Genomic DNA, 55476 nt, shown 5'->3' with positions numbered 1-55476 from the left:
ACAGGTGACTTGGAAAATCCCCAGCCTGGCCTCTCCATTTTGCCCAAGAGTCTGGGTTTGGAAGGGAGAGTCATCTCTCATCCTGCTGGATTGATTGGAGGTATGACAGCGTTGCTGAAGCCTATGATAAAATACAGCACTTAGAAGTGCAGTCCACGATAATCTCTCAAATTCAGCAAACTGACTGAGTTCAAATACCAAAAACCTTTAGCCAGAATCACAACTCAACTTTGACAACACATTTGACAACACATTTGATATTTCTGTTTCTGCAGGTGAGCTTAAGTTGTCTGTGAACAAACAGATACACAGCGTGGAGTTCAAACACCGGGAGAATGCTAAGGAAGAAGAAGAAGTAGAAGAAGAAGAAGAAGAAGACGAAGAAGAAGAAGACATGCTAGGAAGGAGGAAGAATGGGACACGTGATTGGCTGTGTGTGAGATCGGCGGACAAGCACCTCTGTGTGAATATGAGCAGCCGGTCCAGCCACCAGGAGGGCAGCAGTGTGTCCGGCCAGCTCTCCCACTCCTTCCCCTGGCTGCACTCCGCAGGTCTCTGCGTCCGCCTCACGATCACTCATCATTTCGCTGTCTCATGCTCAGTCAGTCACTTCCTTACAGTCAGCAGCGCACCTGTGACTGACACACACCACCACACAAATAACGCGACAATAGACCCTTTCAACAAGCAAAACAAAAGCAATGCTGGAATGTTCTATTTTGTTCCCAAACTACTTCCACAGCATTAAGATAACATATGGAATGTTGAAACAGACACCTTGTTGGAACAACTATGATAGGCCTACTGATAATGGAACTCTCTTCAGATGGTCTATACTGTAAATGAAAACTGACCGGTCAAATATCTATTTTTCCCATGACATCATAGCCGTGGAAAGATCAAAAGCGTAACATCCAAACTTTGATGTGTGCCTTTAACGGCAGGCCTACTGCTTTGATAGTAACTTTGTAGTGCTAATGATCAGAAGTGACCTGTGACTGAACTGTGGTAGTGAGTGGTACTGCATATTGATGTCGATGGCCCCTTGTGGCACTCACGCTGAGCTCTGTTTGTTTGGCCGTCGGCAGGAGTGCCCGCGGAGAGCGGTGCAGGCGTGAGCTGGGACTGGGGAGAGAGGCGGACTCTGCTGGACGTCAAGCTCCGCTCCGGGTCACGCCGCCTCCGAGTGAGGATGAGGAAGGAGATGCTCAACGCCACGGATGACACGGGACACTTTCAGGTCTGTGGCGAGCTCCTGGCTGCTACACACACACACACCCCTCTCACTCCACCTCTACGATGTTTCACATCCTGCAGTATAATGGGCCTTACTTTCAATTCTGGGCAAAGTGCAAAGTCTTAGTCTAACTAAAGCTTCCTTAATAACTATCCAAAATGAGAAAGAATCGATGGGTCAGCTAAAAGCTGTCTAGCTGTTAGTTCATGTGCGAGAACCTTGCTGGTAGACTGATTTTGCACTTTGCCCAGGATTTAAATTAAGTTCCTATATGGCTTGGGCTACAGTGCTGTTTACCCGCCAGCAGTGCTGTTGTTAACAGAGACGTGGCTGATGGTGTTTCAAACGCACTGTTCTCCCATTAGACCAGATAGACTCCTCAACATACTGTAGTTTATCATGGCTATCTATTTCTAGTGCGTTTTCTCTATTTATCAGACGCTTATTTATCAGACACTGTGGCATATATCTTGTTAAGGAGGTTGAAACGTTTTGCATGGTAGCCTCTTTGAATCTCTTAATATGATCTTATTCTTCAACCACGGCGCTTGATGAAAGGATCTCAGCGGACGAGCCTGCATGCGCTGACAGTGCAACTCAAACAGAGAGTGATAATGGCTTTCAGAGGGGTGGACGGGCCGCAGTGTTGTTACAGCGGGCCTCGCTGCCCCCTGGGGCGTCTCACCCACTCCTCTCCGCTCCGCTACACAGCCGCCGGGACACGCTAGCCTGAGGAAATACCTCCGTCTTCACACTCCGCTCCCACTTCAAAAGCAAACTGAGCCGAGGGCCGGGGGGGGGGCTTGTTTTCACAGGTGAATTGCACTGGGGGGATCGTTTCGGACCACCTGCTGGGCCGGTGCTCTGGACAAGCTGTAGACCAGACTCTGGAGGTACTGGGCTTTCACTTGAGAGAGGATGTGTTGGGGAAGGGTCCCGGGGGTGGGGGGTGGAGGGGTGGAGGGGTAAGATATTATTGGAACCACCAGTATCACGGTCTGTGTAACAAGACATGTATGGAGAAGATGAAAGTGTCAGTGATTGATAGATACCAGTTGTTAAAACTGACTAAAGCTTTGCTGTTATGCCATTACGTTTTTGTCCCCACACACATGGCTTTTAAATCCTCATCCAAGGTAAATGAGAGTAATCCTGTCACAAGAATAAAACAGACCATTGAGTTCAAGCAGTAAAATATGTTCATGTTTCACAGCATGCATTAGAGTAGCTGAAATCAAATGGGAGAGAGTGGCTTAGTACATCATGTTTTAATGTTCCTTCAGCAGCATGTCTGGTTTACTTTGGATTATTGTGAAGGTCATTTGTGTGTGTATGTGTACATGGACTCGCAGGCAGAGATCTGGACTAATCTGACTGGATTTCCTGTGTGTTTGGACTCGGAATTCCTGGCAGTTATTGCACATGGCCACTGGATTCCCACTAGGTACACTGACTGATTCAGTTATAGTCAACTACACACCCTGTGCACTTGGAACTGTTCTGTTGAATATATATTTCAATTAAATCATTTTAAATAGCCAAAGTTGAGTGGAAGTGACAGTTTAATTGACTGCAATGCACATGTGCCACTCACCACCTTTTTGTTTCAGTAAGGAACTGGTTTTGAGCATTGGCAACAACATTTCAGTCTTGCAGCCATATCTACCAGCCAAGTTTTACTGCAGATCCCAGGTATTTCTGTCTTCCTTTGCAAGTGGGTATATGAGGTTGTATGTGTGTGTGTGTGTGTGTGTGTGCGCATGCGTGCTTGCATGCGTGTGTGTGTGTGTGTCTGTGCAGGGTCATTGTACGGCTTCATACCTTGCAATATTGGTACCATAATTCATACCTTGCAATATTGGTTGCATGAAAAATCACCCAAGTCTCTTCCATGTTTTTGTGCAGTTTAACCGCACAGGGTCTGAGGTGAGTGGCTCCACCCAGCTCCAGACACATGAGAGGGTGTTTACTGCACAGGGAGAGTTCACCTACACTGCTGAAGGTTTCAGCCAGTCGCTGGTGCTCAATCACACTTTCCCTCAGGTGAGAGGCCTTCACAACAGCACCGTGGCAACCATATGACATTACTCAAACATTGGGGATTTGTGAATGTCCACTAGACCGATGCCATGTTTCCCCCTATTAGCCTGTTGTCTTACTGTCATCCTTGTGTGCAGTGAAGATCAAGCATATTCTTTGTGTATGACATATTTCTAATCTCTCATTCTTGTGCTTTAGCCATAAGTTAGCATTAAGTGAGTGCATTCTTGTCTTTTCGCCATATTTGGAAGTCAAACCATGCATGACTGTCGATCCTCTACCTCAGTTTAATTTTTCTAAACTTAATTTAATGCTTTTTACCAGCTGATGTTTGTGCCCCGGACAGCTACAGTAAGCACCCTGTATGAGAGGGGGAACTGTACCCATGTGCTTCAGCACCAAGCAGACTGGGCGGGTATGGACCCGACACCCTCCAGCTCAACCACTGCCCACCCAGGTACGCTGTCACGCCCAATCAGATCTGATCATTTGACATGAAGCAGGTTGAATATAATGCTTAAGAACATACGTAAACATTTAGCATTATTGTCTTTGTGTCATACAGTATGTGTCTTTGTCCCCATAGCCCAGGGGCTGTCCCCTCCACGCGGCTGGGGCCTGGACGTGAGGCTGAAGAGCGCCCCTCAGAGGAGGTCAGCAGACCTGCTGCTTGGCTGGACAGCTCAGGGCAAACAGGACAAAGTGAGTGTCACTATACTCACTAGTGCTGGTACAGGTTCTTAGTTTGTTGGGTCCGGTGTTTGCTTGTCTTCAAATGTGTGTGTGTATGTGGTGTGTGTGTGTGTGTGTGTGTGTGTGTGTGTGTGTGTGTGTGTGTGTGTGTGTGTGTGTGTGTGTGTGTGTGTGTGTGTGTGTGTGTGTGTGTGTCTGAATGTGCAGCTGCTGGTGGTACAGTAGTATGTGCCTGGCCTGTTATATGAGCAGTGGATGTTTGTCCAGTGAGGTGAGTGTGTCTGTGTGACCAGGTCCAGGCTGCGGGCTCCTGGGTGAGGGAGGGAGCTCAGTCCCTGGGCTCGCTGGAGCTGAGGCAGCCCTTCACCCCTACACTGTCCCACCTCTACCTGCACACACACTCACAAGAGCCTGGGAACGAGCCGCACAGCACCTATCAGGTACACACACACACACACACACACACACACACACACACACACACACACACACACAAACAAACTGTCTCTGCTCTCCTTTTTTCTTTTTGCCAATCTCTTATTTTTTCTACAGCTTATTTCCATTTTCACATCTGTCTTTCCTGTTCTGTCCTCAGTCTCTTTCTGCATCCAGTACTCATGTGTCATGTAATTACTGCATTAGGCCATGTTCTCCTGGGACAGAGGAAGGCCTGTGAATGTTTCCATAACAATGAGCCAACACTCCCTGGAGTCCTCCAGCCGGGGCCAAGCATGTTTTTTCTTCATACCTGGACAGGTGACAACAAAAACACCAACATGTCTGCGATGGCACAGATTAATATCAGTAGAGGCTTCTGACATAACCACATATTTTGGAAAGAATTGGACTAGATTATGAAATGGCATTTGTTGTCACAGCTGCACAAGTAATCTATAGCCTACCATAGATTTGATTGATTGATTTATAGATTGATTTTATTGATAGACCCTGATGACCTCTTTGACAAAAGTCTTGTATACTATGTATGATTCCGTTTTAAAATCATTTTTACAAAAAGATTGAGATTAAATTGATGCCTTGTGATCTGATGGACGTTGGAGATCCTGTTCATTCAGATTTTCAGAACACCGTCAGGGGTTCACAGGTGTGTTGCCTGTGCTGAGTCAGCTTCCGTGTGTCGTCTCAGTTGCAGGCGGAGCGCCACCTGGTGAAGATGCAGGGCTGCGTGTCGGCAGCGCGGGAGGGCCAGTCGTACACCCAAAACTCTGAACTCCTGTGGAGTGACAAGAGGATTACACAGAGCATGAAATACCAGGTATCATGAGGGTCTTAAGCGATGCTGTGTCATCATCCCAGAACACCAGGAACACACCAAACGATTTACGAGGACACGCAGCCATATGTTGTGCTTGAAATTTGAGTAGCGTCAGCAAGTAGAGCCTGGCTGTCAGCATGGTGTTCATCATCGTGAGGATGGGTTGGCACTGTGTCCATTAGCATGACTCATGACTCATGACTCAGCCAGTGATGATTTATTTAGTTTGGAACTCAACTCACCACAGGGGAACGTGCATTACTCTTTAATGTACGTCTGTCTTTAATTCAGCTGTTCACGCTGTGCTGATTCGTCAAGTCAAACTCCTGTGGAGATTTGCACTTGATGCATGACGTGACTTCGATTCTGATTATTTATCGATTATATGAAGTGACTCTGCTACTGAATAATAGTTGATTATTCTGTTAATCGATTGTATGTGAAGTGGCTCTGCTACTGATAAACGGTAGATTATTCTCTTAATCGATTATGAAGTGTCGATTCTACTGATTAAAAGTCGATTATCCTGTTAATCGTACTTGTTTTCCTCCTGTCCTGTATGTGTGTGCATGTGATCCAGATTAGGCCAAAGGCCATGCACTCTCTGCAGGTGGAGGTGGGAGCTGAGAACGTCTCGCCGCCGCCCTGCCCCACCCACCACCTCCAGGCTCAGATCCGCACCAACTGCCGCGACACTCTGGAGCACCACCTGCTGCTAGGGCTCTGTCCTCCCCGCCCTGTGAGTCTCAGAGGACCGTGACAAAGACTGTCTAGTTACTAAGATGAATCATAAAGGGTTTTTTTCAATGGAACGAAATGGCACCACTTCCTGCCTCCTAAAGGGGCGTGATCAGTGACGAAATAATCAGTGTAGAACGGTGTAGAAGCAGCAGAAGCAGTGTGCCGTTGAGAGACTGACAGACTGTCCGCCTACACTCTAGGGAAAAAATGTGCTAGTTAGAACCAAAAATGGTTCTATTCCATGCTTCATATATGGCACAACTAAATGGTTCTTTAAACCATTTTGAAGGCTTCAGCAAAGGAACCCCTAAGGGTTCTTTAAAGCTTGCATGGTTCTATATAGCACCCCAAGAACCTTTTTTTTAAGAGTGTACGCAACTCTCTCCAAACCTCTGAGACTGCGCTGCTCTTACCAGGGTGACTTCCTGGCTCAAGCATGTCAGTAAAGGGAGTGGCCTAGTAGTGGAGGGTCATCAGCTGGTGAGATTGTTCAGCAATGATGGCTCCACGATGCCAGTGACTGCTTCTCAGGGAGAGCTGAACAAGCGTTAGAAACAAACGTATTCTCAACATGAATCACTTTTAATGAATCGTGCCATATGAAATGTGTGATGCAGTGTGGTTCCTGCTGCCCTGCAGGCCCTGTCCTGGTCGGGGAGCCACCGTCTCAACCGGGGGAAGGAGGTGTTCTACAGCCAGACGAGGCTGGCGGTGTCTGGACAGCCCCAGCTCAGCAGCATCACCCTGGCCCTCACCAACACCTCCACCACCCAGCGCACCAACTTCTCCATGCTCACCCAGGTACAGTAAGGCCTCCAAACCCACCCAGGTGCAGTAAGGCCTCCAAACCCACCCAGGTGCAGTAAGGCCTCCAAACCCACCCAGGTGCAGTAAGGGCTCCAAACCCACCCAGGTACAGTAAGGGCTCCAAACCCACCCAGGTACAGTAAGGGCTCCCCACCCAGGTACAGTAAGGGCTCCCCACCCAGGTACAGTAAGGGCTCCCCACCTAGGTACAGTAAGGGCTCCCCACCCAGTCATGCAAGTATTCCAGGCCAACATGTCTGTGCGTCTGTGTCCACCATCATGTGTAGTAAACAAGGTGAGTTATGTGTAATACCAAAAAATACTAAAACAAACTGGCTGGATTTCACCTAGATTTTATGATGTACTTGACATATACATTGGCCTTATCTTATTATATGAATCACTGGAACTTTTAATAGCTTTTAATATAGATCATGTGTGTGTGTGTGTGTGTGTGTGTGTGTGTGTGTGTGTGTGTGTATATTGCAGTGGCAGATGGGTAACTGGAGTGTGGAGGCGGGGGGCTGCGCTGTGTCTTCTGGACGAGGTCCAGGGCTGCGTCTGCAGGCCAGACTGGACGGCACTGAGCGTGTCTGGGTTCACGCCGGGGTGGAGAAACACTGTCTGAGGGCTGGACTGGGCTATGAGGACGGTATGGGTTCAGCTGACCCTAGTTATGTAACACTGTCCAATACTGTACACCACACACAATAGCTTTGTGCATTACAGAGTGTATTACAGTGGCCACTGTGCTGACAGTGCAGGTCAAGGAAACGTATGCCGACGCCTCTATCCAAAGCAAGTGTAGTTTGTGTACCTGTTGTTCCGGGCGATCACAATCAAATGCGTGTGTACACACTATGGTATACAGTGTGGAAAACTTGGTATATTGCTATTTTTGGGGATTTTTTTTTGGTCATATCATGTGTTGACATATCTGCTTGTCTCTGCGTCAAGGACCGCACTCGCTCGATGATGTCACAATGGGACTGTGTCTGGAGGGGCGGTACCACGCCACACTGGAGGCTCTGAGACACCTGGGCGGAGTCAAGAGGGAAACACTGGCCCTAGTCTCGTTAAGCGCAGCCAATCAGAGCCTTGCTTTCAGCGCTAGAGGCTGTGCAGAGTGCCTGGCGGATCTGGAGGTAGGAATTTTGGCACCTCAAACCAGAGCCTCCTCGCAACGTTCCCTGCTGTGACCAAGCATCACAGTGGATTTGTTAGTTTTTATTCTGGTGTTGTGCTGTCCTCACAGACGCGATATCTCCGCCTTGGCTCTCGCGTACGGAACAAGCTGCTGGACAGAGTGCAGAGGATGCAGCATCACCTCGTGGATTTCAGAAAAAAAGTATATAAACCTCATTTTAGACTTTTGAAGTGAATTTTTTAACATGAATGTACGGTACTTTGTTGAAGAACATAAACGTACATCATGCAATAAAGCAAAATTTTGAATGGAAAAAGTCAGAAAATATTTGAATGCAGTTACCATGCATAACTATGACCCCTTTCAGATACAATAATGAGGAAAAACATATATGGTCAACCTGTCTGTGCTAAAGCTACAATACGCTGGCAAAGTGATACTCATTTGATCCCTCTCAGTCTGCGGACAGCCCGTTCCTGCAGGAGCTGAGTGCAGGTCCACTGCGTCTGGTCCAGAGGGCTGAGGTCCTGCTGCATCAGAGGGCGGGGTTGACCTGGGCGACCTGGAGGTCAGGCTGGCTGCGGCGTGGACTGACGGAGACCCTGCCCCGCACGCTGCTGCTGCTGCATCACACCGCACAACTCGCCCAGCAGGAGCTGCACAGTCAGTTCACACACACACACACACACACACACACACACACACACACACACACACACACTATACTGTATAATGGGCCCTAATTTTGAAGACGGGCAAAGTTCAAGCCTAAAGCCCACTAGCAGCGTCTGATGCACATTAAGTGATGCCAAAGTTTAGAACGCCATTATTTTTAATGGAGCAAAGCCCACCGATGGTGTCAGACACGCTTTTACAACGTTTAGAAAATTATTCCATCTCTTGAGTGTCAAATTCATAGACGCAAATGTTGCCGTCAAACATCCTGAACTCAAACATCTCAAACATCAGCTCTGTTCTCCCACACACCATACAATAGCTTTAGTTAAAGCATGAGACACCTGATTCTTCACCCATCATTTAAAAGAATGCCCAATTTCTCTCACACAGACACACATACTCTCTCTTTTCTCTCTCTCATCATCAAGTTGAATCACTGAATGACTGTACTGTACATGCTTACTAGACAGACATCTCATGTCACCCTCCCCTAACCTCTGCTTGTCCGCCCCACAGAGCCTCTGGCCACCCTGGCCGGCGCTTACCACGACGTGACGGGCCAGCGACTGGAGGCGCTCTGGCGAGAGGCCGTGGCCCTGTGGGGGCAGAGGCTCGTGGCGCTGTTGCCCGCGGTGCTCGAGGACCCCCAGCTACTGCGAGGGCCGGCCCAGGCCGCGCTGCACTCCCTCACCGCCGCCCTGGACATGGTGAGGAGATCCGTTGCTCGGGGGGGATCTCTTTAACTAGAGCAGAAACGTTGATGCCAGTGTTTATCTGGGCTAGATCCAGCCAGACTACCTTAGAGGTTTTGGGGTGTCAGGAAAGGACACAATCTGTTGTTTGTTTTTTATTTGTTTCCATTCCATTGAGTGTATTTTTCTGTTCCAACATTCAGAAATCTTATTTAGACATTATTGAATCAATCAGAGCAGAGGTTTACCTCACTGTTATTACCTAAGGCATTAGGTAACATGAATTCACCATGAAACTAATATTATATTTAAACAAACTTAAAACGGAGCCCTGGAGTTTGGCAGTGATGTGATGTCTTCATGTCATAAAGGTTTTTCTCCCACTCAGGCCAATTAAATGTCTTGGCAATATGAGAAGTTTGGGGAAAGCTATGTCAATGCAAGGACTCTATCTGGAAATAAATCAACATCCCTTTATGGTAAGAATGAGACATTCTGCCATTCTAAATCATAAGCAGACAGTTGAGTAGGCTATAGCCAAAATAGCCTAGCGTACATATGCAATATTGGCTGCAAATAACCTACCATTAATAACATGTCCTGGTAGGGTGCCCGAAACAGTAGGTAGCCTCCATAGGATATTTCATTTTATCATATTGTGATGTATGTCATATGTCATTAATGTGATTTGCTGAATTGATATTTGGAGTTCAGAGAGGGATCACTTCATTACCATGCTATCTCATACGATTTTTTAAAGCTGCCATATTTGCCCATATAAGGAGATCCGGGTGTTAATTAAAGCTAACTACCTAGTAAGTTGCATTGCAAATTAGTTCTGGGGTAGCAAAAAGTAGTCTGGCTTAACATACCGAAGACCACAACATCCACTCAAAGGCAGAGGACAAAAGTGTGTAGAGCAAAATAGATTTCCGATTTCTTCGTCCCCCCAAAATCCCCACGTTATTTTCCTATAGGAAAAATCTCAAGATACCGGATCTCCTTATAAGGGCAAAGATGGGGGCTTTTTTGTAGGCGGACTTCAGAAATCTATTCCTGCGTTTTAATCATCAGCCCATCAAGGTGGTCACTTCCGTCAAGCTCGTGCATAAGTAATGACGTCAACCATAGCAATGGAGCTCTTCTCTTATTTTAGAAGTTGTCCTCATTCCTTACTATGAGTAGTTCTGAGCTAGCCTCGTTGACACCAGACCCTTCTCAGTTGAGAGTGGGTCTGGAAAAGGTTCATTGACTCTCGACTTCCAGCAGGGACATAACCAACAGTTGGTACATTAAACTCTTACCAAATCATTTAGAAAATTTAACAATCTTGTAAACAAAGGTTTGTTTTAAAGTTTCTGAAGTTCTGAAGAAATACGCTTCCATGTCAGATTAGCGATTGTATTTGCATTAAGAGAAAATGCTTCGTGAATATGGCCCCAGACACGCAATATTGAGATTTCCAAGGCTGTAATCTTGTCAGACGGATTGCTCAACACTGCTATTGGTCTGCTTTAGCCAAACTTTTCATTAATGGAATCCAACCTGCTCACTGCATTGCAGACGTGTCACCAAGCGGTGCAGTGGGCAGAGGCCAGGTTGGCAGCCGCACTGATCGGGGCCAAGAGGCAGATGGCGTCGGTGTACCAGCTCTCTCACAGGTATGACTCATGTACTGTAACATCAGATGGGACGATTCAGTTACCTCAAGCCCCATTCACACCTTCCATTAGTATGTGATCTCTACCAGGATATCAATGTCTGGGAAGTGATCGAACCTAATCCATGCATTCACACCTTGCATGTGTATGGGATCTGAAAGGAGATATCAATATCCAGATAACAAACATCTGACCTCACCTGGGCAACTCACCTGAGCAGGGATCAGTATGCTTGCTTGTTCTCTTTTCTCCGGTCTATACTGTCCATATACCTTCCCCAGATCCTGTGAGGAAGAGGGCCAGACCACCCGCGGAGGTGGTTTGGCTCGCACACTCGTACATTCCCCTCACAGTGCGACACCTGGCATGTGCTTGCGTTCTTCCCTATCCGCAGGCTGCGAGACTGAAATATGGTCTCTGTTCCAATTGCATCTCTCTCTCGGCGGGAAGACATTATTGCATGCATGACTGCTGTTTTCCACGCTGTAACTCACGCTATTGTAAAGGCATGAGCAAGGGAACATGATCAACTTTGGGCAAGAAAAGAGAACGGTCTCATGGTCTTCACCCTTCACCATTAACATCAGTCAAAGTCACGGGACTGAAAAGTAAGCCCCTGACAATTACAGTGCCTGAGGCACGATGATGAGTGTGACTGGGCTGTTGTGCTGTGCTCGTCTCGCGCAGTGACTACGAGGTGCGCCTGCGTCTGCTGCTGCCGGGCGGCTCGTGGCGGCGGCTGGGCCAGGCCGGCGTGGCGGAGGTGCTGCTGGAGGAGCTGCTGGTGCGGCCCCTGCTGGCGCTCAGCTCCCTGGACCCCGCCGCCGAGTTCTACCACCTGAAGAGGAGGCTCATGGACGGCCCCTTCAACCGTGAGTGACGCCGACGGCACACCGACGGCAAAGCTCGTTTGTGAGCCATACAAAACAGGAAAACTTGAGAATGAAAGAACGTTATGCATTGTGCTTTCTTTAGTTTTAGTTTAGTCTTTAGTCTTGTATAGGGTTTTGACACATGCTAGCAAGTGAATACTCATCAGTAATGCACTAATAGTGCACTATTTGGATCTGACTGTGCATGCTCTATCAGTTTGCAGACTCAGGCCAGCATGCCAGATTGCTTGCTTGCTAATACCAACTTTTCTCCCCATTGCCAGACCAAGCTATTCTGGTAGGAGACGAGTATGCGGTATCGTTTGATGGGCATCTCTATGAAGTGCCTGCTTCCTGTGGCCTCCTGTTGGCCGTGGATGCCAGCGGAGACTCGTTTAGTGTGCTGCTCAGTCCCGGAGCGCAGTCACAGCGCCCCCTACAGGTGAAGATGGGGAACACCAGTGTGGCCATTCATCCCAGTGGAGAGGTACACAGCACCCCACCTCCACCTCCTATCTAGACACACTGGAATTACATGATAACGCTAGAGCTAAACGGTGTTCTATAGGATTAGATGCATGACAAAAGCATGACAGTAGCAAGATGTATTTGTCGATGACGACAAAATGGTATTCATGTCAGACATAGGAGAATATGGAACTGTGGATCTTTTGCAGGTGCAGTTGGACTGTCGTGTAACTCAACCTCCCTATAAGCACAATGGAGTCGTTATCCAGAGAGACATTAATCTTATCAAGGTGGCCGATGAGAGAGGACTGGAGGTGTCATGTGAACCATTACAGGGTGTATGCACTGTGACCCTGGACGGGTGGTTGCATGGTAAGATGGCTGGCTTTATCCCCATCTCTTTGGTTGGTTATTTAATTACGCCGAGCAATTATGTAATCTTGAGTTAGAAAGATAGCCATGTGCAATCCCATGTACCCTAGGTTTAGTGGTTGCCACAAAGTGGTTCCTGGTTCTTTTTAAGAGCTTGCGTGTTTTTGCTAAATGTAGAATTTCAAACCAGCCACACAGTCTGTCCTGTCACTTTTACTCTCTACTGTAAAATTTTGCGAAGCATTTAATCAGTGTACCCTAGTATGAGAATACAGGAATTTTTGTTTTTCTATATCAGTGTTCCTACACATGAAACTCAAGAGTATATCAATATCATGTAGACTACTGGCCTGGCGCATGAATGTCTTCTGTCCCCCAGGTGTGTCCGTCGGGCTACTGGGAACCAATGACAACGAAGCCGCTAATGACCTTATCCGTCCAGATGGCTCCCAGGCTGCAGACTCGGCCGAGTTCTCCCAAAGCTGGCAGGTGCAGAGGAACGCATATTTCATGGCACCCTCATTTACCGCCTCTGCTGCATGCCAGTGACCAGAAGTGCACCCGCAGAGAAAATGCTGCTATCACAGGCCCCTTTGTGAATCTCTGTAGGGTTCTTCTAAAGCAGTGTTTAGAACATGTGGAATATGGAACCTTTTAAAAAAACATACATATCTAAATAAACGTGTCTGGTCTATGAGAAGAAGCCAGATTACCCTTCTATTTATTATTCATCTGCACTTGCATATGTTCTCTGAGGGATAACATAGCAGAGATCAGTGTTTCTTGTTGTTTTGTGTGAAATAACACAAAAGTCCATCGTCGTTTATTGATAACGTGAAGCCAGAGTGTGCAAAACGTTCTTGTTATTTCAGTTCTTGACCAGTTGTCGGCACCTTGTGATTGTTTTCTTGGTGCGTGTTACTTTTTGATTCCTGTTTCAGCATCTCAGCGTCTGCTTTGCAGGTGGAGCCACAGTGTCTCAACGAGGCGCCAGAGAAGGCGTGGCTCTGCCAAAACATGACCTCTGACCTCTTGGGCTGCGCCGCGCTCTTCTGGAGCCCTGACTCTCCGCTCAGCTCCTGTTTTAGAGTGGTAAGTAGCGCTGCTCGTGCACCATGCATCTCAGCAGAAACACACCATCCTCAACCAGCTCTTCAGTTCAGAGGACCTCCTGCACTGGTGATGGTAGTTGTTCAGCTCGTCAAATAGGTCGCTCCAGACAATGTTACTGGGACAAATGCATCAAAATGTGAATGATTCTACTGTAGTAATAGAGCATTTACCAAGATTTGTTAATTTGTGATTAACTTTCTATTGATTTTCAAAAGGGGAGGGAGAGGGTAAAGGCAAGACAGTTGCAAAGTTTTTACATTTTTTAATAGATATTTTATTACAGCATACTGTAGGACTGACATGATAAGACAGAAATAAGCAGTCCATAGTTGTTTGTGTAGTTGTGGACATAGGGTATACATTGACATATAAATGTATGCACAAATACAGAAATATGATATGCCTAAACATACTGATACCAAGATATTTATCAAGTTCATTCAGTGTGTATTCAAATTAACTAGTTAATGTGTCCTGCCGTAGGTGGATCCACTGCAGTTCCTGACAGTTTGCGAGAGAAGTGTTTGTCACTCGGTGCAGCCCTCCCACAGCGCCTCCTGTAAGCTGGCCATGGCCTATGTCCTCCTGTGTCGGAGAAATTACGTCCCCCTTGAGCCGCCCGCACAGTGTGGATAGAGCCATGACCTCCTCTCACAAACTGGTATAATAAAACTGTTACGCATTTATTGTTGCTTTAGGTCTTGTTTATGGGTCTGCTTCCAGACTATATGTTTGACACAGGTTATGGCGCAGGTTTGAGCTTGGGGAGGGACAAAAGGTCAAGATAGCCCATAACTTTCATTTTCATGTTTTACACAGAAGACTGTTAATTCTTTATGCTTTCTATTTACCTGTTCATTGTGTAGCGGTGTCAACCTGAAGGCCGATTCATGAAAGCAGAATTAAGAAATCCAAAACAAGACAAAAAGCGAAGCTTGAGCTATGTTGTCTGGGCATCCTAGCTCAACACCATACATTATTGGGGGCGTGGGGAGTTATTGTCTGTCAAGGGGCCCCAATTTTCTAGCAGCGCTGCTGATGGAGGCTAGTGAAAAACGACATTTCTGTAGAACAGTGTGAGAAGGCGTGTGAAACCAACTGAAAGTGAATACACTGTACAAATGCACCTGTGTTTACGTAAGAGTTTCTTTACTCAGGCCTTGTTTAGAAAAGAGCATGCCATTGTAAAGGAGCCCATATATGCCAATACATGACTTTAAATGGCCTTCATCACTAATTTTGTTCATAAATATTCCCTCTATTTCCAATCAACCACTGCAGAAATGACATACATTTTGAAATAAAAATTCTAACTCTGTGACAATCTGTCGACTATCTGTGATTTATGTGGAACGATAATAAAGCAATAGGTACATCAACCTAATCAAAAAAATTGGAGGTGTGATAGTGATAGCAATAGAGTGCTGAACAATTAGTTAACAGAATTAACATAGAATGAACTTAGTTGTCTAGCTGTTAGCCTGATCAGGACCAGGCTTGCTGCATAGTGTGCATCCCCATGGTAACTCATGTGCCATTGCTTTTGTGAAATCAAGTCAAGTCTAGATTCATCTAGGGTGAAAAGTTTAATCTGAGGTTATCTAGGTTTTGTGAAATAGCCCTCAGGTTGTGTTTGTTTCACTAGTTCACGGATTGGGATAAATGCGGAGACCAGATTTCCCTCACGGTATCAAAAGAGTATATATACTTATATTTATATATAGGTGCTCTCCAAATACAGTATAAAGACTTGAATGTAGAGGATTGCATTTATTTGTCCATTTTATCATCAGCATAAACATTTGTTTGGCTTCACGTTTAATATAAATGTACCTCACCACTGCAGCTGAGACCACCACCACATATAAGTATTGCATTGTACTAAATGCAATAATACAATGTCATATTGGGAACAGGGATATACATTCATCTATACAGTACAAACTTGCGGAGAGACCTGCATTTTGGGCAGTGAGGGACGTGGAGGAACAGCTTCCAGTCCTCTCCACACAAGCAATCTGTTTCTGATTTCAACAACACACATGGACAATTAGACAATCTTCCTTTGGTCTGTATTCATGACTGTCAAGGACTCTAAATGCTGTAGACATGCACATTGATCACATTTGAGAGTAAGAATAGGCTATGTCAGAACAGATGTGTTGTTTGTCTTTTTCTCTTTCATCTCCTGTGTTTTCCTTTTAGAGTTCTTATGTCATAGATGCCAAATTACACTAAAGTTAAGCAAGTTTACCACAAAATTACTTAACAAATACACATTGTGCTTTCTCTCTCTCCCTCTCACTTTCTTTGCATTCGAGCCCTACTCAGTACATCTGGGAATTTCTAAGAATGTGGTAGGGTACTATATGAGAGGCGTTAACAAAGATTTATTGTGTCAGCTGAAGTTAGCCGGTCTTGACAAGGCATATTGTTTCTCTCCACTTCAAACTCCTAAAAGGGCTCTCTGAAACAATCTGTCAGGCCCTATGAGATGTGGGAACAGGCTGTGCCCAAATACGACCATCAGTCTATATCTATGTTCTGTCAGGCATAGGCCTGCTCCTCATGGCCCCTACTATGACTGATGCCTGCTGCATGAAGGTGAAGAAAGGGAATGCATAACTTCCATAAGCTGAACAAGGTGCTGCCAGTGAAACATAATACTCCCCCGGGATGACTGTAGCAAAGGTACTGTACAACCTCCGTACAACCCTGTTCAGTTAGTGTCTGTCCAAAGCCCTGCATGTCTCTCTTTATCACTTACGCCATACCCTATAGGTCAGATTAACACATGGCAGCCTAAGCCTTTAGATCTGTAAAAAAACAAATGGGTCCTGGGACATGAGGCTTTGTACAGTACATCATAGGTAAACCGTAAGTCCAGGTGCTAAAATGGCCTGTCTGCAGTCCAGACCTGTCAAATTTGGTGCATTGCGGAATGAAAAACATGACTACGGTAAGAATACCCCATACAGTTGAGTAACAGAAATCCTGTATGGGGCAGAAATGGAACAACTTTTTGTTCTCAAAACTGTATAGCAACTGGTCTCCTCACTTCCTTAACACTTACAGAATTTTGTTAAATGAAGAGGGGAAGCAGCACAGTGCTAAACATTCCCCAAGTCAACTCTTTTTGAAACATTTTGCTAGCATCAAATTCAAAATTGACATATTTTCCATGAAATAGTTCAAATGTTAATTTTCAACATTTGATATGTTGTCTATGCCCTTTTAAATATGGGTTTACAAGATTTGCATATTATCACATTCTGTTTTTATTTATATTTTACACAATGTCCCAACTTTTACTGATTTTGGGGTTGTAGGTTGTCCATCAAAATGTTTATTGTACAAAAATAACACGTGGTGCTAGTTAATAACAGTGTATCGGTTGAATGTTGATAATGATCTGAGAGCAATCAGCAGAAACAAATGTATTCCTCGCGTTGAGGACAGTCCAGTGAGTATCATCATGGAAGCTAACTACAGCAAACCAAAGAAAAAAGGTTTGGGCTAATTTGGTCGCTATAGTCAGTCATGCTCAGTGGTTAGCTGCAAAGAAGGCTGACCTGCATACATAGTCACTAAGCAGGACCCATGGATGTACATCAGCCCACCTACCCAGCATTTAAGGAGAAAATATGAAGCCCACCAGTAGCAGTAGATGCTGAATATGAAAAGTTCAATTCAAAATGTAAAATGTCACACAGTATGTGTGAACTGTGCTTCTCATTTTCTATCTATACCATAAATAAATGTCATATAGGTACATTAGAATTACTAATATCTAGAGCACATAATATATGCAAACAACGAATGCATCAGCTCTCTGTGTGTGTCTGTGTGTGTGTGTGTCTGTGTGTGTGTGTGTGTGTGTGTGTGTGTGTGTGTGTGTGAGAGAGATGGAGAGGACTAGGTCTTTTTGGGGCAAAGGTGATTCATTCTCCAGCAGTGGCAGATGGTATTGAATAGGCGGCAGTGGCAGGTGGCGCAGGGGTCACAGCAGGGCGTGTAGGGCGAGCAGGACCCCATCAACCCTGGGCAGCGCCGTACCACGACTGGAGGAACAGGAGGGGTGACGCGGGCAGGAAGAGCGGAGGGGGCTCGGGGGGCTGGGCCTGATCCCGCCCTCGCAGCCACAGTCCTGGATCTGGGTCTCTAGAGTCCAACACACGGCCCAGCTGCCAGTTACTTGGAAGCATTACATGTTACTGATATGGCTGTTCACAAGCTTTGTATGTCTAAATAGTATACAGTGAAATGCTTTCAATTCAATTTGACAGATTACATTTACAATAGACAAATCGACTATATAGTGCCATTTGGTGTAGATATTTGTCATTTACAATATGGAGTCAAATGGTTCAGAATGTTACAGGAGCTGAATCCTGTGTCTCTATGCTAAACTTTAATTGTCACGATAACAATAAAATGAAATGTGAAAAGTAAAAAGAAACTTGCTATGCACCAGCACCTGTAGTCTTTGATGAGGCTCAAATCGGGTTCTGGCGAAAAGTCTTCTAGGTTTCCCTGTTGGTGTAATATTAAAAATGATGTGGGATTTAATAAAATGCTTCCACAAAGGAAGTAATGTAATACCCATTGCTTCGGGGGTCTCAGAGGAGGTCAAAGAAAAGCACAGGAGGATTAAGAAGTCCATGGTATTTCTTGGAGAAATTCCTTGGATGAACCTGTGTGGCATTACTGGCATACTCTATGAAGTTAGATTAAAATGATTCCCCCTATGCTAAATTATGTGGGTTTTGCAGTCCTGAGTTTCCTCTCTGAATACATGATCTATTGGCCACTTAAGACCACATACCAGATTTGACTCCTCTTTAATAGTATACGCGACTTGGCCTTGGAAAGTGCATTGAGAAAGAATGTTGAAGCATAACTTTTACTTTGTAGCCTAGGCTGTATAGCCTATAGCCTACATGTCAATACAACTTTGAACTTTGATCAGGTGTTTTCTCATCCTGACCAAATGCAGATCACTGATAACTAAAAGTGATATATAAAGCACATATGACCTCTCTTGGCAATATGATATTATCTCAGTAGCCTAACTGGTAAATGAAAACCGTTTCATTTCAAACCCATTTAGCCGCTTCATTAAATATTTGATCAATAGCTTACTGATGTTTTGGAGCGAGCGTTAAAATGAAGGATGACTGTCATTGCTCATTAATTGTAATGATGTTATTTGTTCCAAATGAAACGTAAAACTAGTAGCATATTTGGTGGCACATAATTGTCTGAGTGACTCTCATTGCAATAGTGTGGATGTTTTTCACTTACCGAACTGAAATGATCCATCATCGTGGAAGGCATCATTTTCATGCCTTTTACTTTTGTCTTCGCTCCCTTCCACGACCGACTCAATTGTCGACAGAAGAAAAATGTAGATAATGAACTGGACCAGTTGTGCCATGTTTATTGTTGAATAATTCAGTTGTTTTTCTCCTGACGCTGTAATATGTGCTACTAGCTCCTGCAATGACACACTGGAAGCGTTTAATCTCAAAGACGTCTCCTTCTGGATATTTTTCATTTTCTGCGGCTTTAATATCGGAAATAAACTCCACGCCCACTCCCCTAAGCAGTTGTTGTAGCTAATCCATCAAATCAAAGAATACAGAAAAGAAGTTGACAAGTAGATGTTCACATTGTAACTCGCCCACTCGAGATCTGTAAGCGCAAACATTCAGCGCCATATGCCATATATGGGATGGACTATGCTTAAAATCCCAATCATTTAGGCTACATTTACTATAGGCAGAAACTATTTTCAGCAACACATTGAAACATCCACGAGGACTAGTCATAATGTACTCATGGCTTGATATAGATTTGATTATCATCATAATGTTCTTGGAAATTCAGTGTTTGAGTGAATTCCTCTCTATAGCTGAAAGATGAGGTTCGCTTGACGGAGCAGAGTTCACAACCCCCTTTCAAACAATCAGACAAATTATCCCCTGACTTTTCTCATTCTTCAGCCATATGCCCGAACACCCATAGCACAGAGCAGTAGGCTATGCAATTTACTGTTCATTAATGAAAACTACTTTTCTATTCTATGTGATTCGTGCAGGATATTGGCTTAGCTTTACATTGCTGTGGTGGTATTTTGATATAGCCTCTTAACTTTCTTGGTCAATAAATTGGACATAAATTGACATTCTCCTCGATCATTCCCTCATTAAGGTATGGATGTGCACAGGGTCTATGGGAACCTCGGCTGTAAGCAGAGTTGTTGTCTATGCAATTGTATGAATTTTGTTTTCAATAATTTTCATTGTTAACAGGGGCCCTCATTTTGATATTCACCTCAGACAAAGTATGAGCTTTACCTTAAGATGCTTTAAAACTGACCTTGGTACACCTTTGTCCTGAATACAGTGAAAGCATCTGATGATTGATTCTCTTTATTAGCAAATGCTCAGACAATAAACCCCAGGAATCCTTCCTTCTTGACTACACAACCCTAGTGTAATCTGCCTGCAATCTGTTCTCCATCAATTTGCAGAGCAACCAGGGAGAGTGAGAGTGAATGTACAGTGTATGTCCAGCACATTGTGTTTCCTTTAAGTTAGATCTGCCAAAGGGGTTGGGGGTGGTGGGCTAAAATTCTTTCCACATGTAATTGAAAGGAACACTTACAGGACATTAACGTAAACATTGAGTAAGAGTTTTGGGGGATTTTTTTGTAAACATCTTGGCAGAGACTGAGTTGGCTCCGTCAAGTCAAGTGAATATTGATGCCTCCATACAAACACGCATCCAGTATAGCCTACAGCAGCTTTGATTCACTTTAAGCGAGCAAATCCTGGGTCAAACCTGGCACTACTCCCATAGTCTCACGGAGAGATTAGATCTGTTTATTTAATGTACAGAACTGAAACAAATGTGATGTCTAACATTTTCAATGTGTTGCACTTGGACTGAATTGTGGTCCATGCGCTGGCGTTCATAACCAAGCACACTTTCCCACAGATGAGAAACTGTTCACTCTTAGTTTTCAGAGCATACTGTACATACAAACATTTGTCCTATGTTTTGCTCAAAAGTTATTTAGATACCGCTGTTAAATGCATGTAAATGCATATCAATTGAATTCGGTGCAATGGAGATGATGTGATCAACTTTCCTATCTCACACACACACACACACACACACACACACACACACACACACACACACACACACACACACACACACACACACACCGATCACTGTGTAGTCACTAATTTTATGTCTGTCTGTTTTGTCTTTGTTTGCTCATCCACTGAGTGTCAAACTGACATATTCTAATCTTCCCATTAAATCAATTTAAACTGCTTGTATTTCCTGTCAGCTCAAATGGCTGTTGACAGACATTATTACAGCTGTTAAACCAACACATGATTTCATAGTTTTTGAAGGCATAAATCTGTATTTGTCTCAAACATAAAATCTTATATAAGAGCCACTCATCACATCTCCCTGGCAATTTCAAATTCCATAGAATCGTATGTCATTTAAATGCATGCTATAAATTCCCTTCCTGCATCCACACTGGATAGATTTAAATGTGAGCGTGAAGTCGAAGGTGTCAGAACGCACCATGTTAAAATTGTGGACAGACTTAACCCTCCTCTTCCACTGATGATTTGTTGTATTTTTTGTTAACTTTTTTCATTTTAATTTCAAAGGGTATTTCAAGGTCAACTTCATAAACACACTGTAAATAGACCATAATGTTTGTTGTTGTTTTAGAGGGAGGAAGGGTACACACCTAATGAAGTAATGACTATCTATACATACTTTATTTTAAGTGTAACTGAACACAGATTGGACTCTTTTTTGTGAGTAGTGATCTTTGATTTCCGCCCATACTTCATAACCTCAGTAACAATATAGGAAGAAGGCATGAACAAACAAATGACTTGTAAAACAACAACAGTAACAAAATTACTAGGTACATCGATTCACACACATATTACTGTAATATAGTTATACTGGGGCTTCAGAATACCATTCCTGAGTGCATATATTTTCTGGCCAGGAGGGGGCAAGTGTGTGTGTGTGTGTATGTGTGTGTGTGTGTGTGTGTGTGTGTGTGTGTGTGCGTGCGTGCGTGTGTCTGTGCATATACAAAATGCATTGCCACTGTGTAGGTACAATATGTGTGTTTGTCAGTGTGTGCCTTCATGGTTCTGTGTGTGTGTGTGGGCGTGTGTGTAAGTGCAAAAAGTCTGCACTCTAGATGCTGCTCTCAAACTGATTCAGTGCACGGATGCAATCTTGGGTGCATTGGCTGGTGGATTATTCTGTCAAAAAGCTTTCGGCTTTGGCAGACTAACCTGCTTTTGTAGCGCCAGCGTGGTCGGCTGGTGACCCCCTGGGATGAAAGGTTTCTATTCTGTATCAGTCCAATGGGACTACATGTCCACCAAGCTTCTTGATCCCGGGTGTTTCAGTTTCCTGGGAATTGTTGACCAAATATCAGAGAAAGGATCTCAAGAGACATATGCAAGCTGCCTGTCCTCTTGTAGAGTTCCTCATTTGAGACTGTATGAGGCAGATTTTACGGAGGCAGCTGTTATGGAAGACGTCAACCTTTCTCTGCTTTGTTACTCTCCAGCACTCAGAGCCATACAGCAGGACAGCCTTGACATTGCTATTGAGCCTGATCTTGGTTCCAAGGCTGTATTGTTTGGACTTACAGGTGTTGAGCAGTTGGCTGAAAGCACCTCTTGCTTTATTTAGACGGGCCTTTATGTCTTTTTGTGTTCCACTTTCACTGCTTATAATGCTTCCAAGGTATGAAAATTCTCCAACACATTTCCGCACCTCTCCATCGATGGTTATTGGAGGTGCTGTTGGGGTGCCCATTACCTGGGTCTTTTTCTGGTTAATGTACAGACCAGTTTGCTTTGCATAATTGCTTAACTTGTCAGTCTTTTCCTGGATATGGCTATGAGTGGATGACATGATCGCAAGGTCATCTGCAAAGTCAAGGTCTTCCATAAAAGAGAACGGGGTCCATTGGATTCCACAGGGACGGTCTGATGTTGTTTGACCCACCCAGTCGATGGTAATTCAAAACAGAATAGGGGAGAGGATGCAGTCCTGTCTTACTCCAGATTTGACAGGAAATTACTCTGTCAGGGTGTTAGGCCTAAACAAAAAAGTTGGTCAGTTGAGGCCATTTCCAATGTTATTAAAATGTGCCGATTTAGAATGTATTTACCTTTCATTAGGGGCAAATGAGTGAGTTGCTGAGCACGAAGCAGCATCTCGAAGGCGGATGGAGGCCCTGTAGCGTTACTTTGAGCCGCGGAGGGCATAGATTCTGGCTCTGGGGCGCACATATAAGTCAGAGTTGCCAACTTCGGGTGTTTGGCTGTGCCCATAGACTACATAGGCTATAAACATGTGGTAGTTGTTAAAGTTGAATAAAATATAGCAGTATGGGTTTCCCTGTGTCATTTGTAGTGGGTTTGTAGACCAATGGTTACATGCTGCCACTCAGACATGCCACCACTACGACATGCTTCAACTCCCATTTAATACAGTAATAGCTATTTACAGAATCCATATCCACATATTTACAGGCTATCCATATCCATCTATATATTTATCTACCAGGAGCCATAGCCAATGAAAAGTACATGATAAGAATTTGAGTGTGTCACAATTGTTTTGATATTGATAATAAGGCAAGAATCCTGATTTGATTTGGGAGCCTCCACCACACCAGTGAGGATCAAGGATATTACAAGGCATGTAGCCTACTTCCCCCAACACACTCAGTGAAATGGTGGCTTCATATCATATGGTTTTATTTCATTTAGGCTATATGATGTTTATTTCGTTTATAGCATTTAATTTCATTTATGTTTATAATTTGAAATTCATATAAGTTTACTTTATATCCTGCGTAATTACCTAAATGCATAGTAAGTTGACTATTTCATGCTCATTTGTTATTTTGACATTTTACACGATTGTCATATTGACTTAGGCCCTACATTTATCTTTAATGTCATCTTTTCATCGGACCCACAACATCCCCGACTCCGTTACCAGAGAACCAGGGTCCCCATGGTTTGTTATGCCAGAAAAGCGACGCCGACGCCGGCGGGAAAGAAACCAAAAGCTGGGCTTCAGAGCGCGGGTCTCAGTGTCAGACTACGCCACCCACACACAGATCACTGATCCCCAGCCTCTTCCTCTCCAATACCAGGTCCATTGTCCACAAGATCGGCGACCTGGAGCTATCTCTCGCCGCAAATAACTCAACAAGGAACGCAATGGTAGGCCTATCACCGCAACTTGCCTTAACTCTTCGATCCCCGACACAATTGTCGAGCTGACTGACAGAAACTCAACACAGCATGTGGCTCATTCTCCAGTGGGGGTTTTTGGGCTAAAGTTAAGCTTTCTCGCCTCAAGGGCCGCTTTCTTGCTACCTCATCCGTCGTAGCCTATTACCAGGTAATACGGCCCTGTTCCTTAATATTGCATCATAGCAGCTAGTAATTGCTGAATTTGTTCCAAATGTTGGATAGGACTGCCATATGATTTTTCAAAACGTCTTTGTTTCCATTGTGCGCCATGCACATGGCAAACATATAGATATATGCACTATCATTGTTCATGGTTGCGTCCTGTCCCTCAGCTAGTGAGCATGCTGCTGTCAGTGCCTTCAACTTGCTGGTGGAGCTGAACACGGTTGTGTGCATCCAGTTGGGTTCTATCAGCTCCCTCTCTAGATACAGTCGCCTTTCTTCTTCCTTTTTCTTCCCTTCTTTTCCACCTCGGCTGCTTCTCCTTGTCTTGTTTTAGGAGTTCTGCCCTTGTCCTTTCATCTTCACGCTTCTCCATCTCCTGTATGACTTCCTCTAGTCTCTCTCTTTGTTTTTGCATACACTTCAAGAAGTTGACTTTATATTCTTGGCACTTTTCAGTCCCACACTTATTGTTACTTACTTACTTACTTACTTACTTACTTATTCCTTCTATCCATCTCGTAGCCTTGTCCATTGCTTCAATTGCTTTCTTCTCGCTTCCAGTGCTCGAGCACTATTTCGGCCTCTCTTCATGTTGCTGCAACATGCTCTTCCTCCATCATGCTCTGTCGCTCCTGGGACATCCTTCTGTTCCTGGAGTCCAGTGTTCATAAGCTCGATTGGGTTGCTTAGTTTTATCCTCTAGTTCGATGGCTATTTGGACCCAATCATCCATTTGACACATCGGGCCTATGTCCTACTGCCACTTTTAGAGTCATATGTGGCATTGTTCCAGGCATGTCAAAGTCTGCTCCCATGTTCCATCTTTCCACAAACTTTACTTCAGCAGCCACTCCCTCCTTAGATGTCCAGTTGGATGTGTTTCCATCCTCCCATCACTATTTTCCTATCTTTCCTCATTTGGCTTCTGGTCAAACTTTAATGTGCAGTGAAGGGGACATCTTATTTGGTATTCATGCTTATTGTAAATTTCTCGTTCCAGGTCTGGTTCCAACTGACAGATCCAGTATACTTACTGGACATGGTTTTGTGGGGGGCCGTGTATCATCTGACGGGGAGCGTTCAATTTGGAGTCTGAGATTACACGTGTCACCCCCCAGCAGGTTGACAGGTGTGTGTTCCTCTATTAAAGCTGGGATCCTAATTTCCTTGTTTTCTATTCAAATTGATCCTGGGGCTGTCGTTTGAAAAAGCTGTGTTTTTCCTGAAAAACCCACCGTCTTCACAAATGTTCCTGCAGACCTCGGGAGGTGTTGGGTATCCTTTGGGGGAAGTGTACATTGCTCCTGGATCCACTAAACATTTAACCTCTCTGCCCTATATTAGAACCTGCAGCATTGGTTCTGTGTCAGTTCCCCTTTGTCAGGGCGGGGAACTGACCCTTCCCTGGGTTTTCCGGGTCTCGTCAATCGTAGGCTCCCCTATAGGGGGAGACCAGGCCAGACTCAGCCTGCCCCTGTGGTGGGTCACCTGCTTGCCAGACTGGGCTTGGCCTTGTAACGGAGCTTCTCCATATTGAGAGGCCTGACCACTCGGTCGTATTTGCTCTTGTGGTAGTGGTGTTGGCCCCCCTTGGCCGTTAGCCCTAATTGGGCAGTCCCTGCAAATGTGCCCTGCTTCTCTGCACATCCAGCATTGGACACCACTTGGTCCTTGATTTTGTTGATTACGCTGTTGTCCTTTTCCATAGCTTCCTCTTTCGTGCCCAATTCCTCCTCGGCGGGGCTCACCTCTCTGGGACTCTTAGCTGTATCACCCCAGGCTGCTGTTACCACTAGTGTTGTCACAGGCTGCTGTCCCACTGGCATTGACTGTTGCTGTGGGGCAGAAGCCTGTCCAGCCGGCATGGGATGTTTATGGTCCAGGTTGCTTCATGTTCCCCTTGTGCCATATCTTCCTATGGTTTGCTTGTTGGGTAGGTTGCTTGGGTGATGTTTATGGTCCAGATCGCTGCCTGTCCTTAATTCATACACTATTGTTGGAAGCCATATTTGAAGTTTTGAGTATACTAATGTATTTTATAACTTGTGTTGTTCTCCTCCTTCCACTGGATGTCCTGTTTTGATCTCTGTGACTGCATTATTATCTTCTTTGCTGGGTGGTGTTCCTCCTGTGCTTTCTCCTTTTTTTATCTTCAAGCTTGTGGAGGTCTCCCTTCTTTTTATTACTTCCTTCTCTTATTTATGTCAACTCGGATGTACTGTTGATCTTGCCCTGTCTCAGGCTAAACCTCTGGCTCTATGTGCTTTCTAGAGTTTACTTCTCTGTACTTCTCGGAGCTTTGCTCGAATGGTGTGGTATGTGGTTGCTTCCTCTTTAACCCATATTAAGATCAGTCCTGATTTTTTAAATCTGTATTTCCAATGTGGTGCACCCAAGGAGCCCTACTGGAGCTTTGCTGTAACTGTTACAGTAACAACTTGACCCTTTGCTTTTATGTGAGGTTTGCTGCTTACCTTCAGCAATCACCGAAAAGGTTTTCTCGCTCTCCCTCTCTTTCAGCTGTGGCTGTGTATAAAGGGCCTACTAGCCTGTGTGTGTGTAGAGTGTAAGATTCTATCAGCTGTGGCTGTGTATATGATGGGCCTATTTAGTGTGTGTGTGTGTGTGTGTGTGTTTGTGTGAGTGTGTGTGTGTGTGTGTGTGTGTGTGTGTGTGTGTGTGTGTGTGTGAGAGATATTAGGCTGTGTGTGTGTACTAGTTCCTTTTGGAGTCTCCTCCGGGCAACAAGCCAATTTCAGCCTGTGTGTGTGAGAGGTTTCTGAACTCCCCCGTGTCCTCCCCACCTTTGTGCTTAGTGTCTGTGGGCAAAAACTTTTGAACACAATTATTACTCTTTTCGTTGTTTGCAATAACTTTAAATACTTATGGTCTGGCTCATTCACCAATTGCCTGTCTGTGCCTTTTCTGGTCACTTGACTTATTTAATACCACAATTTTATTCTTATATGTATACCTGTCGGAGCCTCTCTGGTCACCCGACTTTATTTGAAACAACACATTTTATTCTCATACAGTATACACACTCCTCAACAATAATGATATGTGAGTAACTTGGATGCAATGAAATTCGTTTTTTAATTATAACTCAGTGTTTAGGGGATTGAGACTCCAAGGGGTTAAATATAGTCTGGCTTATACCCAATTGCCTTGTTTGATATCACCGATTCATTTGAGACCATTCATTCTATTGTGATCGGTTTGGCTTATACTCAATTGCCTTTAGGTTTGGTGATATCAACTCATGAATTTTATTCTGTGTGGTCTGGCTTATACCCAATTGCCTTATTTGATATTACCGATTCATTTGAGACCATTAATTTTATTGTGACCGATTCATTTGAGACCATTAATTTAATTGTGATCGGTCTGGCTTATACTATAATGCCTTTAGGTTTGGTGATATCAACTCATTGAGACCATGAATTTTATTCTGAGTGGTCTGGCTTATACCCATTTGCCTTGTTTGACATCACCGATTCATTTGAGACCATTAATTTGATTTTGATCGGTCTGGTTAATACTCAATTGCCTTTAGGTTCGGTGATATCAACTCATTGAGACCATGAATTTTATTCTGGGTGGTCTGACTTATACCCAATTGCCTTATTTGAGACCACAAATTTGATTTGGGAGCCTCTCTTGTCACCTGACTTTATTTGAAGCAACAAATGTTTTTTATATATACACCATGTGCGTGTCTGTATGTAATTCATCTGCTTGCACGTAGAGGGAGCAATATCACGAGGGGCAAAGCAAACAATACAACATGGAAAATACCATACAGGGTATGTGTCTGTGTCAAGCCACCTGTTCTGTGGGCAGGATTAGGGAAGGCAAAGTAAACACCACACAACCGCATAAAATACCTAGCAAATTAGTTGCTATGTCTACTCGTAGAAAAAATATCATATCACCATGAATATATATGTGTGCCAGGCCGCCTACTCTAGAGCAGGATTTATTCGGGAGACAATGCCAATAACGCGTGTCGGAGTCAAGCCGTCTGCTCTATAGGAGCAGGATTTTATTCGGGAGACACTGCCACAACGTGCCTGGGAGTCAGGCCGCCTGCTCTAAGAGCAGGATTTATTCGGGAGGCAAAGCAGACAACACACAAACCTTGCAGATCAGTTTTACTGTCTGCTCCCTTTGACCTTCAAAAGTTTTCAGAATACATGCATCTTTCTGACTTTTCCTATTGCGTAGATCAATACCATTTAACCATAATAATCAAAGGTGTAGTATACTAAAACTGCTGATAACATAAAACATAAAACATAAAACTACCATATACAAGCATAGATATACAGGCGCTTTTTAAAGATCAACAGTATAACCCAATCTCATCACCCTACTTCAGTAAACAGCACCGTCCCTGGGCTACCCACAAGTCAGCAACAGACTGATCGCTTAACTGAGGAGGGTCGGTCTGCGGCATGGGCGTTACATATGTTGCAAGAAACTCCCCAATTAGGCGTTCCTGTCGTGAATAGTCAACCAATCAGAAGGAGCTTTGCACTGCATTCTGGGAAATGCTTAATTTCCGGAGTTTGACTTCCTTTTATCAGTTTGTAAACGTCCTCTGAAGTCCTCGTAGAAGCCACGGAGAAGCTACGATAGCAGAGAAATTGCAGCTAAACCGATGAGACGTAAGTAACTTCTATATCTATAACTATGTCTTATACTACCATTTAAGCAATTCCAGCGTTATATTAGAATATGGGTAGCAAGGCGAAAGTAAGCAGAACGGAGGAATAGATTGTTTGCTTGTGATATGGTGCTTGTTTGTTTGTATGAAAATATGTAGGCCTACTTAAAATGATACGTGATAAAATTAGTCATCGTGTTTATGTGGTAACGTTAAAAGCATGCCAGCAACGCACATTGTTTTCAACTAAACCCATATAAAGTGAAGACGTAACGTAGGCCTAACTAAATTCGGTACTTTGGGGTTAACTGTAACTATTTTCTGCGGCTGTTGAGTGGTGAACAGGTGGTCTGTTGATTTGGTGCGTTTTAAACGGCCTCAAAAATGGTTACAGTTAACACCAAATTACCCTAAATTCTGATTAGTGACTGTAGTGGAGCTGAATCGAGCTGAATTTGTTTTGGCTATGCCGAAGATCCTTGCAATGATGTGATGCATTTGCTACATGAGTGATGCCATAATTAAAAACCAAAAGGTTCATTTGTTATGTTCCTATTGACATAAAGAATTATTGAGTTGTCATGTAAAACAAAGACATCTAGGAGTTCTACAACGTTTGACCAGTACAATTACTAATACTGTATTCATAGGTTTCATCAGGTCCCTTTACACAGGTGTATACAATCAAGCACCTTGATTATGAATGCAGACTGCATGGTGCTTGATTAATACACCTGTGCAAATGGACTTGAATTCATGGGTTTCATCAGGTCCCTTTGCACAGGTGTATTAATCAAGCACCATGCAGTCTGCATTGATAATCAAGGTGCTTGATTGTATACACCTGTGGAAAGGGACCTGATGGAAATCCATGAATAGTCAGTTTGACTTTAGAGGCCTGTTAGTTGATCACTACTAGAATCTTAGCAGAAGTTGGATAATGTTCTCTAATAAGTTAATGTTCTCCATATGTCTTCCTATCACTGCAGTTACATTCTTCCATACTGTCTAGCGGTCAGAAGCCGCAATTACGAAGTTGTTCAGACCCAGGATGCACGCTGCTCCACTGCCCTTTCTGCCCAGAGTACAAGGGTGACTATGCCAGGGTGGAAACGCACATGCAGAGCCATTTGAAAACGGTGGTACATTATGGAGGTATGTATGAGATTGATAGTTAAGCCCTTAGCCCTGTACCATGGTCTTCTATGAAACTGTATGGATTGGTTCTGAAATTACAAAAGGTTCTGAAAGTAATGTTATTAGTAATGAAGTGAAGTTGCCATTCAATTGTTTCATGTAACGTTAGCAGGCTATTTGATGTTTATATCTATTTCTTATTTAATTATTCTTTTGTTGTTCAGAATATGTGATCTACAAATTATTCTTTTGTTGTTCAGAATATGTGATCTACAAATACAAATGCACACACAGGCCAAGATTTTGTTTTACTTTTATTTATTTTATCTTGCATGGCCTGCAGAAGTTTCTGTGTTTGTTCTACAACAAAGTATTGGCGAAATCTACAGGATTGCGCATTTACACATTTGCTCTCTAACAAAAGTTGGGAAAATGCATGCTTGGTGCTTAAACTGTTATGAAACATGAAAAAAGTTGATCTCTTCTGGGTTTGTCCTATAATAAAGTTTAGGCTACTTTGCAAATAAATGGTTGTTGTGTCTTTATTGAACAATCCATATTGAGTGAACTTGAGCTATGCTGTCTGATTACATAATGCTCCATATACCTTAAACACATTTGCTCAATGACCAGGATATGAATCAATATTTTTAATTTGTTGGGATACACAGCCTGGGAATAGTGAAAGACATTTGACTGTAGTCAGCCTATGGACTACTTCATCGGAGAGGGTGCTGCAGGGATGGAGGATCAATGGGGAGGGGGGAATGATGTGTTAGGTTTGTGTATTGTTGAGCTAAATCCTTGTAAATGCAAAGCAATATTATGAGACTGTAATGCTTTGCCAGCTGATTTGTGACTCACAAAGGAGTGAAGGGAAGACACTACTGCAGCATTTTTGTGTCCAATATTGTATTGTACAGTAGGCCTATCCTACAATCCACTGTCTGGTACAGAAACACCACACAGGCTGAGAGAAGGGCTCTACAACATGTTATTAAGTCTGCAGAGAGGATCATAAGAACAAAACTTCCCTCTATAGAAAACATGTATGCACAGCGCTGCCAGAAGAGAGCAGAGAGAATCATCAAAGACTCCTTTCACCCAGCTCACTCTCTGTTCAGACACAAACACTGCACATACAACTTGTGACAAACCTGTAAACATGTGGAATATGGGAAAGGTGCAATACTACAAAGGGGAATAAGGGCAATATGCAATATCTTATACTGTACTGTATATGGGACTACATACAAGGCTAACAAGGGGACAATGTGCAATACTTTGTCAGTGTAATGTGGAGATTATGTGCAATACTAGGGACAATGTGCAATATCTTGTGCGATACTATTAATGGGACAATGTGCAATATGAATCAGGTGCAATATTGTTAGTGGGACAACTGTGCAGCAACAATGTGACTGAGTAATATTCTAACAGTGGAATGTGGGGATCATGTGCAATATCAATATTATTATGGGAAAATGTTTATATCTTGTGCAATATGGAAATCCGGTGCAATATCAATGGGACAACTGTGCAATATCTAAACTGCAATATGAGAAGTATGCACTTGTATCCACATGGGACAGGGTGCAATATCTTGGATGTGTGACACTTGCGCACCCACACACACACACACACACACACACACAAACACAGTCTCAGGGACGCAGGATTTGCACTGTAGGCTACTGTAGCACTTAAACTACTCTGCCTCTGTGGGACTGTAGGCTATTCTTAGACTGCGTACACAGTATAATTTGACGTCAATGTTTGCCTGATGTCTTGTATGAATCATGTTTTTGTCATGTATGCTCTTAAATATTTGTCATGTCTGCTTTTAAATATTTGACTTGAAGGGCCTGCACAAGAATTCCAATTTGTCTATGGTTTATGCACAAATGGCCAATAAAGAACTGACTTTTGACAATTCAGTAGCATGGTGCTTATGCAGTGGTAACTTTATGAATATCGTTTTTTTCGTATCCAAATAATTGCATTAACTGTAGGCGTTGATGTGTAATTATTATAGGAATACTGTCGTGATACTGCAGTACAATACATTTTTTTCGTAACGGATAATCTATTTAACAAGTAGGCCTACAACAATGCACTGCACAACCATTTTCAACTTCTTCTGCTGGATTGCGTTTAAACTTTCTGCTTTACTAAGTTTGGTTCAATGCTAATGGAAAGCGGGCTGTGCCCTTACTTTGACATACATGTTAGACCGGATGTTAAAGAAGAAAAGGGGGTGTTTCCGACTTAGATAGAAACGCCTATTTATGTTTCCGCAGACCGACGATATTCGCAGGGGTCGGCAACCCAAAATGTTCAAAGAGCCATTTTGGACCAAAAAAAACAAAAAACAAATCTGTCTGGAGCCGCAAAAAATGAAAAGCCTTATGTAAGCCTTATATGAAGGCAACACAGGCTGTAAGTGTATATTATCTATATTAGCCTACTATCAAAATGACTACGTAGGCTACAACGAGGCTACATAATGAGCTTTCATGATTAAATGTTTTTCCCTGCAGCGCATCTCGGAGAGAATGACACACCACGTGACTACTCCGCTCTATATGGTGCTTTAAGTTCAACTTTGTATAATCACCATCCGTGAACCGTTGTTTTCCACGTTTTAATATCTCTCAGGTTGCAACAAAATTTCTCCAGAAGTAGGCTACTGCAATCGCACTTTTTCTCTCAGTCCCAACTGGATAGTCGGCTGCAAATGTAGCATGCCTTCCCTGAAAATGTCTTTCTAAATGTCTTTCTCTTTGTTGTTCGCCAACTTCTCATTACAAAGCAAACATGCAGGCAATCCTTCCGCAATGGCAATGAAAGCAAATGATTCGGTCCATTCTGCCTTAAATTCTCTGATCTCAACGGCTATCTTTCTCTTTTTCCCTTTGGGACCCATGGCATGGCCATATGCTGACACACCCGCCGGTTTGTTTACAACCATACTGTAGGTTTACACAGCCACCTGCCTGGCACGGCGCCGCCCTGAAACGTGTGTCGCAGGCTATCAAATCTTCGTTGACAGAAATGTTGAACTTTAATATTCATTATGCACATTTTTACAACATTGGAAAACGTTAAGAATGTTTGTCCTCATACAGATACCATATTAAAACAAACAAACAAAAATCCCCCCATTCATTTACATACATTTTTGAAGACGCTGCAGGGAGCCACCAGGGTGGCGCTAAAGAGCCGCATGCGGCTCTAGAGCCGCAGGTTGCCGACCCCTGGATTAGAGCCTGGCAATGTCTCAAAAAGCTTACTACCACACCAGTGCCACTAAATGAACACAAAAGCTGCCAGGGTCCAAGTCCATTTGATTAGGGTATAGTGCCACTCTTTAAATCCATTAAATCCTCTAAGGATTCTTTATGTGAACACAATAGCCACATGCTCACACAAGGGATATCCTTTTGTGCACCAAACAAGTCACAATCAAGTAAAAATTCATATAAGACTATCGCTAAATCATACTGTGAAACAAAGACTTTCAAGATGAGACAATAAGAACTGCCAGTAAATAATAAAAAAAAAAACCCGTTCAGAATCAAAATTCAAAATCAGATCACGCTGCGCAAGTGCGGTGGCCATAATAATACACTATAGTTTCACTATGGCTATATCACTATTTCTTATTAAAGGTCATCGTCAGTTGGAAACATCTGTCCTAGGACACAGGCGTACCCAGGAGCTAGAAACACCAAACCCTGCATAGAGAGGTTCAGTGAATGTAGAGTAGAATGTATGTAAGTGAGTAAGTGTGTGTGTGTCCGAGGAGATGCTGTAGAAAGACAAGGTGCCGGCCAACCAGTCTAAGTACACTCCTACCCTTTTGGTCAAAGATATGGGGGCAGGTATATCTGTGTAATTATCATCATGCCAGGCACAGTAATTGTTCTTGAAGCAGTTTAGATTCCAGGACTTGTCATTGTATCCAAATACGCGGTCGTGTCCTTTTCCTTTTCTAATGATACTTTTGTATGTCACTGCGATATCAGCCCTGAAACCACTCAACTCAGCCTCCCAGTAGCAGCGTCCAGACAGACTCTCTCTACTTAACACCTGGCGGCGCTGCTCAAACCTTTCCGGATGATCGGGATATGACTGCTTCTCTTTCACATGGGTCACCTGCCTGTCCCCTTCAGACAGAGAGAGTTCCATGTGTGCTGTGTTTGGGTCCAGTGTGAGTTCACAGGTATCTGCATAAAGGAGCAGACATCAGGAAAAAATATAACACAACAAAACTTTTATTTTAGCGAACATGTTAGCCATTAATACATAACTAAATATGTGTATATTAGTGCTTAATAAGGTCTGTCATTACACATTTATTATGAATTAATTATGAATTATGAATTGTTCTTGATAAATCCTGAATAAGCAACTAGTTGGTCTTACTCTACAGTTACCAGTAGTATGGATCAAAATAGAAACTGATTAGCCTTCTGAAACATTGTCTTAATATGTTGTTATTATTCCATCATTATAATGACACAGTGAATTAGGATCCATTATATACCATTTATATTTACATTTATTCGTTTTTAAGGTCTGTCTGAATGGTGTATATGCAGACTCACACTTTCGTATTCCTGGAATAATCCTGAACACTTCATCATGGTCCACACTGCATACAAATATTCAGTATTCAGATTCAGACAGACATGCATGAGTGGACAGTACACTAAACACAGAGACTGTTTAAAATATCCATCTCACTGTATTTTTTTTATCTCTATGACAGGCATCTCAGATACAGCTACTGAACTGGTTTAATTCACTCTATTGGACAACTGTGCACTACATACTTAAGTCTCTTCAGTTTGCAATGTGGATCCTGCAGTCTAGCAGAGAGTAGCTTCACTCCTTTGTCTCCTGGGTGATTGTAGCTCAGATCAAGCTCTATTAGGTGTGAGGGGTTTGAACTCAGAGCTGAAGCCAGGTATGAACAGCCATCCTCTGTGACTAAACAGCCAGACAATCTAAAGGGATAGTTACCATGTGATGTTAAAATTTATATTACACCTGCAGTACATATCAAAACACTGCTCAGTCAGACATTTCTGCACAACATCAATGCAGGAAGATAATGACAGACAGATGACGTTTCATTGTCAGATTCAGCTGTTATTTCTTAGCTATGTGCAGTTTAAAACATTGTGTATACCAACAGACTGTGGAATGGATTGGTCCGCACACTGGGTAGGCTCCAAAAATACACTTTATTTACTATAAAAAGGCAACGTTTCGATCCGCAGTGGGATCTTCTTCAGGCAATGAGAACAATGGTCTGAGATGTCATTTATCACATGTTTATCACATTGATGTGATAAATGACATCTCAGACCATTGTTCTCATTGCCTGAAGAAGATCCCACTGCGGATCGAAACGTTGCCTTTTTATAGTAAATAAAGTGTATTTTTGGAGCCTACCCAGTGTGCGGACCAATCCATTCCATTATCTATACTTTTGTCCGGCACCTGGATTATTTCTGTGGATGTGCGCACCCCAACCAAACGCCTATAGCCTACCAACAGACTGCACAGGAATGAATGTGCATTCTGCCTCCCACAGGACCGAGCTGCACTTGTCTTATTAATGCATTCAGGCAAAATGGGAGTTTTGCATAAATAAATGAGAGAAGAAGAAGTGCTAATAGTGATTAGGTTTCCTGGCATCTGCATGAAAACATGTCTGTTTTGAAGTAAAAAAAAGAAATCCAGATAGCAGTTGAAGTGTCAATAGGAAATAGGCCTACATTTAAGAAATAACAACATTGCGTTCTAACATTGATAGACAAACTGTGAGCTACAACGCTCAATCAGTCTATCTTATTGTCTCATATATCTCACCTCACAAATATAAATTTGTCTTTATACTGTACCTCAGTAGTTCCAGTTTACAATGTGGGCTCTTCAGTCCAACAGAGATCAGATTCACTCCTGAATCCTGCAGGTCGTTGTTACTCAGGTCCAGCTCTCTCAAGGGCAAGGATTCAGATTGGAGACTTAAGGCAAAAACCTTACAGGACCCATGAGTGAGATTACACATGGCCAGCCTGCATTTAACAGCGACACAAACAGAATAACCAGCAAGAATACAACACATTATGTCAGGAAACATTTCACCACATCAAAGAGGATTCTCTGATACACTGACCTCATTATCTCCAGTTTACAGTTAGGGTTATTCATCAGCCCAGCAACAAGCAGATTCACCCCTGAATCCTGCAGATCATTATTACTTAGATCCAGTTCTCTCAAAGGAAGGGTCTCTGATTGTAGAACTGAGGCCATAGCTTCACAAGACTGATCAGAGAGTTTACAGCATGCCAATCTAGATATAACAAAGTAACATGATGTTGTTAATTTATTATCAAATCATAATCAAAAACATATTTTCTCCACCGAATCGATTTCCATTGTATTGATGAAACTGCTACCATACATGAAGTTTACGATCTACGCAGTTGCTTAAGGTCAGTGCTTTCTTGTAAGCTTTCTACAGTCCATAATTGGCTACTTTTGACTCAGTTGTCAGTACTATAGCTACCATAGCAGTCACAGCTGACAGTCTCTGAGTGACAAAAGAATAACTTTGAACAGAATATATGGCACACACCCCAAGACCTCCAGTTTACACTCTGGGCTCTTCAATCCAGTCAAGAACAGCTTCATTCCTGAATCCTGCAGCTCATTGCTACCGAGGTCCAGCTCTCTCAAGGGTGAGTTTGCAGCTTGTAGAGCTGCGGCCAGAATTTTGCAGGACTGCTCAGTGAGATAACCATTCGCAAATCTGTGAGAGGGCACAATATATAGACAGAATACTGAACAAGATGAGGTGATTTTGGTCTACCATATCACGCTTCTTCCCCCTACTCCCCAAATTTTCCATAAAAGTCAATACTTACAACGCTTTTCTGCAGTTCATCACAACTGGTACCAATCTTCGAGCACCTTCTTCTGATGTATTGAATTTCTTAAGGTCAAACTCATGCAACACCTCCCCTGACATCTGAAGAATGTATGCCATTGCTGAACAGTGTGCAGCAGAGAGTATATCGTCTGAGCGTTCATCTGATTTTAGAAGTTCCTCAATTTCTCTGTGAAGAGACTGGTCTCTCATTTCCAGCAGGCAGAGGAAAAGGTTGATGTGTCTCTCAGATGAGACATGACGTGTAGCAAATAGACAAGGGTAGACATTTTCGTTTCTCACATCTTTGACACTGTCTGTAATGTACTTAATGGTATTCTCAATGCTCCCAGAGCTCTTCTGTGTATGGGTCAGTAGACCTTCAAGGAGACTCTGATTGGAGTCCAGTGAAATTCCAAGAAAAAACCTCAGAAAAAGATCCAGATGTCCATTCTTATTCTGTAAGGCTTTGTCAACCGTTGCTTTTTGTAGTTTATACAATGCATCTTTCTCAGATCCATCTTCTTCACTTGTCTTGTTCAACTCCTCGTCATCTGCCAGGAAGAAATCAACTGCCTGCATGTTATTGCTGGTAAAACAAAGAAATGCATAGAGAGCAGCAAAAAACTCCTGAAAGCTCAGATGTATGAAGCTGTAGACCTTCTTCTGATTAAGCACAGACTCCTCCTTAAAGATCTCGGTACATAACCCACAGTACACTGAAGCCTCAGTGATATCTATGCCACACTCTCTCAGGTCCTCGTCATAGAACATGATATTGCCCTTCATCAGTTGTTTGAAGGCCAGCTCAGTAAGTTTCAGAATCACTTCTCTGTTTGACTGTAGGAGCTTCTTTGGATCTCTCTCACCTCCCTTATCAAACTTATCGTGCTTTACATTTGTCTGAATGAGCAGGAAATGTATGTACATTTCAGTCAGAGTTTTGGGGATTTCTGGCCTGTCATCTTCTTCCAGAATCTTTTGAAGCACAGTGGCTGTGATCCAGCAAAATACTGGTATGTGGCACATGATGTATAGGCTCCTTGTTGTTGTAATGTGTGAAATGATTTTGTTGGATTGATGTTCATCAGGGACTCTTTTCCTGAAGTATTCCTCCTTCTGAGGGTTATTGAAGCCCTCAACTTCTGTCACACGGTTGATGTATTGAGGGGGGATCTGATTGGTTGCTGCTGGTCTTGAGGTTATCCAGATGAGAGCAGATGGAAGCAGCTCTCCTTTGATGAGGTTTGTCATCAACACATCCACTGACGATACCACAGTAACCTCAGATACCTTCTCACAGTCTGAAAAATGTAGTGGAATTCTGCTTTCATCCAGGCCATCAAAGATGAACACAACTTTACACTTGTCATATATCTTTGAGTCTACACCTTGAAGTTCTGGATAGAAGTCAACTAGAAGACTATAGAGGCTGTACTGGTCATTTCTAATCAAATTCAGCTCACGGAAAGGAAGCATGAACATGAAATCTACATCCTTATTGGCATTTCCCTCAGTCCAGTCCAGAATGAACTTGTGCACAGAGACGGTTTTCCCAATTCCAGCAATTCCTTTAGTAAGTGCTGCTTTTATTTTTTCACTTTCTTCAGGTGTATTTACAAAAATGTCATTGCAGTCGATTGGCTTGTCTTTTAAGTGTTTCCAGGATATTTTCTCTATCTGTAACACTTCATGTTCTTCATTCACCCCTTCACTCTCTCCTTCAATGATGTAGAGTTGAGTGTAAAACTCTGTCAGGAGAGTTTTATTCTCTTGTACTTTGAGTCCCTCAAATAGGCTCTCGTACTTGGTCTTCATATTGCATTTGTGTCTCTCTTTAATAAGGTGCAGGACATCATCGTCTGGCTGGTAAGAATTCTGCTGCTGAACTGGATCAGGGACCTGCTCACATACACCACTCTTGGACTGATCAAGGATCAGACCTTCCCTCTCCTCACTCCACAGACACATCAAGAGAAATAGAGAACAGTCACAAATGTTAGAGATTGGAGAAAGTACACAGGGTAAACGTTATACAGTCTCCACTATTATTATGATGTTTTAATTATGTTATGTTTTAAAATAAATTAGCAAAAATGATATAGTTGATTTTACACCCTGTTTCTAACCTTGGAGGCTTTTCAAAACTCAAGTCAGGGGGTATCTTCATGGAGATATCACTCTTCATGGAGACACAGCTGGGCACTTCAGATGCTGCTCTTTGGGTCATCTCTCTGCAAACATTACATTAAAGAAAAGAGTAGTTTCCTGTTTGTTGTCTCATAAGCAATGGATTTTGAATTGGTATCTGTGTGTGTAGCTATATGTCAGAGAAACTCTTCATTGAAAATATACATCTTTGATAGCATTTACACCCAATGTCTTACCTTGTATTAAAAGAGGGGTTCTCATTACTTAAGTCAGGGGGTATCTTCATGGAGATATCACTCTTCATTGACACACAGCTTGGCACTGGAGATGATGGTCTCTGGGTCTTCTTTCTGCAAACATTACATTTTTAAAAATAATGAGTTATTGTTTGTTGTCTCATAGCAACTGATTAAGTTTATTGCTGTGTGCAATAAGATAGCCATAGTAGACTAGATATTGTTACAGATCCATAGCTGTAGTCATTGCCTTTGCCAACTTATTTGGCATTATTTTTGCCTATTAACCAAGGTTTATACATTGATTTTGCTAAATTTCTTCAGCTATGAGGTTAATACACATCACGGGCTACATATAGAAATGCATTTCTTTTCTTCATTCTTCTTTATGATTAAAGCACGATCTGATTCTGAATCAATGAGCTATTGGGCACTGTAGTAGGTGTGGTTAATAGATGGGGGGTTTATTTGCATAAAAAAAACTGTCCTGCGGTTAATGTGGCTAAGCTGGAAATTACTGTAATGAACACAAATGACATGTGATATAAACCGAATTTCTTACCTTGGATTAAAAGAAGGCTTCTCATCACTGAAGTCAGGGGGTATCGTCATGGAGATGTCACTCTTCATGGACACACAGCTGGGCACCGGAGATGATGCTCTCTGGGTCTTCTCTCTGAAAACATTACAATTAAAAAAAGAATGCATTTCTGTATTTTATCTCAATGGAATTCTCAAGGAATTCATTTGTGGAGCTCTATGTTTAAAGAAGAGTACAGGGTACACACATCCAAAAAAAATTGCAGGGGCTAGATCAAAACTCAAACCGAAGGTAAAACATCTAAAGATCTGTACACTGTAGCTAGCTCCCATACGCTGTTGAAACGTTGCATATTCAACGTTTCTGAGGGCTTCTAATAGTGTGCAGATGCTTCTTTTGATATCCCTATATGTTTCACAGACACATTTTATTAAATAATTACATCTTTGATTAGTAGCATTTAAACCCAAATTCTTACCTTGGATTAAAAGATGGTTTGTCATCACTCAAGTCAGGGGGTATCTTCATGGAGATATCACTCTTCATGGACACACAGCTGGGCACTGGAGATGGTGCTCTCTGGGTCTTCTCTCTGCAAACATTACATTCAGGTGTGGGTGTGATGGAGTAATGGAAATGTTGCTAACTGACATGTCTGCCCAGGTTTGATTCCCGAACTCACTGTTGCAAGTTGTTTTGGATCGTCAATGTTAGCTAAATACCTCTATCTTTATTTATTTGGTTTTATCCAAAGCAACTTACATGTGCCAATTATCTGCATAGCCAGACTACCTGGATCAACTCAAGGTTAAGTGCCTTGGCTCAAGGTCACAATGGTGGGAGCTGGGAATCGAACAGACAACTTATCTACCTGTCTCTTTATCACATTTTAGATGACAACATGCAACAGCGAGGAGCCCATTGGAGTAACCATATCAACTCTATGGAATTGGTCTACAGTAATAAATGCTGTGACTCACTCTGGGTTGGAAGGAGATTCTCCACTGGAACACGATGGATCCACCATGGAGTAGTGATCACTCTTCATGGACACATAACTGGGCATCGAAGATGCTGCTCTCTCAGTCTGGTAGGGAGCAACACACTCCTCTGCAGCAGCATGATTTGATTTAGAGGAATTGCCTTCCTCTGTGTCTGCAGAGAGACTCATTTCAAAAGTCCCACTTCTCTCTCTCCAGACTGGTGTCAGGCCTTTATGAGGACACACATTGCACATTATTGATACATGTTATTGACACTATGATATAAGGTACAATACAGCCCCAGAAGCAGTGTGTAAGCTAGCTTTAAGGTTTATTAAGAAATAAATACATCATAGGTGAATTTGCCTCAATGTACATTACCCAATTTGTAAAAAGGTGTATTTTGGGTAACTGATTACTCCATTTACATGTAAATGATTATTTGCCACTCCTAAAAGTGCTTTCACATTTACAATTGATCCATCAAGCATCCCTTCAGTGTACTTCTGCCATCCTAGGATGCCCTGAACACTAACGTTTCATTCATCTCTTGGGTCTGTGGCACAGGGGTCAGAGGTCAAATTATGAGAGTCCCTATCATGGTGTATACTCTCTGATGCCTTCACAGCAAGCCATTGCACTTCTTCAACACATGTTTATTAAAGGGAGAGTGTAGTAACCCCTCCTACTCTATAACCTAGCTCTACAGTGTGCCATGTATGCAGACTGGCTGCAACACCGATGAGCCAGGCTCATTATTATGGCCGTCTGAATGCTTATTCAGCCATTATGGCAACACTTCATTATAGTAGCCATCTCTGAAAATATGTTAAAAACACTTGAGGGGGAGCAAAGCCTTTTTTGGCCACCTATTTGTCTGTAATATCTCACATACCCTAACACTCCATTGACTTTAATGCAATACTATTACTACACATTCATAATTCCCATAGGGTTAGGACATTCGGATAGTCCCAATGTCCACTGCAGAGGACATCTGATAAAACAGCAATTAAGATTTTTTTTTGCTGCAACATGTTTCTTTAGACCAAAATACTTAAATCATCTAAAAAAATATCTCAAAATTAAAACTTTTTTCCCCCCGGGTCTCAGGAGGTTATATACTGTAGGCCTAAATGCATTTTCAAGGAAAAGTTCAATTTGAATGCTGTGCATGTGAACAACACAACCGACATAACTAATACACATCACTTTGACTTTGACACTTTTGATTACACCATATTATTAAAGTAGAGTATTGGGTTGTATTCTCAGGTATAGTTAACAATTGGCTCAAATCATACCAAAGGAACTTCTTTCAACACCAATGTTACTGACCTGTGGTGTCCCAGAGGGGTCGATATTCGGGCCACTGTTATTCAACCTTTATGCTCCCTCTAAGACAAATCATGAAGTACAATTTGATTTCCTATCATAGCTATGCTGATGACACACACATTTACTTAGCCCTGTTGCCTAATGGCCCCATTGAGTCTAGTCAATCTATCAACCAAATGAACAGCTGGATGTCTCAAAAAGGGACAAAACTGAAGTAATTATATTTGTTAAAAGGAGGAAAGGATTGCCACTCTTCTTGACACAAAGGAGCTTAAAGCAAAGGACGTTGTTAACAATCTTGGTGTCTTCATTTCCATCTCACTTTCAACAGCCATGAAAGCAATAGGCTATATCAGCTTTTTATCACCCCATTGCCAAACTAAAGCACTCTGCATACTGTAGGTGCTAACATAAGTGAACTGATCATTTGTGTCATGTGCCATGCATATCAGTGACTTAAAAGCACTGATACTGGTTTATAAATCAACAAATGGGATGAGTCTGAATTATCTCAGACATGTTTCAGCTATATACACCTTTCAGACTTCTCAGATCTCAGAGAAATATTTGTTGGGAAACTGTCAGATTTGTCTGTGCGGTGCAGCTCTGAAATCAACTTTCAGATGGCATGAAAAATGCTCCAACTGTTGCCAGTTTCTGAAGACCAAACTGTTCTCAGATGCATTTTGCTAACTGATCAAATGCACTTATACCTTTAATTAAATGCACCCTATATTTTGTATTTTAATTATTCTATTTCATGTATACTGCTATTTTTAAAACTATACAGTTATTCTCCTTTCATGATTTTATAAACTGTTCTTTGCTTTTGCTTTTGTAAAGCAAATTGACTTTGTTTCACTTCATGAAATGAAAATGAGTGGCGATACTACATGGGTGGGGCCAGGATGTGTTTTATGTTTACAAGGTACTTTTACATTCGTTTTTTCTTGCACATGCAGTTATCCAGATGCTAAAAATATGCTTAGCCTCCATACAGGTATCAAACATAATCATACACATTGAGGTACAGTACATGGGCATAATCTAAGGCATGATTATTTATTGTCCTTCATTTTACTCTAAAATGGCATCTTAGTGAGTAACAAAAGGCATTCCTAAGTGTTTCTCCCTAGATACGAGAAAAGAGGAGAAGCTATATTTTATCAGGCATGAAAACTAGCTAAGCCTGGCATGAAAACTAGCTAAGCCTGTTCTGGCATGAAAACTAGCTGGCATGAAAACTGGCATGAAAACTAGCTAAGCCTGTTCCGACCTCCTGCACAGAGCATTATGGTCACAAGCTGCCTTCTTTGTGGTGATGTTGTGGTGATGTTATTTTCCTGCTTTGGTTTGTTTGTTAGTTCATGTTGTACCATCACATTGTGAATTACTTTTAGGCCTATCCTGCGTCATGTTTACTAAATAAGCTTGGCAGCCACAGAAATGCCCTACACTAACACATGTCCTGTGTAACCTATACAAAATTTGGCCATATAAACATATACAGCATCCATAAATATATTTTCAGGTATGCTATCAGGAAAGGAGGAGAGTGGAAAATAGTTAGAAATATGATAGGCTACAACAATTTTAAAAAAAGGAGGGGGGGGGGGGGGGGGGGATTAGCCTCAGTCACAGCCATCTCACATCTAGCACGCAAAATGGCAAACAGCAGCACTCCATAAAATATTTCAACTTTGCATACTAATTTGTAGAATTGAGTCAATATTACAACTACAGAATACAAAAGCCACCTTCAGCCCGATGCTGCTTATGTTCTATTCAAGTCTATTCAATTTCATAGGTTAACTTACCGTCGTGGACTGCATGTCCTCTGAAATGGCACAACAGCAATTCGACACCTTTATCCCTTAGATAAGAGGAAAGAGGAGAAGTTATATTTTATCAACATACTATCTGGCATGAAAACTAGCTCCTCCTGTTCCATCCCTCTCCTCCGCACCCTCCTCCCACACGTAGCCTATAGGCTGACAAGCTGACGTCGGCTGCACCAGATGCACATAAATTCCAACCTTCCCTCCTAAACGGGCAATATATTGGAGTCTATCAGCTTGGCTTACTTCAATTTTAACAGGTGGCACACAATACAGCAGAATCTGGGTTGCCTGTTGCAAATAGTTTCAGCATGACACTAACATTTAAACCTCCGAGTCCGCTGTGTTAAAACTAGAAAATTATTTCAGCTCCCACATCCACACTTGGTAGGCCTACTGGAAGTAAATGGCACTGCAAGCGAGAGAAATTCATTACACAATGCAAACACAATCTGAGAGAACAATGATAGTTTCCTCTAACCACTGTTGAAATAAAATATTACCTGTTAAAAAGTTATTTCTAGAAGCCATTTGTTATGCTACTGTATACAGAAATGTACCAACTTCAAGAAACACAAAGTGTACAGTATTCATTTCTCTATTAAAAAAGGGGTCATGTCAAAGAGCTCTTCACTTTTTATTTATATGTCAAATGGTGACATATCCTGATAGTCCAGGATGTCAAGGATGTCTAGGATGATACAAATTGTCCCGTCTATACTTGTTGTAGCCTGAATCATTCATGTGATTTTAATACAAAGGATGTGATGCTATGAACACCCAGTAGGGGGTCCTTTGCAATCAGCTAATAAAAAGTGTAAAGTGATAGGAACTGAGTCAGTTGGATGTTGGGGTTTCCAAGGCAATATGTTGATTAGTCCACCTCCAGTGGAGTTTATTTCATCAGTCAACAGGTGTGTCGGCCTTCTAAACACAATACGCTCTCTGCTGAGGCAGGCCCATTGCAGGATGATCAGTCCAGGGTGAGTGTTCTGATGCTCTTAGGGGCGAGCCGGGGTCTTTCCTCTTCAATCAGGTATCCCGTAGTGAGTTGTCTTAAGTGCAGTGCACTTGTCACAGCACTTCTCATCAACTCACACATTTCAATACAGTGCCTCTTGATGTGTAAAGACTTAAAACTAAAACGATATTTACATGAAGAGTGTAAATTGAGTGTCATAAGAGTAGTTGAAGGGAAACATAACATTTGTGCTTCAGGATGTTGTGTGTGAAAGCGCAGGAGTCACTACAGGTTAAGGTGAACTAGCGAACTGGTAATGTCCAATGGGGCTGCCACTGGCTGGGCCATACCAGCAGGCTCTGTGGGCCTTTCTGGGCGTCTGGATCTCACAACTAAAAATGGCAAGAGACAGAGAAGGGAGCAAGAAAGAGAGAGAGAGAGAGAGAGAGAGAGAGAGAGAGAGAAAGTGAGTGAGCGAGGGAGAGAGAGAGCCAAATTGGTTTAGTATGGTAATGAAATGTATTCTTCTTACAGTTAAGTGACATTAGGGAAAAATAAAAGTGTACTGGCCAACATATTATCTGCTATTGTTAGGCTATTACACCTGCCTTATTCTCTCAGTCAACAAAAACCCAACAGATCCTCCCTGATTCATACTGTAGGTTCACACACAAATGTGTGTATGTAGCAGAATACAGTCCCAGAGAGAGGCCTACAGCAGCCTGAAGAGCATTCCAAACATGTGTGGTACAAACCTCTGCGTGTGCCTTTGTTGGCCAGGAGAGGGCGATGTCTGCAGTGTGTCCTCTTCCTCTTCCTCCTCCGTGTTGCAGTCCGTGCTGCTCTCACCATAGATTAGAGACTGGCAATGTCTCAATGGGCTTACTGCCACTCCAGTGCCACTAAAGGAACACAAAAGCTGTCAGGGTCCAAGTCCATTTGACCAGGGTACTGTGCCACTCTTTAAATCCACTAAATCCTCTAGGGTTGTTTACACAATAGCCACATGCACACACAAGGGATATCCTTTTGTGCACCAAACAAGTCACAATCACAATCAAGTTAAAATGAATATAAGACTATCGCTAAATCATATAATGGGTTGTGAAAGAGTTGTGAAGACTTTCAAGAAAAGACAAGAAGAACCATCCGTAGGCCTTACACTGCATTCTTCAGTAAGCAGATTTTGAGGTCTCTTTCTTCTATGAGTTTTTTAAGAGACTCAATCTGTCTGTGCTTGTCAACCAGCTCCCTCTGTAAGCGGTGGTTGGTCTCCTCCAGTGTCTCACAGAACACCTTCCATTACAACAACAACATGCAGAGAATGTCACGGTTAATGTCTGGCTCAATCTGAATTGAAGCCCATCACTTACCACCATACACTTTTCTGCTTCATATTGCAAACAATCTGATGACAACATCTCATACATTTAGGTGATGGAAACAAAAACTTCAACAACCTCAACTGAAATACTGAAATAAGCCAAATAACTTACCCGGCTCTCCTCTAGACTGTCAAATGGACCTGGTGGATCATCCAGGCACAGGAATGCTCTAACTGCCTCACTGCGAGACAATATCAGTAGTCAGTCAGGTAAGAGGTTTTTTCCAATCTCTCTCTGCCTTTACCCAAGTATCTGTGAGCTACATTAATCAGCCTATAAATAAACTTGATGATTGTACCTCACCTGCAAGTTTATCATATTGTAATCCATAATGCAGCACAACAAACATTCAAATAGCAATTTAGCACACAATCATGTTTTAAACAAATTAATGCTATGTTTACCAGGCTTGTGTATTTTGTTTTTGCCATTTACAGCTGTTGTAAATGACAAAACCATTAGTGCTAAAACCATTAGCTTGCAATACTCCTGAGCAAAGAATTATAACCCGTAACAGTTTTGTAATCAGCTGTTACACAAGCGGTTCTGTAATATCTTTACTAAACTACATTTGAGTGCCATGTCTTGTGTCAGCATCATTTAAAATAAGACTTTGGGTGACACTTATATTTCACACAAGCAAGCGGCACTCAGGTGACTCCTGTCGTTACTAGTGAGAAGGAGCATCAATGGTGCACACATAGCTGAACATGTAGGGGACACAGAGCTGCAATTGCAATGCTGCTAGGACTAGGCCTGTCACCCATACAGAGTATACTGTATTCGTGCAAACATCTTGGAATGCTTACAGTATTTGTTGATGTTCATGGGGAAATCATTTTAATCATCATCAATATCATAAAACAATACCATTTGTGTAGCCTACATTTCGGTCATTATCCAAGATATGAATACAGTAAATTCAAGGAGGCTGTAGGGCAATCCCTGATCCTAAATATCAATCAAAGATATGTGATTACTAACCCACTAACTAGCCTCGCTTCAACCCTCTCTGTGTCAACCATACTTTAATCTGAGAATCTGTGAAATCACAACCTACAGAGTATAGACACATTCAGGTACCTGTTAGCGATGTCTTTGAAAGCAACCAGGTTCTGTAGAAAGGTCTGTAAGCCCAGTTGACGCTCCTCCAAGAAGGTCATATCATAGTTATCTCTGAACCAGCGCTTGGGTGGCAGGGAGAGCTTGAATCTTGGAAGCATTTCTTTCAGCTGTGCCAAAATAATGTATGGAATATCACAAAGTACAGTTTTGAACAACTGAAGACAGAAACAGGAAGAGAAGAAAAATAGAACAAAACAAGAAGCAGAGGGAACAAATGGCAAAGACAAAATAGGACAAGTTCTGTCTTCACAATGTATGACCATTCATCTTCTCCCAACCTTGTCATTGAGCCTGGAGAAGTCGGTGTATCGTCTAAAAACAACCCAACTTTCATCTGGAGTCTTCCTCACCAATATCTTATAGACCTGAGAAAGGAAATAAACACAGATACTGTATTAACAGACAGACCATCATTAACATGACAAGATATCACAAAGCTTTAAATAGCTGTAGATAAGAAAATGTACTGGTGGAGTTCTTCAATTCCAGTTTTTACAGTGCATAACATGGTTTGGCTAACAAGTGACTGATACTCATATGAAGAACTATGCATCATCATTTCCTGTATGTCTGTATCAGTTACAAACACCATACAGTAGGCTACTGACTGTACATCTCATGCGTTTAGTGATCACTGTTCTTTTCCAGGAAGTTACTTCCTCCCCCATCAGCAGATGGTTAAAACTTATATCAGCACTCTGGGAAAATATTCACAAGGATGCCTTGATTGCTTATGTACAGTAAGCTTACTACTGAATGCAAATACCATAATGCAGTTCCTCTGGTCTCCTACCGTGAACTTTGACCTCTCTTCCATGACCTCATAACCCAACAAGGTAGGGGTGGGTGGTCTGTCCTCCCAGTCATCCTGTAAAGAGCTACTCTCCACATTGGAAAAGACACCACTGGACCGCTCAAATCCCCTCCGCGACCCCAGCGGCGGGCAGGGACTACTGGGAGGACCGCTGATGGGACCTCCGCTTGACCACGGATCGTGACCTCTGGGAGACCCCGGACTGCTGGATAGACTTCCGACAGATCTGCTACTCCCAGGTCTAGACAGAGTCCACTTCACCGGTACTGCGACAGGTACAAAGGAGCTCGCCATATCACTTGGTTAAATCACTGAATCCTGCAATGGAGGCTTCACTCACTGTGTCGATCGAGCTCTGCACAAAGGAAGGCAAGAAATAAATGGCTGGAGCAGGTTCAAATCTTTCATCAAACAAATTCCGTACATTGTGGACACTCCCACTCCCATTGTATGAGCCAGCTCCCAGAAAAGAATCATGGTCTGTGCAATCCTGACCACAACTGGGGAAAGGTGCTTCTTGTTCTTGTGGAATAAGAACTTTATAGGCCTATGACAGCAGTTCAACTCACAGCCATGTGATGATGAGTAAGAGATAAAAGGGGACACATACCCCACACAGAGCTAGCAATTGAACTATTGTAAAGATATTTGTTAATTCGGTTTATCTTCTGTTGATTATGTTTAAACAAAAAAACAATAATAATTGACAGTAGCCTAATAATAAACAAGAAGACTGTAGGCCTAATGACAGCATAAACCGACTGAGTCATTACAAAATCACTCAGAAACATTTGATCTAGACTAGGCTAGTCTAAAAGGTAAATCACAGAAATGGGTCAAATTAACACTAAACCTCACTTGTTTTGCCTACCTGATTCTCCTACTGTCCGTCCGTTTAGTCATGACAAGGAGTAGCCTAAACAAAATCATGATTGTCGCACCGGCTTCGACATTGAGCCTATACCGATCATAAACCGCGCTGGCTATTAGTCTGTGCTATAACTAATTTACCAATTATCGAAATAATCTGATCTCAACTTTTTCCGTTTCGTTCAAGAGGCTTGGTTTCATTAAGGCTGCTGTTAAAGTCGATTATGTTTCACAGCAAACTTCTGGATTTAGCCTACTGAAAAAGGTGGGCATCGCATCCTTTCACTAATGCGAGCTCGTGCAAAGTTTTTAAGAAACGTAACTCAGCGACATTAGGCCGGGAGCCAGGTCCACCCCTCAGGATGTTTTTTGCTACCTTTTTTTTACTATTATTTCCTATTATCTTATACCTTGAGCCATCACAAGATGGTAATGACCACCCCCAACTCGGCCCCGTTTGGTTTCAGGAGCCAAAAAACACCCTTTTTGGGAAAAGCTTTTGGCGGAATGACATAATTGTGAATATTAAGGTACTGGAGCTACATAAATGGTCATATAACCCTATAATTTAGCATGGTGCATCCTGACACATAGGGGTAACTACCAAAAAAAGATTTTGGGGATTGCTGCCTTTTTGGTGTCAAATATCACCCTCAACATACCCCAAAAGACAAAAATATGTCTGTCCGCCTGACAAATTGTCATCAAAAGTGATCATTTTCAAGCATTTTATTATACATATCACTGCCTCAAATGTACACAAAAAACTTCCCAAGTTTATAAGCTTCAATTTAAATCCAAGTTGACCTTTCTATCTAGAGGATTACAGCTGGTATGACCAAAGTTCTCCACTATGCATAAAATCGGAGAAAACAGAACTTTCAAGCATTACCATTCCAAATGGGATTAAGCATATATTAAACATATTTTTAAAAGAGTCAACAAATGTGAGTTCTACTCTAGTACATATGAGCACTGGTCAGAGCATGTGTGTGTGTGTGTGTGTGTGTGTGTGTGTGTGTGTGTGTGTGTGTGTGTCCAGTGTAGTTATGCTCTGGGCATGCAGTCCGGCTGTATCTCTGATGACCAGTTTACAGCCACGTCCATTTTCACTGATGGCTGCTTGCTCACCTCTGACCTCTTTGGATCACCAGAAATGACAACACTGTATAGTAGCTACCATGGAAGTCAGAAAGAGAGAGTATTCAATACGCTAGTCAGCCGTGTGATCAGTTAATGATGATGGTTGTTCAGTGACGCTTGATTAAGACAGTTGAGAATCCTCTTACGAGCTTTAGAACCTGATGTGGTGGTTGTCTGGCTATGGGCTAACATGCAGCAGCAAGTAGCCTGGGTGCCAGCCGAACTTAGCCCCGGCCACAACATTTAAGGTTTGGAAGTTCGGTCTGGCATTGCTCCATTGTGGCGCAACTATGCTTGAACCAGAGCTGTGCAGACCAATCAAATTGTCAGGGTGGGCTTTATATGACGATGGAGAAATGATTAACAGTAACATACTCAACCACTTCACCAAAGAGCGCTTTGGTTGACTTAGCTTACAACAAAGATGCTGCTCTGATTGGTTGTAGGTCTATCCAATTGAGTGAAGAGGCATTTTTTTCCTGGTTCAGTTGAAACACACCCCATAATTACAGCCCAATAGCCTAGAAATCTAGATGCCCCTAGCAGCAGCAAATGTAATTTGGCTGGCGGGGCAGTCTAGGCACGATCCATAGAGCCAGGGAGCTGAGAACCCGAAGCACCAGCGGGCCAATCACAGCGTGTATAGAGTCGGTGGGTGGGCTTAACATAATGGTGACTGACAAGCAACCAGAAGTTGCGATGGTAACGCATCCTGTTATTTGAAAACAAGAAGATGATTCGTTTAGCGTTATCCTATTGCGTGGAGAGGGAAGGTTACGCATCCTGCTACTTGAAAACAAGAAGATGATTCATTTAACGTTATCCTATTACGGGGAGGGAATTTGAAAGACAACTGTTTATCCCACCCCTCCGATTGAGCCCTGTCTACGGTGAGTGTCCAGACCCTACATCTTGATGTGGGTCTGGCTCGTCAGGCTAACAGCCCAGTGGAGCAGTATCAGACTCAAATTCTGACTAGAATTTTGAGTATGACAACGTCAGGCTAAGCAGCAAGACAAGTTGTGGGTTAAAATCAGGCCTGCCACCATTGTGCCCTTGAGCAGGGCACTTAACCTATTAGTTGCTCTGGGGAGATTATCCCTTGTAATAATATGTACAGTAAAAGTGTAAAAATTAGTATATAAGTATGAATGAGTAAGTTTCCCCATGCATAAAGGCTTATTAATGAACGTTTCAGTAAATTTTCTTTCCTTGTAGAATCCTTATACTGTACTCCTTGCAGAATCCTGTGGTGGTCTTAAAAGTTAAAGGGTCGTTTAGCTGAAAGTCACAAACAAGCACAGTCAGGGCAAGTAAGCAAAATTCAGGGATTCTATAAAGCAGTCTCTTAGAGTTTCTGAGTAGAAATGAAACCAAAATAACTTTTTAGATCCAAGTGCTTGTAGCGGGCAGTCCTAAGCTACATAAGAAGCCAACAGTGATGGAGCTCAACAACTACAGACCGTTGGCACTCACTTCAGTCATCATGAAGTGCTTGGAGCGGAGAGTCCTAAGCTAGTCCTAATCAGACGCCGGCTCCCCACCACCCTCCCTACCAGTGTGCCTATTGCAAGAACAGGTCCATGGGTGATGCAATTTCATCTGCCCTCCACTTTGCCCCTAAACACCTGGAACAATGCAACCAGTGCCGTCACTCCCACCACGCGCATCATGCACTGTGCTTTAGGCACCAAAGGACAGAGGGGCCACCCAAATATAGCCAATGAATAGTAGCCTAGCTTTACTGCAAACTGTGCTTCTCTCCTCCTCGATAACATTTACAATGTCAAAATACACCAACACCATGGTACATTCAAGGATGATACTGTACTTTTGGGGTTCTCTCAATCTCCACCACATATAGCAGATCTAACTTTACTTACTTCACTTAAATGCAGGAGAGAGGCAACGAGAGTGGCAGACTCCAGCTGAATTATCATTGTGTATCTCCTTTTAAATAAGGAAATCAAGTCAACAAAGAGAGATTGTTGTTTGTGAGGTTATCTGGGTCCTATACTGTAGGTCCTACTGATAGGCCTACTGATCATTTTTAAACTCAGATCGGTGAAAGGGCTCTTTAACATAGGCTGCAATCAATGTGATTTGGGACATGGACAAGAATATAAAAACTAGTCTACTACTTTTCCTTTGTAGAATGGAATTGATGAGTTTCGCACATCCATTCAAATAGCTAGGTGGCTACCAGGCTTCACTTTTAATTTGAAACACAAAGCAACTCACATAGGCACCAAAATGGCCAGCAGCGGCACTGAATGCAACACCCATGTGAGGATGCTGTTCATTGACTTTGGCTCTGCGCTTAACCCTCCTGTTGTGTTCGTTTCATGTTTGCTAGTTTTATGCATCCGTCATAAATGGCTGCTGCATTATAACTTGTTATAAATCCATAGTGATACATATATTATCATCTAATGTTGTGATAGCTCTTTGTATCAACTTATATTCTGTTGAATATTACCTGTTTTGAACTTGACCTGAGCTCATGCAAGTCAGAAAGCAGAACATTATATTGGGGAAAGGTTCCAGTGGGGGCTGGCAGAGAAGCAAATAGGGGGAGTGATGGTGTGTTTGTGTGTGTGTTTTAATGTACAGAAGCACACAAACAGTCCATCTGATCAATAGGTATGCGCCTGGATTCAATTTTATACACTGACCATTTTCTCACTCATTCATTTCTAATGGTCGGTCATTTTTGACCGGGAATACACATGGGTGTTCTAAAGTTAAATTAAACACGCAAATTGTAATGCAAATGATCAAAATTTGTTTTATGTGTTCAGATGCCCTGCAAGTCATGGAGCCTCATGGGAGTCAGAATAAGTTATCAATATTTTTTAAAGAAAATAATTGTCAATCAGTCACATGCGAACACAACAGGAGGGTTAACACAATCATCCCGATGAAGCTGATTGGGCAGCTTGGCTTGCTGGGTCTCAACACCTCCATTTGCAACTGCATCCTGGATGTCCTGATGGAGAGGCCCCAGACAGTTCAGTTCAGATTGTCAGCACCAGCTCCAGAACCATCACACTGAACCCTGGTGCGTGCTCAGTCCTCTACTCTTTACTCTCCTGACACACAACTTCCAGCTCTCTCTCAAACCACATCATCAAGTTTGCAGACGATACCACAGTAGTGGGTAACAACGTAACAGCAACCATGATGATATACGGCTGGGCAACAATCTCTTTCTCAACGTCCAAAAGACCAAAGAGGTGCTCGTTGACTACTGGAAACAGGAACAGGTGAAGGCCACCAAGTTCCTTGGTGTCCACACTGAAGACAATCTATCCTGGTCCACCAACAACTACCTGGCCAAAAAAAGCCCAGCAGCGTCTGTACTTTCTCCGACGGCTGAAGAAGGTCCATCTCCCAACACCATTCTCTTTTTCTTTTATAGGGGAACTATAGAGAGTGTCCTGACCACATGCATCAGTGTGTGGTGCCTTTGATTGCACGCTGCTCCAAAGAGCCACTGTAAGAGACTCCATGGCCTCTTCACTAGGGCTCAACCGATATGTTTTTTTCAGGGTCGATACCGATATCAATTATTACCACAAAAAGAGTCCAGTAACTGATATGAACAACTGATATGTCAGTTGTCAAAAAAGGGAGGTAGATAGTAAAGGTGATATGCAGCACACATTTTCTTTTTTGCATTTAATTATGCAAACATTTCTCTCTTCTTTTGTTACACAATTGTCTATCAACTTGCATCACAAGTGTAAATCATGTGTATCATGTTAATCCAAAAGCTGAGTGAGCTGTGGCCCGCAATTATTTTCATAGATTACACAATGGGCTGTGTTGTTGTTGTCACAAAGTGAATGCTTTGCCATTGTGCATGTGAGTGCATGAGAGAGGGAGAGGAAGGTGCATGCGTGATGACTATAGGCAAGTATAAAGGTTGAATAGTTTAACAAAACAGTTTTAAAATGGTTGTTACACTATTTAAGCATACAAGTTGTGTTGATATGTAGCTATAAACTACACTTTAGTGCACCTACTGTAATACCTAGCTCAGGACGACATTTAGTCCAGGTCAGATTTATTATGGCCGGCCCTGGGTGCCTGTAGTGTTTTCTGCCAGTCCGTTTCAAAACGGAGCAATTAGACTTCTTGACTTATGCTATAATGGAGAACTTTGGTTATACCAGCTGTAATCCTCTAGTTAGAAAGGTTGTTTATTGTTTATATGCAAAAAAATATGCTTAATCCCATTTGGAATGGTAATGCTTGAAAGTTCTGTTTTCTGCGATTTGATGTATAGTGGAGAACTTTGATCATACCAGCTGAACTCCTCTAGATAGAAAGGTCATCTTGGACTTAAATTGAAGCTTATAAACTTGGGAAGTGTTTCATATACATTTGAGGCAGTGATATGTATAATAAAATGCTTGAAAATGATCACTTTTGATGACAATTGTCAGGCGGACAGATATTTTTTTTGTCTTTTGGGGTATGTTGAGGGTGATATTTGACAGCAAAAAGGCAGCAATCCCCAAAATCTTTTTTTGGTAGTTTCCCCTATGTGTCAGGATATACCATGCTAAATTATAGGGTTATATGACCATTTATGTAGCTCCAGTACCTTAATATTCACAATTATGTCATTCCGCCAAAAGCTTTTCCCAAAAAGGGTGTTTTTTGGCTCCTGAGACCAAACGGGGCCGAGTTGGGGGTGGTCATTACCATCTTGTGATGGCTCAAGGTATAAGATAATAGGAAATAATAGTGAAAAAAAGGTAGCAAAAAACATCCTGAGGGGTGGACCTGGCTCCCGGCCTACATCTGATGGTGAGATCACAAAATAAAGCTCTGTATCCACCAGATCAAATAAATGTCAAAATGTTAGCCTAAGATGCTTCGCTGAAATGGTTTTGTCTGGTGTTGAGGTTGGACAAAAAATCATGCACATACTTTATTGACACGTAGGCTACAGTAGGCTACAGTAGTTCCCCTTTTTTCTATTTAAAAAAAAAAAAAAATTTCCTTTTTATCTTATATTGGTTGCAGATG

General features: G+C 42.6%; 4 protein-coding genes and 1 long non-coding RNA gene across 7 annotated transcripts; 2 read left to right on the top strand and 3 right to left on the bottom strand.

Moving 5' to 3' along the window:
• Positions 1 to 3694: 3694 nt before the first annotated feature.
• Positions 3695 to 14707, top strand: LOC134099681 (uncharacterized). The gene is made up of 19 exons (XM_062552651.1): positions 3695 to 3734; positions 3864 to 3979; positions 4264 to 4410; positions 4613 to 4726; positions 5118 to 5246; positions 5827 to 5985; positions 6627 to 6788; positions 7284 to 7446; positions 7752 to 7939; positions 8050 to 8142; positions 8400 to 8604; positions 9136 to 9326; positions 10875 to 10972; positions 11660 to 11844; positions 12129 to 12331; positions 12522 to 12684; positions 13064 to 13173; positions 13648 to 13776; positions 14281 to 14707. Exons 1-19 carry the CDS (start codon positions 3695 to 3697, stop codon positions 14431 to 14433), a joined length of 2748 nt encoding a protein of 915 aa, XP_062408635.1. The 3' UTR covers positions 14434 to 14707.
• Positions 14708 to 17712: 3005 nt separating this feature from the next.
• asip2b (agouti signaling protein, nonagouti homolog (mouse) 2b) lies at positions 17713 to 26400 on the bottom strand. The gene is made up of 3 exons (XM_062552638.1): positions 26346 to 26400; positions 21643 to 21680; positions 17713 to 17958 (listed from the first exon to the last, which is right to left on the bottom strand). Exons 1-3 carry the CDS (start codon positions 26398 to 26400, stop codon positions 17713 to 17715), a joined length of 339 nt encoding a protein of 112 aa, XP_062408622.1.
• Positions 26401 to 28919: 2519 nt separating this feature from the next.
• LOC134074905 (uncharacterized) lies at positions 28920 to 30636 on the top strand. The gene is made up of 2 exons (XR_009938009.1): positions 28920 to 28972; positions 29961 to 30636. It is a non-coding gene; the product is annotated as an uncharacterized LOC134074905 (long non-coding RNA).
• A 2513-nt stretch (positions 30637 to 33149) lies between these two features.
• LOC134074869 (NACHT, LRR and PYD domains-containing protein 12-like) lies at positions 33150 to 44195 on the bottom strand. 3 transcript variants are annotated; one of them, XM_062530518.1, is made up of 14 exons: positions 44118 to 44195; positions 42301 to 42359; positions 40960 to 41191; positions 40458 to 40571; positions 40001 to 40114; positions 39439 to 39552; positions 39181 to 39285; positions 37050 to 39008; positions 36761 to 36934; positions 36299 to 36475; positions 36024 to 36197; positions 34947 to 35120; positions 34719 to 34765; positions 33150 to 34337 (listed from the first exon to the last, which is right to left on the bottom strand). In XM_062530518.1, exons 3-14 carry the CDS (start codon positions 41148 to 41150, stop codon positions 33787 to 33789), a joined length of 3894 nt encoding a protein of 1297 aa, XP_062386502.1. In that variant the 5' UTR covers positions 41151 to 41191; positions 42301 to 42359; positions 44118 to 44195; the 3' UTR covers positions 33150 to 33786. The 3 variants fall into 3 exon arrangements, with proteins under 3 accessions (XP_062386502.1, XP_062386503.1, XP_062386501.1); XM_062530519.1 differs by lacking the exon at positions 44118 to 44195 and having other exon boundaries at positions 42301 to 43656; XM_062530517.1 differs by lacking the exons at positions 42301 to 42359; positions 44118 to 44195 and having other exon boundaries at positions 40960 to 42274.
• A 2062-nt stretch (positions 44196 to 46257) lies between these two features.
• LOC134099667 (sorting nexin-16-like) lies at positions 46258 to 48717 on the bottom strand. Its single transcript, XM_062552628.1, has 5 exons — positions 48403 to 48717; positions 47888 to 47974; positions 47568 to 47716; positions 46596 to 46665; positions 46258 to 46395 (listed from the first exon to the last, which is right to left on the bottom strand). The coding sequence occupies exons 1-5, from the start codon at positions 48715 to 48717 to the stop codon at positions 46258 to 46260; spliced, it is 759 nt and encodes a 252-aa protein (XP_062408612.1).
• Positions 48718 to 55476: the final 6759 nt, after the last annotated feature.

The sequence above is a fragment of the Sardina pilchardus genome, chromosome 2 (genome assembly GCF_963854185.1).
Source record: "Sardina pilchardus chromosome 2, fSarPil1.1, whole genome shotgun sequence".
Classification (NCBI taxonomy): domain Eukaryota; kingdom Metazoa; phylum Chordata; class Actinopteri; order Clupeiformes; family Clupeidae; genus Sardina; species Sardina pilchardus.
The sequence above is the reverse complement of the archived record's forward strand: the minus strand, read 5'-3'. Positions and strand labels throughout refer to the sequence as shown.

Bases quoted from the DNA above. Each gene is read 5' to 3' on its own strand.
- LOC134099681 (XM_062552651.1), top strand. From the start codon at position 3,695: ATGGACCCGACACCCTCCAGCTCAACCACTGCCCACCCAG. The intron at 3,980-4,263 runs GTGAGTGTCACT...CTGTGTGACCAG, and splicing joins CTCAGGGCAAACAGGACAAA to GTCCAGGCTGCGGGCTCCTG. The intron at 6,789-7,283 runs GTACAGTAAGGC...TGTATATTGCAG, and splicing joins ACTTCTCCATGCTCACCCAG to TGGCAGATGGGTAACTGGAG.
- asip2b (XM_062552638.1), bottom strand. From the start codon at position 26,400: ATGCAGTCACAGAGATCAAAACAGGACATCCAGTGGAAGGAGGAGAAC. The intron at 21,681-26,345 runs GTTATAAAATAC...GAGGTTATGAAG, and splicing joins GAAGGAGGAGAACAACACAA to TATGGGCGGAAATCAAAGAT. The intron at 17,959-21,642 runs GTCCAATCTGTG...GTTGGACTCTAG, and splicing joins ATCACTACTCACAAAAAAGA to AGACCCAGATCCAGGACTGT.
- LOC134074869 (XM_062530517.1), bottom strand. From the start codon at position 41,216: ATGTGCAATGTGTGTCCTCATAAAGGCCTGACACCAGTCTGGAGAGAG. The intron at 40,572-40,959 runs GTGAGTCACAGC...TAATGTTTGCAG, and splicing joins GAATCTCCTTCCAACCCAGA to AGAGAAGACCCAGAGAGCAC. The intron at 39,553-40,000 runs GTAAGAAATTCG...TAATGTTTGCAG, and splicing joins AAGCCTTCTTTTAATCCAAG to AAAGAAGACCCAGAGACCAT.
- LOC134099667 (XM_062552628.1), bottom strand. From the start codon at position 48,717: ATGGCGAGCTCCTTTGTACCTGTCGCAGTACCGGTGAAGTGGACTCTG. The intron at 47,975-48,402 runs GTAGGAGACCAG...TTCCTTTCTCAG, and splicing joins AAGAGAGGTCAAAGTTCACG to GTCTATAAGATATTGGTGAG. The intron at 47,717-47,887 runs GTTGGGAGAAGA...ATTTTGGCACAG, and splicing joins TCTCCAGGCTCAATGACAAG to CTGAAAGAAATGCTTCCAAG.